The sequence below is a fragment of the Ascaphus truei genome, unplaced genomic scaffold (genome assembly GCF_040206685.1).
Source record: "Ascaphus truei isolate aAscTru1 unplaced genomic scaffold, aAscTru1.hap1 HAP1_SCAFFOLD_263, whole genome shotgun sequence".
NCBI classification, from domain to species: Eukaryota; Metazoa; Chordata; class Amphibia; order Anura; family Ascaphidae; genus Ascaphus; species Ascaphus truei.
In genome coordinates, this window is record NW_027455568.1 from 467,634 (window position 1) to 539,722 (window position 72,089).

General features: G+C 46.5%; 1 protein-coding gene and 3 pseudogenes across 1 annotated transcript; all 4 read right to left on the minus strand.

Annotated features, from left to right (window-relative positions):
- Positions 1–29,772: 29,772 nt before the first annotated feature.
- LOC142481421 (5S ribosomal RNA) lies at positions 29,773–29,891 on the minus strand (annotated as a pseudogene).
- A 286-nt stretch (positions 29,892–30,177) lies between these two features.
- Positions 30,178–30,296, minus strand: LOC142481420 (5S ribosomal RNA; annotated as a pseudogene).
- A 3,887-nt stretch (positions 30,297–34,183) lies between these two features.
- On the minus strand, positions 34,184–54,413 carry LOC142481419 (tetratricopeptide repeat protein 5-like). The gene is made up of 4 exons (XM_075582857.1): positions 52,838–54,413; positions 52,166–52,353; positions 51,506–51,650; positions 34,184–34,865 (listed from the first exon to the last, which is right to left on the minus strand). The coding sequence occupies exons 2-4, from the start codon at positions 52,321–52,323 to the stop codon at positions 34,746–34,748; spliced, it is 423 nt and encodes a 140-aa protein (XP_075438972.1). The 5' UTR covers positions 52,324–52,353; positions 52,838–54,413; the 3' UTR covers positions 34,184–34,745.
- A 9,265-nt stretch (positions 54,414–63,678) lies between these two features.
- On the minus strand, positions 63,679–66,595 carry LOC142481418 (uncharacterized; annotated as a pseudogene).
- Positions 66,596–72,089: the final 5,494 nt, after the last annotated feature.

The following is a 72,089-nucleotide window of genomic DNA, read 5'->3' on the forward strand; positions in this document are numbered from 1 at the left end:
CTTTATTCGAGCTTGGCTAGTCCCACGAATTCGGGTATACCCGGGTGTATTGAGGTTTGTGACTGTTTTCTGCCCGAGTGCATTGAGGTATTTTCCATGCAGGGATTTAAGCATTTTATTCCCGCTGGCTGCAATACTGCACAGTATATATATATATACTGCATTACAATTCATGAATTTATGCCATCTGGTAGACACGCGAAGCATTGCAGCCTATTAAATCCTAATCATTATCATTTAACAGATCAGCCACCCATCAGCCAGGCATGAACCCAGGCTGGGAAGGCAAATGCAACGGGGCTTGTCAGAGGTGAGGAGCGGCGCATTCCAGGTATCTGCCAGGTACATACCGGGTATTTGCTCGAATAAAGTGTGTCGGTGCAGTAGGGACTACCCGACATACTTTTTGTCATCCGCGAGAGTAAAAAAAAAAGGGGTGGCCATACTAATCCACAGAGGAATTTCATTCGTACCCGATAAGACTTTCAAAGATAAAGAAGGTAGATTTCTCATAGTCAGAGGTGCAATCCAAGGGTTCCCAATTACTTTAGCAACAATATATGCCCCTAATGAGACAGCCCCAGGTTTTTTCTCTACCTTCTTCGAGAAGCTCAACAAAGTGGCCAGAGGTAACATCATTGTCGGTGGAGACCTAAATAGGGCACTACGGGAGGACCTTGACAGATGCTCATCCACTAACATTACACACAGACCCGACATACTAACAATTAAAAAAGGACTACGTGACTGCCAACTACTCGACATCTGGAGGGAACAACATCAGAGACTGAGAGAATACACCTTCTACTCCCACCCACATGACTCATACAGCAGGATAGATTACTTCCTTGTATCCAACAGAATGGTTCCTGGGGTCTCTCACACTGAGATCCATGATATTTCATGGTCAGACCATGCATCTATAGAGCTGCAGTGCACAGTAATCCCACTAGACAGACCTAGAGCGAACTGGAAACTAAACGAAATCCTACTGAAAATCCCAACCCTACAGAGGGAAATTGGGGAAAAAATCACATAATACTTTGAGGAGAATGAGGGGAGTGTGGCTACACACTCCACACTGTGGGAGGCCCATAAGGCTACCCTCAGGGGGATCATTATGAATCTGGCCGCTAAACGAAAAAGAGAACGGGAGGGGAAAATTTTGAAGTTAGAGGAACAGCTAGCGGAACTTTCCTCCCTCCACAAAAAAAATAAGAATGCCCACACGTTGACCCAAATTCTAGCTACTAAAACTAGTCTTAACCTCCTCCTCTCCGCCCAGGCTGAGAAGGAATTGACCTGGTCTAGACGGAAATTTTACGAAAAAGCTAACAAGCCTGACACACTACTTGCCAACAAGCTAAAAAACAAGCTTCCAAAATATCACATTCACGCAATTCGAAAGCAAAATGGGGACCTTACCTCCATCCCAGCGAACATAGCAGGGGAATTCAAAAAATATTATGAAATATTATACAACGGAGATAAGGTACCCCATAATCCAAAAACAAAGGAGGATTTACGGACCTTCTTAAAAGAGGCACATTTACCCATTTTGAAGAGATGCGAAAGGGAGGCACTCCAGTCGGACTTCACGATGGAGGAACTCTCTGGGGTTATCAAAGCACTAAAACCGGCTAAAGCCCTAGGGCCAGATGGCTTTTCGAATTTATATTACAAGAAATATTTAAAAATACTAGCCCCCATATGTTAAAGCTATTCAATGAAATCTTAGCAGGGGCCTCATTCCCAGCACAAATGCTCCAAGCCTCAATATCGGTGATCCATAAACCCGGTAAGGACCCGGCAGACTGCAAGAGCTACCGGCCCATTTCACTGATTAACTCGGACCTTAAAATATACTCGAAACTCATAGCCAACAGGGTGGGTAGCGTCCTTCCCGGGTTGATACACACGGATCAAGTAGGATTTATCGGAGGTAGACAAGCGGCAGATAACACCAGGAGAATTATAGATTTGATTGATCTGGCCCAAAAAGAAAAAATACATTCCATGGTGTTGAGTCTGGACGCTGAGAAAGCCTTCGATAGAATAGACTGGCCCTACCTTTCGGAAACGTTGAGAGCATTTGGCTTTGAGGGACGCCTCCTGCAGGCCATCCTGGCGTTGTATAAAAATCCAACAGCAAGAGTGAGATATCAAGGCTTCCCCTCAGAACAGTTTGAAATCAAAAGCGGAACACGTCAAGGATGTCCGCTGTCGCCGTTACTGTTCGCCTTATGTATAGAGCTCTGGCGGCACACATTAGACTTAACCCAGATATCTCTGGTATCCCAGTGGGAGACCAAATGCACAAAGCTGCGCTTTATGCGGACGATGTCATTCTCACAATAACCAAACCTCTCACATCTCTCCCAAATATATTCAACATACTGGGCAAATTTAACCAAATCTCGGGATTCAAGATCAATCAGTCTAAATCGGAAGCCCTCAATATTAATTTACCAAAAGAAGCCGAAAAACTGATTGACCTCAATTTTCAGTTTAAATGGCAACCCTCTGCGATCAAATATTTAGGGGTGTATCTCACAAGGGATTATAAAACTTTGTATAAAGCAAATTTCCCCAAGATCATAAAGACACTGGGAGAGGATCTCCGAGCCTGGATGAAGGGGAACATCTCTTGGATTGGGAGGATACATAGCGTGAAAATGAATCTCCTCCCAAAGATGCTATATCTCTTCCAGAGTCTCCCTATCCCATTGGTACAGGCGGACATCCTCTCCCTCCAGTCAAAAATTATGAAATTTATTTGGAATGGGAAAAACCCACGAATTACTAAAGGGATTTTAAAACGTCCCACGCTACGTGGAGGGTTAGCGGTGCCTTGCTTGCAGGCCTACTACAAAGCAGCCCAATTAGGGCAGATTTTCCAATGGCACACTGACCCAAGCCTTCGGAGATGGGTTGAGTTGGAAAAGAAATGTTGTGCACCAATTGAAATCCGAAATTTAATCTGGCTACCCAGAGAAGGGGTACGCAAGATGCACAACCCGCTACAGACCATGGTCAATTCGTTAAAAGTCTGGGAGGCCACGAAGCTTAAATGTAACTTGACAACCAAAGCGTCAGTAATGACACCAATAGTGGGCAACCCAGATTTCGCTCCGGGCCTGAATAGCAAAAATTTCTTAATCTGGACTCAGAAGGGATTCTCCCGCCTAAAAGATCTGGAGGGCAAAAGGACCATACAATCATTTGAGCAAATTAAATCCTCTAAGAATATCCCAAACAGCGAATTTTTTAGGTACCTCCAGATCAGGGATTTCTACAACAAAACGCCAATACGACCGGCACGAACAAATTTTGAGCAGCTGTGTTCTAGAGATACGGACACTAGGGGACTCACGTCTAGAATGTACAGGGAAGTGATCTGCCAGAAGTCGCCCAATGACAATAGACTGAGTTACATGAGACATTGGGAAATAGACCTAGGAGAGACTTTAGAGGACGATGACTGGGACAGAATTATCCAGGCGGCGGCAAAAGGCTCAATCTGCACCACATTAAAGGAGAACGCATATAAAGTCCTAATGAGGTGGTACTACACTCCGACGCGCTTAGCGAAATTTGTAAAGGGCTACTCTCCTCTCTGCCCTAAACAGTGTGGGGAGGCAGCAGATCTCCGACATATGCTGTGGTCTTGCACTAAGGTGGCCCCTATTTGGGAACAAATCAGAGATTGGATTCAGCGGATTCTCGATTTGGAGATCCCCCTTGACCCGTGGCTGTTCCTGCTGGGCAGACGGATCAAGGGTCTTTCAAATGCGTCACATAAATTGATCGCGCATTTTGCCACTGCCACGAGGTGTGAGATCGCAGCATTATGGAAACAGCAGGAGGTACCAATTATCCCTAAGATCAAAAATAGAATTTGGTATGTCTGCCGGATGGAACAATTAATGAGTTTAGTTAATGACACCGGCACAAATTTCCTAAAAGTCTGGGATCCATGGTTGACCCAGGTAGACATCCCAGGAGTGGATGCCGCCTCAATTCTGCACTAATTAAACTAGGTGCGTTCTCCTTTATGGGCAGACAAGACAACACGACTTAGAGACGCACAGCTAGCAGACCTTTCGGTAGTCATAGAATTGGGAAAAACAATGATCAGGAGGAATCCTCAGAAGGACCTGTCCCGACTCAATCTCTCAGCAAGGGCCGACAATACTGAAAAGGAGATACAGTATCTACACCCTTACTCCGGAGCCCGGCTACCCACTATCTCCCCCCTCACCTCCCCTCCCCCACCCCTATCCTCTCACCCTGTCCCCATGTCATGTTCGTCTGGTCCTGTCTGTAAACCGTTAAGTCTGTTCGTCTCCTAGGCGTTACTATATATGTTTGACAAATCTGGAAATGTAATAATGGGCTGTGGTACATTGGCTGTATCTGTACTTTCCAATAAAAAATTTGAAGTTAAAAAAAAAAAAAAAATGGTGTATAAGGGTATATATATAAATATATTTTATGCACTATATATGAGCTGGCGATTTCTAAATCTGTGGTTCCGAGAGGGGGTAACCAGGCTCACTAATAAAGGTCAAGCCACTTGGTTGCCCATGATCCATGTTTTGGTGCCCTAGAGTGTAAGCTCTTGGGCCTGACTGTTGTATATATTCTGCCATGGATTGGGTGTCAAATATGCAATAATAAAGAATGCATGTGTCTTTTGTCTTTCCAGGACTGCTAACCAGTGGAGATTCTCAGACTATGAGTTTCAGGGTGGACTTTCCGGTAAAAGTGTTGCCGGATTGTGTCGAGCTAGCCGGGAACCAGAGATAATGGTCACCCCCAAAATGAACAAGGGAACCGAGTCAGATTCCCGGGTACATAAGGACACAGACCTCCGGACAAAATCCTCCCTGGAAAGCAGTTACGCGGCTTCCTGCCAGAATGCCCTGCTTCAGCACAGACCAGTAAGGCATTGTGATACGCGTATCCCCGGTATAGTCAGGGGTAAATGGGAGTCATCCCCGTCCCCCCAGTATATGCCCAGAACCATGGACCCAGTATTTGTGGTTCGGACTGTCTCCAACCAGCCATAATGTTGTGAGAGTGAAATTATGTCTAAGTCATGCTTCGGTACATTAGAAGCAACTCTGAAACTTAACCTAAGCGTTTTTCGAAGCTACTTTTTAGCTAACTTCTTATAGGAAGGTCTAGGAGCTCTGAAAATGAACGTGCGCGTCTTTCACTCTTCCCGAGGGACTTAGAAGAATTTTGTGATATTTTTTATTAAAATGGTGTATACGGGTATATATATAAATATATTTTATGCACTGTATATGAGCTGGCGATATCTAAGTCTGTGGTTCCAAGAGGGGGTAACCAGGCTCACTAATAAAGGTCAAGCCACTTGGTTGCCCATGATCCATGTTTTGGTGCCCTACAGTGTAAGCTCTTGGGCCTGACTGTTATATATATTCTGCCATGCATTGGGTGTCAAATATGCAATAATAAAGAATACATGTGTCTTTTGTCTTTCCAGGACTGCTAACCAGTGGAGATTCTCAGACTATGAGTTTCAGGGTGGACTTTCCGGTAAAAGGGTTGTCGGATTGTGTCGAGCTAGCCAGGAACCAGAGATAATGGTCACCCCCAAAATGTACACGGGAACAGAGTCAGATTCCCGAGTACATAAGGACACAGACCTCCGGACAAAATCCTCCCTGGAAAGCAGTTACGCGGCTTCCTGCCAGAATGCCCTGCTTCAGCACAGACCAGTAAGGCATTGTGATAGGCGTATCCCCGGTATAGTCAGGGGTTAATGGGAGTCGTCCCCGTCCCCCCAGTATATGCCCAGAACCATGGACCCGGTATTTGTGGTTCGGACTGTCTCCAACCAGCCATAATGTTGTGAGAGTGAAATTATGTCTAAATCCAGCTTCGGTACATTAGAAGCAACTCTGAAACTTAACATAAGCGTTTTTCGAAGCTACTTTTTAGCTAACTTCTTATAGGAAGGTCTAGGAGCTCTGAAAATGAACGTGCGCGTCTTTCACTCTTCCCAAGGGACTTAAAAGAATTTTGTGATATTTTTTATTAAAATGGTGTATAAGGGTATATATATAAATATATTTTATGCACTGTATATGAGCTGGCGATTTCTAAGTCTGTGGTTCCGAGAGGGGGTAACCAGGCTCACTAATAAAGGTCAAGCCACTTGGTTGCCCATGATCCATGTTTTGGTGCCCTAGAGTGTAAGCTCTTGGGCCTGACTGTTGTATATATTCTGCCATGCATTGGGTGTCAAATATGCAATAATAAAGAATACATGTGTCTTCTGTCTTTCCAGGACTGCTAACCAGTGGAGATTCTCAGACTATGACTTTCAGGGTGGACTTTCCGGTAAAAGTGTTGTCGGATTGTGTCGAGCTAGCCGGGAACCAGAGATAATGGTCACCCCCAAAATGTACAAGGGAACCGAGTCAGATTCCCGGGTACATAAGGACACAGACCTCCGGACAAAATCCTCCCTGGAAAGCAGTTACGCGACTTCCTGCCAGAATGTCCTGCTTCAGCACAGACCAATAAGGCATTGTGATACGCGTATCCCCGGTATAGTCAGGGGTTAATGGGAGTCGTCCCCGTCCCCCAAATATATGCCCAGAACCTTGGACCCGGTATTTGTGGTTCGGACTGTCTCCAACCAGCCATAATGTTGTGAGAGTGAAATTATGTCTAAGTCCAGCTTCGGTACATTAGAAGCAACTCTGAAACTTAACCTAAGCGTTTTTCGAAGCTACTTTTTAGCTAACTTCTTATTGGAAGGTCTAGGAGCTCTGAAAATGTACGTGCGCGTCTTTCACTCTTCCCGAGGGACTTAGAAGAATTTTGTGATATTTTTTATTAAAATGGTGTATAAGGGTATATATATAAATATATTTTATGCACTGTATATGAGCTGGCGATTTCTAAGTCTGTGGTTCCGAGAGGGGGTAACCAGGCTCACTAATAAAGGTCAAGCCACTTGGTTGCCCATGATCCATGTTTTGGTGCCCTAGAGTGTAAGATCTTGGGCCTGACTGTTGAATATATTCTGCCATGCATTGGGTGTCAAATATGCAATAAAAAAGAATACATGTGTCTTTTGTCTTTCCAGGACTGCTAACCAGTGGAGATTCCGGGGGTTTCTGGGGTAACCAGGCTCACTAATAAAGGTCAAGCCACTTTGTTGCCCATGATCCATGTTTTGCTATGTGCAGAAGCAAAGATATACGCGATTTCACAATGTGTTCCTAGAAGAGCTGTGAGCAACTTTTTTACACAACGTTAACAACACATCTGAAGCTCAATATTTCTGGGCGGAAGCGGGGAGGATAGTGCAATTGTGCCCTGTAAAGTGGAAGTCTGTGGCAACAGCAGGGGTGGAGAAAAAGTACTTTCTACCCATTTTTAGGTTCAGCGGTAAAACTGCAAGTTTCTATGGAACTGCAGCTCGGCTTGTGACTGTGGTTTTCCCGGTCATACAAAAATGCTGAAATTCGACTTATACAGTGTTTGTGCTTATTAAACTTGATGAATTCTCTGCTTTTGACTGTAGAACAGTGTGTACAGCAAAGGACAATACATTGCTATGTGTAGAAGCAAAGATATACGATTTCACAATGTGTTCCTAGAAGAGCTGTGAGCAACTTTTTTACACAACGTTAACAACAGATCTGAAGCTCAATATTTCTGGGCTGAAGCGGGGAGGATAGTGCAATTGTGCCCTGTAAAGGGGAAGTCTGTGGCAACAACAGGGGTGGAGAAAAAGTATTTTCGACCCATTTTTAGGTTCAGCGGTAAAACTTTTTACTTCCTCAAATTCCTCTACCTGCTCTCCCCCCACCCCTGCACGCGCCCCACCTCTTCTTAACTTGTCACCGGCGTTCCTGACATCACGTGGCAACGCGACGTCATTTGAAAACGCATCCCCAGAAGCACCCGGAGATCAGGTAAGGGAATTTACGCGATCACTCAGCATTTCATTGAAATGCTTTGGGCAAGAGCGTGGGGCCTCTAAGCGCCGCGCCCCTCCCCGCCCCCCCCCGAAAATCTCATGCCCCCCAGTTTGTATTTAACTGTTGTCGGGGCACCTGTCAATAAACTTTTTTATGTTCAGTATATGTGACTCCAACTTTTCTGGCGTAGAGTAAGAATGCTATATTCCAAATGCTGACATGTCCGTGGCATTTAAATTGTGCTCACTTTTAGAGATCTCTTCTTTCCAGCGCAGTCTTTTTTATTTTTGTAAATATGATGCTTCATTTTGGTGTTATTGTAATATGAAGCACTGGGTTCTCCCCAGAGCAGTTTTAAGGTTACCATGGTAACCCCAGAAGCTAGATATTAAGAACATAATATATATTTTTTAACACAAGGCAAAAAAAAAATAGCAGGCCATACTCGGGGGACTAGATACTAACGTTATATGAGTTCAACTTATATAGGTTTCTCGGGGGCAGGTGGGTGGCGGCGTTAAATGAGATGCAATTAAAATGTTCATTAATAAACACAGGGCTCTTAACCTCCTGATTCAGCAACAAGTATAATATACAGGATCAGACTTTCTGGCTTTTATGTACAATCAAGGGTTTTTTGTTTTTCTTTTTATGACTGAACAATGAGACTGTTTAAGCCAAATGGGTGAATTGAAGCAGAACGTTTCAGGGACCTTGGCTATTATTTGTCTTGCACAGGGAGTGTCTCCAACAGGATGCTGTTTCCTTCCATCTCGTTTTACTCACTTTTAGCATTGCGCAGAGAGATCCCATAACGGCTAAACTAATTTCTTTATATTATGCTAAGTGGTCAAAGCAGTCAGTACACTTTTGTGAACACCAATTTAAAAGGATCAGAGCAGTTTCATACCCGCCAAATACACCAGTATTTTGCAGGTACTCAAATCAACTCTAAAGTGTTTGGCTTCTGTAAGACCAGCTGTACCTATTATGCATGTAGCCCTTTTTGTGAAACCCCTGTACAAAGGAACTACTGATGCTGTGTTTTATCTGTGGCTCCAGGAGCTCTAAGCCTCCGCTGTTGGGGAGCCTGGGGTCTTACCCTCTATTGTCATGGTGCAGCGCCTCCACTTACCCAGGATCCCCATTGTAGAGAATCTACCCTGAGTAAGAAACATACAACTGTATTGTGCAACAAGCAACCTTTTACTGTGATACTAACTATGATTTACTGGCACACTAGTGCCCCCAATTAGTTAGTGGGAGGCGGGATCAGCGCCTGGGTGACCGGTGTAGGTGCACTTGATGACTAACAATACCTCCCGGTCACTGCGGTGACCACACCACTTCACAAAGGGTCCGTAGTGTTGCTCCAGCCTTGCGCCGACACTCTGCTCTTCTGTGCGGTCTGTTCTCCAGACCAAGATGGCGTCCGCAACTCTGGCAATGAACCAGCACTAATGGGATGCTTCCCTAATTGCTACGGCCTTCCCTACAAAAGCGGCACCCTACTGTGACAGGGGTTATACTCCTGGGGTCTGGGGAATGTCTCTGTCCTAAGCGGAAGGGTCACTGACCCTCCGCTCTCACACACGAGGATCCGCCACCTTCCTCCTTCTCCTCTCTCACTCGTGTGTCCGCCCACACGCTTCCTGTATCTCTCTCTCTAGAGTCTCATACCCTATTGGTCCCCAGCCTCAGCTGACTCCTCCATAGTTCACAGTTCAGAGTTCAACCCCTAAAGTCCCGCCGGATTGGTTGCCGTTCGCGCGCTTTCCTCGCGCATGCGCAGCCTTGCTATTCACACAGTGACCTTACTGGCAAAAGAACAGTATGACGCTTCCTGCATTAGTAACAGCGCGGAACCCACACATTTATGTACACATCCTTACATTCTCCCCTCTCCAGAATCCAACGTCCCCGCTGGACTACCTTCATATATGAACTTATTTACACAGCCCTCCTTCCTTATATTAGGTTACACATTTCATTGAACAGTACCACCATAGATTGCATTCTATGCCGAGCCCACTGCTGAGCCTCATAATGGGGTGCCCCAAATTGATCGTACGCCATTCTCATGGGAGGCTGACTGGTTCTTTGACTTCGCCGAGGTTGGTCCTCCTCGGCTTCCTCCGCAGAGTATCCAGTCTCAACTGGTGGTTCCATCTCTACCCTTGAGGGGTTTTCAGCATTAGTAAAGTCTCTCTGGGGTGTGAAACAGGGGCTTTGTGGATCTAATGACTGACTCATTGGAGTCAGATTGTCAATGTTCGGGCCAAGAGGCTCTTTACCCGTAGCTCCTTCGGAAGATGCCCCCGCGGCCGGAAGGCCCCTTTGAGAGGTTCCTTCCATCGGATCCTCAGAGGTGGCAAGTTTTACAGTCTCTAGGCCATCCTCTGGGTTTCCAACTTCTCCATCTATTGGTGTAGCGGGTAGTTCCAACTCGTCGTTCCCTACTTGAGGTATGGGAAGCAGGTGATTCCTATGCCACACTTTTACGCGGCCTTCGGAGTCCTTGATCCGATACACGGGAAGGCCAGGCATCTGAGACTCCACCTCGTACACACCTTCCCGCCAACGGTCAGCCAATTTATGTTTCCCAGGAACACCTAAGTTGCGTAAGAGAACCGCATCCCCGGGGTGAATTTCCTTGTGACGCACTTTGTGATCATAGCGTCTTTTATTTCCCGCATTCAATTGTGCTGTCGCTCTTTCAGCCAATTTATAGGCCTGCTGCAGACTATCCCGTAACCGCTGTACGTATCGGAAGTGCGTTCTGTTGGATACCCCATCGGTAGATATCCGCAGTCGCACATCCACCGGTAATCAGGCTTCTCTTCCGAACATCAAAAAGTACGGGGTGTACCCGGTGGACTCATGCCGGGTACAATTATAAGCATGTACCAATGTCTCCACGTGCTTACTCCACTCCGTCTTTTGTGAGCCTGTCAGGGTTCCTAACATATCTAATAAAGTGCGGTTGAACCGTTCGGGCAAAGCATCCCCTTCGGGATGGTACGGGGTGGTACGTGAATTGGCAATGTTCAGCAGTGTTAGCAATTCTTTTATCAGTGTACTCTCAAAGTCCCTGCCCTGATCAGAGTGGTGGCGATTTGGTAATCCATAATGAATGAAATACTTTTCCCACAGGACTCGGGCCACCGTTACGGCTTTCTGATCTTTCGTAGGGAACGCCTGGGCGTACCTGGTGTAGTGGTCAGTAATCACTAGTACATTGCTAATGCCCCGGCTGTCGGGCTCAATACAGAGAAAATCCATACACACCAGATCCATGGGGCCCGAACTTTTCAAGTGCGCCATGGGAGCCGCCCTGGTGGGCAGTGTTTTCCTTTGTAAGCAGCGATTACACCTTCGACAGTGCTGTTCCACGGACTCTCTCATCCTAGGCCAGTAGAATCTATCCTGTAGTAGTCCGAACGTCTTATCAATGCCCAGATGGCCATGGTCATCGTGGAGGGCCCGAAGGACCATGTTCCTCAAACGCTCCGGCAGGAACAGCTGACGCCGATCGGGATGGTTGTGATAGGGGATCACCCGATATAACAAACAATTGTCCATTTCGAACTTTCCAAACTCATTCAACAGGAGTTTCACCAAGTTTTTGGGGGCTTGCTTGAGTATAGAGGGATTTTCTTGTTGTACCGCTTGACAGGCCAGCTCCACTATCGGGTCTTGAGTCTGGTAATGCACTAGATCCCTCCATGAGATGATGTTATCTTCCGTGATATTCATCCCTTCTCGACCCTGATAGGCCCGGGGAATGGCTCGCGAGTGACATCCTAAAGAATCAGCAACCCGTAGTTCCGAGAAGGCCACCTGATTATTGACTACCGCAGCCACAGAGCAGAGAGCACGGATTCGGGGACCCGGTATTTCTTCCCATACTTCCTCATCAGGGGTGGATTGAAGGCCGGGTCGATGAGACAGGGCATCGGCCCCTATATTGGTGGGTCCTGGTTTGTATTTAAGATTGAAACTGTAGTTGGCCAGGGCAGCTAACCAACGGTGTCCCGTAGCGTCCAATTTGGCGGAAGTATTTATATAGGTCATGGGATTATTGTCCGTGCGTACTTCGAACTGTACCCCATACAGGTAGTCGTGCAGCTTGTCCACCACTGCCCATTTCAAGGCCAAAAATTCCAGTTTATGGACCGGATAGTTCTGCTCACTAGGTGTCAAGCTTCGGCTCGCATATGCCACTGGGCGGAGCCCCGTTTCATACTTCTGATGCAGGACAGCCCCCAGCCCACTAAGGCTGGCGTCTACATGTAGGACGTATTCACGTTCCGGATCTGCATAGGCCAAGACCGGGGCCTGGGTGAGGCTGGTTTTTAAGTTCAGGAATGCCTGTTCACATTCTGGGGTCCATTTCTCCCCAAAGGGCGTTTGCGCCATGACCCCTTTTCGTTCTGTCTCTCCCGGATAGATCTTTAAGAGATTGTTCAACAGCTTGGCTTTGCTGGAATAGCCTTCCACGAACCGCCGGTAGTAGCCACAAAATCCCAAGAAGGACCGTAACTCTTGGACATTATGGGGTCTAGGCCAATTCACCACAGCCTCTATCTTCCCTGGATCGGTGGACACTCCTTCAGCCGATACGATGTGGCCCACATACGTCACGAAGGACCGACAGAACTTGCATTTGTCCAGATACAGTTTGAGGCCCTCCTCCTGAAGTCTATCCAGTACCTTCATCAGCCTCTCGGAGTGTTCCTCTAGAGTTCGCCCGAACACTATAATGTCATCCAGGTACACTAAGCATTCTTGCGGGTTCAGGTCTCCGAGAGTCTTTTCCATCAATCTCTGGAATGTGGCCGGGGCCCCGCAGATCCCTTGCGGCATGCGGGTAAATTGATAAAATCCTAATGGGCAGATGAAGGCAGTCTTTTCTTGGTCCTCCTGGCCCATGGGCACTTGGTAGTACCCGGACCTAAGATCGAGCACACTGAACCATTTACTTCCCGTCAAAGCGTTCAACAGATCCTCGATTCGGGGCAGGGTGTACTGATCGGGGATGGTGCGGGTATTAAGGGTTCTGTAATCCACGCAGAGACGGACCGTCCCATTCTTTTTGCGGACTACCACGATGGGTGAGGCGTAAGGGCTACGAGATCCTTGCACGATGCCAGCCCCCTCCATTTCGGCGAGTAATCTCCTCACCTCTTCGACGTCCCGGGGTGCGAGCCGGCGGGAGCGCTCCCGGAAGGGGGTAGCGTCGCTCATTCGGATTGTATGGTGGGCACTGCGACTGCACCCCACATCCATATCTCTAGTGGAGAACACGCTCCTTCGGTCTTGTAGCTCGACTTGCAGTCTCTTCCTCCATTCATCCGGGAGCGGAGAGTCTCCAAAGTCGAATTCCAACGACGAATCAGAGGTAGGGGGAGAGTACTTGGGTCGTTTCGTCGAGACCTTCTCCTCGGGAGTCACAGGGTATATTCTCCCCAGCATCTGACGCCGATCAATATTCATGGGATAAGGGGAGATATTCCGCATGTACACCCAGGTGCGATCCGGAATCTTCCTGGGCCATTTCTTCACGGAGGCCAGTACTTCGTAGCCCAACCGTTGTTCGTCTTGGGCCACGCTTTCCAAGGCGAAGAGCTGATCCTCCGGCCGTCGTCGAGGGTAGTGGCAAGCAGCGACCATCATTCGTCCTTCCCCCGGGGGAATTTGAGTTAGTCCCCATTCTTGACTGTAGAGTACGCCATGTTCCTCTTCGGTCACAATTTTACCGCAGACCTCCTGGAGGGCGGGGCAGGCTGCTAGGGCCAGCAGCGGGGATTCTCCCACTTCTTGCAAATACATGCGGAACACCGCGCGCACAATGTCAGCGTTAGTCCCCAAGATGATTGGAGCGCTGGGGTGATCCTGAGGTTCGGGGCACACTAAGGCCTCCACTTCCATGGGATGATGTTTACCGGTGTTCAGTTGGGGAATATCTAACTGCACCTTTACTACTCCGTCTATGGGGTAATCCTCATGACTCAATCCCCTTAGTCGCAAGGCATCCGCAGAGAGCAACGGTAATCGATGTAGGTGTTGATCGTAGAAGGGCCGGTATACGATGGTCACCTGGGATCCCGTGTCCAACAATGCGGCGGCGTAGATGCCCTCGATAACTACCCGAATAATGGCGGCGGGGCCGATTCGGTTGCTTGGGGAGGGCGGCGACGCCTCTCCATCCTCCAGGGTTTTGCACGGCATCGACTGCGCTGGCCGGGACGCCGTCTTCCGCAAGGTGGGGCAACGGGCACGCAGATGTCCCATCTTTCCACACGCGTAGCACTGCGTTTGGCTGAGGTAATTCTCGCTTCTCCTGGTTGGTGAACTTCGCCCGGTCGGGGGGCGAGGTCTGGGCGTCACTGGTGCGCCGGCATCCTCGGGGTCGGGATCCCCAGGTTCGGGCACGTCGGCCTTGGGTTCCACTTTCTTGACTTCCTTACTCCCGGGCTGGGGCTTTTTCCCAGGGGCTAGGTCACGTCTTAACAACACCGTCTCGTGCGCTTGGACCCGGTCCATTAGGTCGTGAAACGATAAGGCTTGCCCGGGCGTTAGGCAGCTACTGACCCGCACTGACACGGGGTGCAGGGGTAGGAGCCCCCACAACAGCTGGGTGGTGGGCAGTCCATTGGCTTCCATTCTTGGCAACACGCCCTTCCTCACCAGGTTCCATAAGTCCAGGTGTATCGCCTGAGGAAGTCGGATACCATCTCCCCTTCCTTCTGGGCTAACGCATGGAATTTGGCCATCAATGCATAAGTATCCACCGGAACCCCATACGCCTTCGTCAGGCAGTAGATGAGATCCGCTGCATCAGCCTCCGGGTTGTCATCCCGGTAGTAGTGCACCATGTGGGACGCAGGGGGTCGCAAGCACTCAACGATGCGCTGTCTTCGGACTGCGTCCGTGCAGGTCCATTCAGGCAGCACCTGTTCTGTATGATCCAACCTGTCCTCTATCCCTACTTCCCCTTGGGGCGTGGGTTTCTCGCCGGAGAAGGCCTTTAACTTCCTATATTGAAGCGACTGGGTGGTGTTGTGGAGAGCGGCTGCTATTGCGGGAATAGAGGTGTCTCCCGGTAAGCTATCCCCGACTACGGGGTAGGTGTCCAGTCTGGATAGGCTAAGGCGGTTGAGGCCAGACCGCAGGCCTGGCGGGGTGGACGTGGAGCCTAGGCCCAGGGCTGCCGGCCAGTGAGGTTGCAGGCCACGGTCAGGGGAGTGGTCTGGGCCCCCAGCCGCGGCACCTACTGTGGGTGTATACTCTCTCTGTGGGGTGGAAGTGGCCAATGGTGCAGGGGTGTCAACTTGGACTATGGGGCAGCGTATCCCCGGGGCCTCGGGCAGCAGCAGTATACGAGGCAAGGCCTCGGGGCATATGTCTTGTTCAGTGGCATACAAGACCCGGCGCCAGGCCTGGTCGCGGTAATAGAAGTGGTCTTGTACTTGGGCATTGTCCAGGAGTGGGAGCTTTCGGACCTGCTCGGTCACAGTACCTAACGAGATCGTGGCAGGGACGTGGCGCAGCGCGAAAACACGGTTCAAGGGAATCCCGCGCCGCTGGGCCCACTTGCGCACCTCGAGCGCCGAGGGCACCGACATGATGGGGGTTGGTTGCACAATAGAGAAAAAAATGTGGGGGCACCCCAGGTCTAAGTTCTCAGCAGCGCCTCCAAATGTAGCCCTTTTTGTGAACCCCTGTACAAAGGAACTACTGATGCTGTGTTTTACCTGTGGCTCCAGGAGCTCTAAGCCTCCGCTGTTGGGGAGCCTGGGGTCTTACCCTCTATTGTCATGGTGCAGCGCCTCCACTTACCCAGGATCCCCATTGTAGAGAATCTACCCTGAGTAAGAAACATACAACTGTATTGTGCAACAAGCAACCTTTTACTGTGATACTAACTAATACGAAAATGTAACGTACATATACATGCATATAACTCTTATACTTTATAATCAAACATTTCACACTGTGGCTCGGCCACACCTTTATAGGGTTAATGTCCTGTACACAGGTGGCTCTGCCACTCTCCCAAGGAGTTTGTCCTGCAACTAGTAGTTGTATTGAATGATTTACTGGCACACTAGTGCCCCCAATTAGTTAGTGGGAGGCGGGATCAGCGCCTGGTGACCGGTGTAGGTGCACTTGATGACTAACAATACCTCCCGGTCACTGCGGTGACCACACCACTTCACAAAGGGTCCATAGTGTTGCTCCAGCCTTGCGCCGACACTCTGCTCTTCTGTGCGGTCTGTTCTCCAGACCAAGATGGTGTCCGCAACTCTGGCAATGAACCAGCACTAATGGGATGCTTCCCTAATTGCTACGACCGTCCCTACAAAAGCGGCACCCTACTGTGACAGGGGTTATACTCCTGGGGTCTGGGGAATGTCTCTGTCCTAAGCGGAAGGGTCACTGACCCTCCGCTCTCACACACGAGGATCCGCCACCTTCCTCCTTCTCCTCTCTCACTCGTGTATCCGCCCACACGCTTCCTGTCTCTCTCTCTCTAGAGTCTCATACCCTATTGGTCCCCAGCCTCAGCTGACTCCTCCATAGTTCACAGTTCAGAGTTCAACCCCCAAAGTCCCGCCGGATTGGTTGCCGTTCGCGCGCTTTCCTCGCGCATGCGCAGCCTTGCTATTCACACAGTGACCTTACTGGCAAAAGAACAGTATGACGCTTCCTGCATTAGTAACAGCGCGGAACCCACACATTTATGTACACATCCTTACATGCAGAAAGGTGTTTTTTTTATTTTTATTAAGCTGCATATGTTATGGGACTAGTGGTATCTATTGTCTACCCACAAAGTGTTTGTGTATGTATTCTACACACCACTCCTAAAACCCTGAGTGCCAGAGACACTGACAGGGGTTACTGCAATTTATTTTGTTCTTGTATTGCGCTTGTGTACGCGCTGAACATAACATTTTTGCAGGCATGAATCCCTGCCCCACAGAGTTTACAATCTATGATTTTTGATGCCTAAGGCACAGGGAGATACAGTGACTTGACCGCTTCAAACTCAGTGTCTCATATTATTTGAATCCTGCAAATAAAGGGGTGAAAACATTGTATTTCCACATGAGTGAGCGGCAGCATTATGAGTGTATAACAATCTGATCTTATCACATACACCCCTTGGGTCCTTCTCTCTCCCCTGATCACTACTAATGACTTTCATCACCTCCACGTGTCCACAAATAACATGCTGCTATCACTTCCTGGGGCTGGCAGGCCACACCCTCCCTGCTCTGCTATTGGCTTGAGCAGGGGGATGCCATGCGGTGATTGGTTAGTGTGCTACCAGTCATGTAAAGGGGGCAGCCTGCAGGCAGACAGGTGGGAGATGTGTTGTTGTGCCCTGCAGATCAGGCTCTGGGCAGAGAGACAATGACACTGGACATCACAACCAGTAACTACAACATCACCTGCACTAGTCACACTGGAATATGTGCATCTAAGTAGGGAGACCTGTGTGGGCCATCAACTGTCCCTTCTAAATCAGGGACAACTGTGCAGTTAACCAAGGATTGGCACTTTTATTGCATGTTATTGATTAAATAGTATTGGAATAGCCTCAGTCAGCGAGGGAACCTGAATATCCAGCTGTAAGAAGAGTCTGGGCAGCACAGGGGGGGAGAGACTGAGCCTGCAGAAGAGAGGGACAGGACCTCAGCAGGACCTGCCACTCCAGGAATAGGTGCACTACTTCTAGGAGCAGCCATCCTGGCTACATCCTACTGAGCCTCACACCACTTGCAGTGTCATAGGTGACACATCAGATAGTCGCCAGGAGTCCCGTTGTGAGCAGTGTGTGTGAGAGTCATGGAGGGACAGTGACACTGCCACTGCACCAGCGGGGGCAAGAGATGATGAGCAGCAAAGAAGCCATAGACATCCTGTCTGCTGCTGAGAAGCACTCATCATCATGTCTCCTACAGCTCTGCACCCCTCTCTCTGGCTGACCATTGGCCTATGTCTGACACAACTGCTGCAGGTAAGGGCACCTTACACAGCCCTGCTACTGTTTGAGCGCTGCTTTAAGTGTAACTGTACTAGAAAGTACCACTGCTTTAAAAATAAATATATATTTTTCCCGCATAATTTTTTTTACATTTACAAATCCATTTTAAAGAAGGGGGGGGGGGGGGTGAGACACTTATTTTAGGGAGCCCCATCCCCTTTTCTTATTTTAACCTCAGAAATGAAATTAATGCTTCAGCCACCCACATCACTTCTGGGGAACCTTTTGTGAAATGTAACATAACAATTCATTCAGCCGCAAAAGAAACTTTTTTTTATTTTGCTTGTTTCAGAATTGAACTGTTATGACCCTTTTTAGATTTTGAAGGATTTTCCTGTCCGTATCGTAATCCCGCCATGCTCCTCTGGCAGTGAAGGGGTTAACAGTAGTTTGATGCAATTGTACACAGTATACAGTATATTGAGACTTTTTGACATGTGCGATTATTTATTTCACTGTTAAATTTTCTCGTAGTTTCTTTCTGAGCCCCCCGCCCCCCTGGGGATTATTAAAGATGGCCACCAGTGATCATTTTTTCTTCTATCTGCATCTTTTCTGCATCATAACTTGCAGCAGCGGTGCGTTGCAGGACTGGAAGGGGTTAACGCCACCTGTTCTTGAAAAGCCTTGCTCTGCCCTCTGACATCCGCAGAACGGAGGTAAAGATCCGGGCCCATGTTTACTAAGCAGCCTTTCAGCGCGGGAAGAAACCTCCCAGCCTATTCAAGTCAGTGGGCAGCCAGGTCTCCTATGGGAGAAAAGTGCTTAGTAAACATGAGCCCAAGTCCCTTTTCAGGGAAGAAGAAGAATCAGGCACCCGGTCTTAATCATCAAATGAAAAGGGGGTTTAATGTGCCCCTTCGAAGCGAAACATTGGATTCCTTGGCACATTAAACCCCTTTTCATTTGATGATTAAGACCCGGTGCCTGATTCGTCTTCTTCACTGGATCTATTTGGGACATCAGGAGCTCCCCAGAACCAACGCACTGGTGGTTAAGTACCCCACTTTCACCCTTTTTGTTTGAGTGCGTGCGCTACCTTCCTCCCAAGTCCCTTTTCCACGGAGGCTGGGGAAACGGGGTGATCCCTTTACCCAGGCCTCGGAGCCCCCCTGATTTCTGGCAGTGCTCCAGTACAGGATCTGCATCTCTACAACTGAATATACAGGATGTGCTCAATGCTTGTCAGTCTACCCCAAACCTCACCTGTTGGTGGCCCCTTGAGAACTGGAGTTGGCCGCCCCTGCATTAGATCATACACCATTAAGTAACCCTTGTTTTTTGCCTTTGACTCTCTGGCTCTTTCCCTGTTACCCCTCTACCAAGAAATCTCCTCTGTGCATAGTAAGGCTATGTCCATGCTGCCGCAGACCGCGCGGAGGTGTCCGTGTGGGACGCGATCACATTGCCTTAAGGCAATGAACGCGCAGGCAGCAGCTTGAGGGGGCATGCGTTCCGTGGCGGGCAGGTCACGTGAGCGGTTCGCCCAATGAGGGCGAACCAGTTGCGTGACGCCCCTAGGCACGCCCCCCCACAGCGCATCTAGCATGGACAAAAAACGTACCCGCTTCATGCAGGTGACGTCACACAGGTGCGGGTGAAGGCAGTATGGACCTGCCCTACGGCTGCGGACATAGTGCACGCGGCACGGACAAATTCATATAAGTGCACCAGTCCGGCCATGCGACACGCTCGGCAGGATTTGGAGGAGACCAATCCATTTGATCGCGTGACAGCCGCGTCACGTGAGACAATGAGGGCGAACCAGCTTGGTGATGTCACGGCCACGCCTCTCTATCGCGCTCGTCAACGGAGTCCACAGATCGCTCAGGCGCGTGCTCTGGCCGCAGACTCACCCTTTCTCTGCTGGAAGCGCCTATGTTGCTGGCCTGTATGTACAGTAGTCTTTGCATGTATATAATGACATATTATAGTATCTTAAATCTCTACAACGTTTCAGACACATTCAGACCTGCGATGATGAGGAAGCTGACCCGGTCCCCCCCAGCTCCCCACACGGATACTGTTCATATTCTGTTTCGTCCACGGAAATGTGAGGCGATGTTGGACTCTTATTGAATGTTTCCATGTCTAAATCAATATTTGCTCATTAGCAGCAGGAGGATTGTAATACAGAACCTCTGTGTATACACGGCACCGCAGGCGTGGTTCCCCAGCACCTGTCTGTGTGCCTCTCTCACTGATTGTATTTTTTCCGGGTCTAAATTCTTGCACACAATCTGGGTGCATTAAACATGCAGAAGCTTTAGAAGAAGTGAAATACAATTAGATTGTAAGCTCTTCGGGGCAGGGACTCCTTTTTCTAAATGTCAGTTTTATGTCTGAAGCACTCCCTCCCATTATGCGTTGTATGTATGTCTTTATTTATATAGCAATAAAACAAGGAATAAATGCTGCACACCACAATGTAATAAAGAAATCGATAGTTACCGGTGCTCCCTTCAATGTACGATCGGCTGTGTCCAATCCACGGCATACAAGAAAGATAGGAGATGGGGCATATGGATTTCAAAAAATATGAACATTTATTAAAGCATGCACTTATGCTTTAATGTCATATTTTTTTTAAATCCGTGTGCCCCCCTCTCCTATCTTTCTTTTATTTATATAGAGCCATTAATGTACATAGCGCTTCACAGCAGTAATATACATCACAATCATATAAATAACAAATAATACAAATAACACAAAGGGAAGAAGTGCTTCAGACATAAAAGTAACATTTAGGAAAAGGAGTCCCTGCTCCGAAGAGCTTACAATCTAATTGGTTTTAAGAACGTGCAGAGACAGTAGGAGGGCATTCTAGTAAGTGTGTCTGCAAGGGGCCAAGGTTTATGTATGAGGTGTAAATTATCAGCCATGGAGCTACTCATGCTTCCTTAAGCAGGTGTGTTTTAAGGTGGGTCTTAAAGGTGGATAGAGAGGGTGCTAGTCGGATATTGAGGGGAAGGGCATTCCAGAGGTGTGGGGCAGTCAGTGAGAAAGGTTTAAGGCAGGAGAAGGATTTAGATACAAAAGGAAAAGAGAAAAGACATCCTTGAGCAGAACGCAAGAGTTGGGATGGTATAAAGCGAGAAATTAGGGCTGAGATGTTAGGAGGGGCAGAAGAGTGTAAAGCTTTAAAAGTGAGGAGGAGACTTGTGTGTGTGATATTTGTATTACTTGTTATTTATATGATTGGCACGTCTATTACTGTTGTGAAGCGCTATGTACAGTAATGGCGCTATAAACATATATACATAATACAATAGCCAGTTGAATAAATTAGATGCTGATAGGATAAAATCAGTGTATGTATATATCTGTCCTATAACAATGATGTGCCAAGAAACGTGCCACTTATTAGATTGTAAGCTCTGTGTGGCAGTGACTCCCTTCTCACACTGTTCCCGACTCTCTGCATTATTGCCGTTGGTTACCCCATTACAGACAATGTTAGCATTGCTTCTTTTTAAATTGTGCAGCTGACTACTCGGCGTAGGAATAAAGCTGGGACACATGGTCTGGAGTTCAGTGTGTCCTGGCACATGTGATGTGTGTGCCCTCACTGTGTGCTCTGCTGGGCTGGAATCTGCTGGAGCCTCTGTCTGAGCCCCTCTGTGCTAGTGACTGTCCCTGCGGGTCACAGGTTTGGTGAGGGGTAAATAGGATGATTCTGGGCAAGTCGTTAACAGACAGATCGCTGAGGGACACACACACACACACAATACACACACCTCTGTTATGTTGTGAAATATCATAAATATCCTGTATGTGGTCAGCTTCACTTGTGTTGCATTGTTTGCAGTCACTGTTCCCCACCCCTTGTGCAAACACAGGGCAGCAGCGAGGTGTGAGCTGTTCTTATGAGCTGTTCAAAAAGCCTCCCTTGTTACAAGCTGCTTTTCCTCCCGCCTTCAGCACAACCCATGATACAGCCCAGAAACATTTAATGCTGCACTATTGTGTCTGTGGGGTGCTTGAGTAGCAGTTTGTGTGGGAGATGATATGTTGCAGTGTGTGATGCTTGTGTTGCAGTGTTTGTGTGTGGGATGCTTGTGTTGTTTTGTGTCAGTGTGCGCGTGATGCTCCGTACTTCTTGATGTTTGGGAGAGAAGCTCGGCTACCCGTGGATGTGCAACTGCGGATATCTACCGATGAGGTATCCAACAGGACGCACTTTCGATATGTACAAAGGTTACAAGACAGCCTGCAGCAGGCCTAGAAATTGGCTGAGAAGGCGGCAGCACAATTGAATGCGAGTAACAAAAGGCGCTACGATCACAATGTGCGACATAAAGAAATCCGCCCGGGGGATGCGGTTCTCCTTCGTAATCTGGGCATTCCCGGAAAGCACAAACTGGCTGATCGGTGGAGAGATGGGGTGTATGAGGTGAAATCACAGATGCCTGGCCTCCCGGTATACCGCATCAAGGACTCCGAAGGCCGGGTAAAGGTATGGCATAGGAACCATCTGCTCCCCATACCTCAAGTAGGGGACAACGAATCGATGGAGAAGCTGAAAGTACAGAGGATGGCCCAGAGACTGTAATAAATACCACCTCTAAGAATCCTAAGTGGGTAAAGAGATAGAACGAGCACTGCTGCTTGAATAGGCTGGAGGCAAGGTGCTAGATAAAAAAAACTTTATTCCGGCATACAAGCCAAGATTAAAAACCACATGAGGAGGATCCTCTAACGCGTTTCGTCCCTTGGGGGACTTTATCAAAGAGTGATCTTTGGCCACCGGATCTCGCTATATATAGCCCCTTCCCCCTGGTCCACAGGTACGTGGCTCCTCCCTTTCATCCCGGCTGTCTTAACAGCTGGTGAAAACATGATAGTTAATGGGTATAAGTCGCCACGCATCCGTATGCCACGGGCAGGCAATCAAACAAGTTTAGAAACATCACGTATGCTCTCTTACGTTTGCTAGTTGTTTATACGTACCCAATCATAAATAAACACATGTAATTTGCAGCACATGAAAGATTTGGTTTAAACACACAGTAGTAACATACTGATACACTGTTCCAAGAAAAGCATTACAACTGCCAGCGAGTCCGGTTAGCCTTACAAACTGATACATACACACAAAGACACAAATATATTCCATTGATAACCAAGACATATAATACACATATAATAAGCCCATGAAAACACTGAATGAACCTTCAAAAATACAATACAAGGGATAGAAGCCCATATAGTTAAATCCCAAAGTGAACTATCCTATACTAATAAATAAAAAAGGAAAAAGAAAAAAATAATGATAAGAGTTCATATAAATGCACAAAAAACAACAAATTTAGAAAACTTATGTTTCTTGAATAAAATAAACTCCCATGTGGAAGTAAAAAAGAAGAAAAAATATATCCTTGACAAAAATACTAAATGGAAGAGAGGAGATATCAGGGATAGCTATTAAATAGCTCTTTATATATGTAACCATATTGTTTTGCATATTATTTTTCATTATTATAATTAGAGGAATCATACTATTATGCATGTCAATTAGAACATTACAATCTTATCCTTATAGAGATAAAAAAAAGACAAAGATTTATAAACCTAGTGATCAGAAAGCTTGGAACGCCAAACATGTAAACAATTATTGGCCCAAGTGTACATTGTAAATTATAAATTTATAATATATTATAGGAAAAATGATCTAGGAAAGATAAAAAACCAACCTAGCCTAGATTCCTGAGCAGACAAAATTTGGTACAAAGATGACACATATATTACAGGTAAAAACATTTAGGAATTTTATAGTCTTTATAAAAAATGGGCCAATTCCCAGTCCACATTTATACCATGTGGATGGAGACTGTCCATGCCGAAGATCCATGACATTTCGCATTTGTTTAGGAGGTTCAATCTGTCTCCCCCCCTTACTGGTGTTGGTATATGTTCCAATCCCGAAAAAGAGAAACCCTCTATCCCTCCCCTGGGGCACGTAGAGAAGTGTCTCGAGACTGGATGTAGTGTATCCATTTTTTTAATTAAGCGAACATGTTCTTGGATCCTCTGTTTTAGGGGTCTGATGGTGCGCCCAATGTAAACTTTATTGCATCCACATCTTAGTATGTAAATTACGTAACTAGTGTTACAATTATTAAATGTGTGAATGATCCTACGTGTCTTGGGAATCGAGCATTCTATGTTCTTTATTGACTTAGCAAAGCGGCAAATATTGCAGTGGCCACATGGAAGAAACCTTTAGGTATGTTCCTCATGCCCATCGTATGTTTAGAAGAAAACAAACTGGAGACACATACAGTATGATGCCAGAGATTTGGCCTTGTGGAAAACAAGTTTAGGACCTTTATCAGTAATTGCTTTCAGATTTCCATCTAATTTCAATGTGTCCCAGTGTTTAGAAATAATTATCCTTATAGCATTTGATTGTCCGCTCTGCTGGGTAATAAAGAGGGGTAAAGGTTTTGTGCCCTTTCCCCCCAAATGTCCTTTCTTAGAGATATTCATAGAAAGGAGATCTTTTCTCTCCATGGATTTCACCAAACTTAGTGTATCTTTGAGATCTTTTTCTCTATACCCCATATCCTGGAATCTGGTAATGAGTTTCTGGGCCTGAATGTCGAAGCTCTCTTCTGTGGAAAATAACCGTTTTAGGCATAATAATTGGCCCTTAGGGATTCCCCTCTTTAGGGGACCAGCATGATTACTGCTGGCCATGAAATATGTGTTCCTGGAGTTGGGTTTTCTATAGACGTCAGTCTGAATATTCCCTTCTACATCTATATATACAGTAGAGTGAGGTCCAAATAACAAATATGGTGAATACTGTGCTCATATGTAAAGTATACTGTAGGTTATATTTATTTAGATTGAGTTTGGCTGAAATAATCCAATGTTTGTACATCACCCTCCCATATAAAGATAAGGTCATCAATATATCTACGGTAAAATAAAATGTGTTGTATAAATGGATTACAATCCCCATAAATAAACAGTGACTCCCATAACCCCATAAACAAATTATCAAACGAAGGTGCAAATGATGTGCCCAAAACTGTGCCTTTAAGTTGTAAGTAAAACTGTGTATCATAACAAAAGTAATTGTGTGTAAGTAAAAAAGTGATGGACTCAATCAGAAAAGTGCACAGTGCTGGTGAAAGACTAGATGTGCTCCGAAACTGTTGAATGTCCTCAATGCCTTGTCCGTCATCAATAATGGAATATAAAGATCTGACGTCCATAGTAACCCATATACAGTTTCTATTCCATTTAATTTGTTGGAGATCCTCTATGAGATCTCTGGAATCTTTGATAAATGACGGTAATCCCAAAACTATGGGCTGCAAGAATGAATCAACATAACGTGATAGACCATCCCCCAAAGATCCAATACCTGACACAATCGGCCTTCCCGGAGGATGTGTCAGGGTCTTATGGATCTTTGGGAGATGGTAAAAAATAGGTATTACTAGGTGTGATGGAAATAGAAAACCCAACTCCTTAGGTTTCAGAAGATAAAGTATCTCACCTAGCTCCAAGAGAGATTTTAATTCTCTAAGGAAAGTTTGGGTGGGGTCTGACTTAAGTTTTTTATAGGACAAAGTGTCCCCTAGTTGTCTCAGTGATTCTTTATTGTAGTCTTCCAAAGATTGGACTACAATTGCACCACCCTTATCCACTGCTTTAATAATCAGCGATTTATCTTTCTGGAGTTTAATAAGCTCTTGTCTTTCAGTTTTGGTGAGATTATCAATCCTGGGGTTGCCAATCATATAGCCCTCAGACAGTATTTTTAAATCCCTTTCAACCAATTTTTCAAAGGTTGAAATAAATGGGCCTTTAGAGCTATTAGCACAAAAGATAGACTTCTTTTTAAATTGTGTATGTTTATGTTGGAAAAATTCTGTAGAGGGGTCATATGATTGCAAACCAGATAGTTGTTCATCAAGCAGGCCCTCTAAATCTGCAATAGCACAATGTTCCTTTAAAGAAAGCCCCCGAACGTTCAACCCCATATTCAAGACATCTACAGTGTCTAAATCAGTATCATCTGAATCCTCTGACATAGCCTCAAGTTGGACATTAGCTGTGGAGAAAAATTTGGTTAAGGCTAGTTTTCGAGTAAAGCATTGCAGATCAATAACCATCAAAAAGGCGGAAATTACTCTGTGAGGCGAAATTCAGGCCCTTGTTTAGGAGTGTCAATTGATCCTTAGTAAGTGTGGTATTTGAAATGTTAATCACATTGTCCTACTTTAATTGTATTTCTTTCTTTTTGTCGCACCCCTTTGATGCTCCCCTCTACCTTTTTGACCTCCGCGTCCTAAAAAAGCAGAAGAGGAAGAGGTGGACGGTCTTGCATCATCTTCATAAACCTGGACTGCCGAACCTGTTCGGCCCCGTGTGGAAGAGTCTCGATAACCCCCCCCCCCATATTTTTCTTTCTCCATAGATCTTCACTTTTTTCTTTGTTATCAAAGGACACTGATCGATTTTCTCCTTCTGAATTATCTGATTCCATACTGGATATTTCTGTGTATTTATTTTTTAAGATAGATTTTTTTGGGATAGATGATCCCTTTTTCTGTCCATTAGATGTTTTTTGTGGGGACTTAGATCTGCCCTTAAAGCGGTTAGGGTTTTGTATCGGTACTCTTTCCCAGAAATACACTTGTTTCTTAAGGTAGTCCTGTTTGTCTCCCAAATTTTGTCTGCTTCTTTTCCATAATCGTTTTTTCTACTTCATCAATATTCTGTGATAGAATCAAGTCATTGCTGATAAAATGCTCCATTTTATTGAAAGATTTGAGCTTAACCTTTAGCTCATTAATTTCTTTCTCTAAAGTGGATCTTTCTTCACTCTTTTGGTCTATAATCAGACCAATTAACTTAAAGGAGCCCTCATTCAGCGTTGACTTCCATTTGTTTTCAAAATCTCTATTCACAAATCCAAAAGTGGGGGAGTTTTTGATCCTGAAACCCATTGGTATTCTATTAACCCTAGTGTAGTTTTCCAATGTTGTTATGTCCCACCACAATCTAATATTCAATGCTAAAAGCTTTTCTAGTTTCTGGAAATATGTAATGAGATCTGATGGTTCCTCACAAAAAACTCCTCCACTTTCATAAAAAACATGTTCCGCTTTCCTGCTACGCTTCGTATGATCACTACATCTAAAGATATATGTATCCTCATTCTCATCCTGCAAAATCTCCTCAGAAAATTCTTCCATTGTTGATAAAAAAATCACAACATATTTTTAAGTTCTTATTGATGTCAACAGTTCTTGGTTAAAAAAAGACTCCAATGCTCAGTTTGAATCAAAATAAAGAAGTAACTATAAGGTAATTTATAAAGAAAAAATAAGAAAAGCACATAATGCCAAAGCAACAGCCTATTATTTTGTAGAGTTGTATCCAAAGGTCATAATATGACAAACAATCTCCATGCCATCTGTAACACTGTGTTTTGTATGAGCTACCCCAATATATTCAAAGACAAGTGGATAAGGGAAACTCCCTTAATTGGGTGATCTATATACCCCTGGTGGTGCATGACGTCATCACGCCACGTCGCGCTGGCACTCTGACGTCACGATGGGGGCGTCGACATCCAGGAGCAAGGCAGCAGTGATCGTGGGGGGGGTGAGTACCCATTTGTGTATAAATTGTGGTATGTTTAGCATGTTCTGTAGCCCTCTCCTTGATAAAGGCAATCTATTTGCCGAAACGTTGGACCTTTGGTGGCACAATACACTGCACCTTTAGAAAGACCGTGTGCCTGCTTCCATTCCTTTGCTCAAGTACCTCTGGGATGTCTGGACCTCCCTGGATACAGCGCACCGGAAGATAAGTACCCCCCTCCAGCACCTACCAGCGGTGTGCATGTGCTTCTACATATGACTGTGCTCTATATACCCACAGTGCTACCAAATATAGGCAATTGATAATGTCTTTTAGAGCAGGATTAACATCCTCTTGAGCAGTAACATCAGCAATTTGAATATCCCAATGAGAGAGAAACAATGAAAAAGCCAAAGTCCATTCAGTGAAGGGAGGCAGCCTTCTAACCTATCCGGTGAGTTTTAAATTCCACTCGGTGGTCCCGCAGAGGAGTTTCCCTTATCCACTTGTCTACGAATCCTAAGGAGGGAACCTCTCAAAGGGGCCTTCCGGCCGCGGGGACATCTACCGAAGGAGCTACAGGTAAAGAGCCCCTTGGTCCAACGACAGATACGCTGACTCCAGTGAGCCAGCCGCTAGACCCGCAGAGCCCGTGCTTTGTGCCTCAAAAAGACTTTGTAGACCTATCATGCCCCTCTAGGGCAGAGTTGGAAATGCCAAACGAGACTTGCTACTTTCCCGAGGAGGTAGCTGAAGAGTAACTTTGCCGAAGCCAAAGAATTGGTCAACCTCCAATGAGGATGGCTTATGATCGATTCGGGGGACCCCATTATGAGGCTCAGCAGTGGGCTCGCAGCAGAGTGCTGTCTGTCGCTGTAATGTTCAATGAGATGTGCAATCTGATCTAGAGCTGATAAGTAAGATCGCATTTATGTTGTGTCATTTTTATTATATAACGTTCTGTGTATAGTTACGTAAGTTGTGACCCAAGCGGGATCGTTGGATTCTGCAAGGGGGAGAATGTAGGGGGGTGTTAAATACCTCATGTGGATGCAGTGTGTGCCTGGAGGGAGTAGTGCAGGTTCCGCGGCGGCTCGACAGTATAGGGCGCCGCCATGTTATTGCACAACCTTACAGAGGGCACTGACAGAGCGGAGAGGTCGCACATGCGCAGTGTAAGCGCGCGAACGACAGACCAATAAGGGAAAGGCTTTGTCATTGGACTACAACTCCCATGAGCTCTGGGACAGTCATCTGATGTCAGGAGCCAATCAGAAGGCTAGGATTACGGGAGGAGTTAAGGGAAGCGTGGGGGAGAGACCACGCTAGACAGAGGGGATCCGGAAGGTAAAGGAGGACGTGGTGTGAGTGCATGGGGTCCGTGACCCACCTGCATAGGATAGCTTTACCCCGCAGGCCCCTAGGAGAATCCCTGAGTCACAGTAGGCTACTGTGCTGCAGGGACGCCCCATAGTGGTAGTAACGTCACCCTTACGGAATACTAGTTAGGGACAAGACACAGAGTTGCGGGGTTGAAGACGACTGGACACCGTGATACCTGGGAGTAACGTATTGGATCGACGGATCCTTTTTGAAGCTGTTGCCGGTCACTGCAGTGACTGGGAGGTATTTACATTATGTGCACCAAGACCGGTCAACAGGCGCTGATCCCGCCTTAGGTATAACTCTTTTGGGACACTAGTGAGTGGCCAAAGGGCTTAGCCTACCTAACAACCTTTTCTAAGTGATACAAGGACACGGTGTGCGGGGCACGCGGTGGCTGGCAAAGACAATACTCATTAGGAGCGTGGCTGAGCCACTACGTTATAAGGACATTACCAGTTATTAGGCCTTGTGTCTAATGATAGCGTTATAGGTTAAGTGTTATGAGGGTATGCCAATGATAAAGTGATAAGGTTATATTGCAATACAGTAAACCGTTCAAAGCATATGTGTGTGTATATGTTTCTTGCCCAGGGGAATCTCAAATAACGGGGATCCTGGGTAAGTGGAGGCGCTGAGCCATAAGTGTTACCCCAGGCTCCCTGCTAGCAGTAAAAAAGTAGTAAAAAATAAAACATTTTCTTTTGTTCAGAGGAATGCCATGTATATTTTCAAAAGGGAAGCGAAAAATAAATACACCTACAGCGCCTGGTATTCCCAGGTAGTCTCCGAACCCGGTACTAATGAAGCCTCACCCTGCTTAGCTTCCGAGATCTGACGGGATCAGGTGCTTTCAAGGTAGTATGGCCGTAGGTGGAGATTCCGGTCTCATGATATCCTCTCATTCTTAAATTCATGAGCCTATATCTTGCTCCATGCATACACAGAGACTGAGAAAATGATAGGTGCACTGAAATGTACTATAGACGGAATTCTTGATGTCAGAATTCTATTTTGGAAGGTTGCATTGTGTTGAATTTTCTGAGGAAAAAACGATATATTTCTTTGCCACTGCGGGAAAAAGTAGTAAAAAAATGAAACATTTTCTTTTGCTGAGAGGAATGCCATGTATATTTTCATTAGGGAAGCGAAAAATAAAAACACCTACAGCACCTGGTATTCCCAGGCAGTCTCCCAACCTGGCACTAATCAAGCCTCACCCTGCTTAGCTTCCGAGAACTGACAGGATCGGGCGCTTTCAAGGTAGTATGGCCGTAGGTGGAGATTCCTATCTCATGATATTCTCTCATTCTTAAATTCATCATTTTGTATGACCGGGAAAACCACAGTCACAAGCAGAGCTGCAGTTCCATAGAAATGTACAGTTTTACAGCTGAGCATAAAAATGGGTAGAAAGTACTTTTTCTCCAACAGTTATTGCCACAGATTTGCCCTTTACTGGGCAAACTTGTTCTATCCTCCTTGCTTCAGCTCAAAAATATTGAGCTTCAGATGTGTTGTTAACGTTGTGTAAAATAGTTGCTCACAGCTCTTCTAGGAACACATTGTGAAATCGCGTATATCTTTGCTTCTACCCATAGCAATGTATTACTCTTTGCTGTACACACTGTTCTACTGTCAAGAGGAGAGAATTCATCAAGTTTAATAAGCACAAACACTGTATAAGTCGAATTTCAGCATTTTTGTATGACCGGGAAAACCACAGTAATAAGACGAGCTGCAGTTGCATAAAAAAGTGCAGTTTTACCGCTGAACATAAAAATGGGTAGAAAGTACTTTTTTTCCACCCCTGTTATTGCCACAGACTTGCCCGTTACTGGGCACACTTGTTCTATACTCCTGGCTTCAGCCCAGAAATATTGAGCTTCAGATGTGTTTTTAGCGAAGCAAAGATATACACGATTTCACAATGTGTTAACAGAGCTCCTCATACTTCCTCCCAAACCTGGCCCTACTACCTCCTTCCACATTACTGTTGGAACTACGATCATTCACACAGTAGCCCAAGCACGCTGCCTAGGGTCACACTCGACTCCTCTCACATTCGCCCCTCACATTCAAAACATTTCTAAAACCTGTCGCCTTTTCCTCCGCAATATAACTAAGATACGCCCTTTCCTCTGTTGCTCGACTGCTAAAACTCTGACTCAGGCCCTCATTCTCTCCCGTCTTGATTACTGTAACCTCTTGCTGTCCGACCTCCCTGCCTCATCTGTCTCCCCTACAATCTATCCAAAATGCTGCTGCCAGAATCACTCTACTCTTACCTAGATCTGTCTCAGCATCTCCCCTAATGAAATCCCTCTCCTGGCTTCCGATCAAATCCCGCATCCATTCTTCTCCTCACTTTTAAAGCTTTACAGTCTTCTGCCCCTCCTTACATCTCAGCCCTAATTTCTCGCTATGCACCATCCAGACTCTTGCGTGCTTCTCAAGGATGTCTTCTTTCTACCCCCTTTGTATCTAAAGCCCTCTCCCGCCTTAAACCATTTTCACTGACTGCCCCACACCTCTGGAATGCCCTTCCCCTCAGTACCCGACAAGCACCCTCTCTATCCACCTTTAAGACACACTTGCTTAAAGAAGCATATGAATAGCACTGTGGATATTCTTAACACATGATACATAAAGCTTGGCCCCCTGCAGACGCACTTACCTGTGTAAGTTACTATGTAACTATTATGTCCTGATATGTAAAACCATAAAAATTGAAAGAGGGTGTACTTTCTTTTTCACATGACTGTGTGTGTGTCTATATATATATATACACGGTATCGTATTGCCTATAATATATATATATATATATATATATATATATATATATATATATATATATATATATATATATATAGGCAATACGATACTGTGTGGACGAATATCAGAGGCAGCACTCCAGAAAGTAGTCAAAAAAAGAATTGTATTAATGAGACATCATATCCAACGTTTCGGTCCTACAAGCGGGACCTTTCTCAAGGTGATGTGAATACAGAGTACAATAGAACACATATAAATACCCTAACAAACCATGACAAACAGGTGCAATACATAATAAAATTCGAACAAAATCTTACATGCTAAATACAGGTTACTCCCATTGCTGTTAGACCGCCAAGCTAAAACGTGAACATATATACTGTGATGATCTGGCATGATGAAAATATATATATTATAAAATGATACTAATGGTCAGAACATGCCAGAACATCACAGTATATATGTTAAGATTTTTAGTATTTTTTCCACTATTCTGCACTTTATTATGGGTGTTTTTCTTTATGTCACAAATTGCATGCTCATGTTTAATTGCTTGGACCAGCATATGTTATCAGCCACTGTTATTGGATTTATACTACATTGTTAGGCATATTCACATGCCTTTGTTAAGCCTGTTTAGGCTTATCCTCCCCCCCCCCCCCCCTGTATTGTCCCTCAATCAGGTTAGTTGTTGCATATAGTTTGCGAACTCCTAATGGGCTATTTCACCATGTAGTACCCATCAGTGTCAATACACATATGCTGATACACTGAGTTCATGAAGGATCAGTTCCCCTTCAGTTGCGCTCGATATTTATTTATCCCGGGTTGCACGTGCACATTAGGCATCCTGTCCACTTCATATGCGTTCCATTGATTTCATGGTCCTTCACGAGGCTAGCTGTTTTATACAGCTTGCTCATTTGTCACAGGCTATTCCAACACAGAAGGCGCATCAGTACCATCACATACTCGCAGACATACACAGATCGTACAGGACAAGCTCTCCTATAGTTGCGATCATTATTTAATTCCCGCAGGTCGCGCATGCGCAGATGACAACCTGTCAGTTCATCATGCGTTCCATTGACTATAAGCCCCCCATCTGGCCCTGAGACACACGACGGAGGTTACTTGACTTATTGCCTATAACCCATGACCCGCGCATGCGCAGTGATTGCGTTTCAAGAGACGGGTGTATCACTGCGTTCCAGATAACGCTTGGCGGTGTAAAAGCAATTGGAGTATCCTGTATTTAGCATGCAAGATTTTGTTTGAATTTTATTATGTATTGCACCTGTTTGTCATGGTATTTATATGTGTTCTATTGCACTCTGTATTCACATCACCTTGAGAAAGGTCCCGCTTGTAGGACCGAAACGTTGGATATGATGTCTCATTAATACAATTCTTTTTTTTACTACATTCTGGAGTGCTGCCTCTGATATTCGTCCACACGGTATCGTATTGCCTATTTTGTTCATACAGGATTTGCACCCACCATTATTGACTTGGAGTGCCTTTATTCTCATTTATTCGCTATATATATATATATATACGAGCCGTCCAAATGATGTCATCAGCGCGCGTCCCAAGACGTGGTCGCGCTGACGTTACGTACATTCTTATGGGTGTCTCAGGGATGCTGCGATTTAAGCAACTAGTTATTTGTTTTTTATAGAATTCCATTTGTTCTTTTCAACTTGATTTTGTTTGTGTTAAAATTTTGAATAAAGTTTGTTGAATGAAAAAATTGTTGGTCACGTGATCTGCCTGACTCATAGGAATGTACGTGATGTCAGCGCGACCACGTCTTGGGAGGCGCGCTGATGACGTCATTTGTATAGCTCGACGGACAGTTCTAGTGAGTATAGATACACACCTGAGTTGACCAGCCTATGGCTGTGTACATTGCATCACCGCGATTTGACGCAGACGCTGTGTGAAGGCATCACCGCGACTCTGCGCGGACACTGTGTGATGACGTCGCAATCAATAGTGCAATGGACAATGCAGGTAAGTATAAAAAGGCAGCATTTGGTTTACCTTGTTACCTTGATAAAGTACTCCTTGTACGAAACGCGTAGGTGCGTTCTATTAGTCCCTTTTTTCACTTTATGTTCGTCTTGCAATAAATTAACCCTTTTTATTAGTTTGGAGTGGCCTAGCTTTTTTTCTATCTGAATACTGGAAGAAGGATTTCCTCGGCTGTGCTTCATCTACACCTACTACCTTCCTCACTCTATTGCCAGCTGATAAATGGTCTATCCTGTTTATACCTGTAGCACCAGTCTTACTCATCTCGCTTACTCATACTGTCTCCATCCTCCTAACTCCTTGCAAGATGTGTGCTTTGGAAGAGGATAATAAAACTATTGCAGTTACACTAGCAAAACAAAAAAAAAAACATTTTTATTCAAAACATTATTTCTCCAAACAGGAGGGAAACATAAAACATTTCCAAAAATAAATAATCATGATAATCTTCTATCCTCTTTATAAATACAACAGTAGAATAGGGTTGAAGTGACAATAAGGAAGAAACAAAGGAAGCACAAAAGAGAGAGAGTTGGGACAAAAGAGACAAATGAAAGCAAGTAATAAAGAGGGGTGACAGGGACACAGGGGGTTACAAGATACAGAAATAAAGGGGGGGGGGGTTTACAGGATACAGGAATAATGGAGTGACAGGGACACAACGAGATGACAGGTAAATAATCCCTGTGATGCTGGGGAACTGCAGCTGGCTCAATCTATTGCCGAGTTAGGTGCTACAGAATGCGTCAGCTCTGGAAGTCTGTAGTAACCAAAATGAGGGAAAAGTAACCCCTTTGTACCAGACAGGCACTGTTCACAGGCGTCAGTTCCCTTCAGTTCTTTCTTGCCTTGAGGGGCTGTAAAATTCAGTACGGGCTTGAGGGGCAAAAAGTAATTTCCTTATTTATGTCCTGTCTTCATTCACTCTGGGGTCTGTAAGCTACTGTAGCACTGGCCTGGGTACTATGCCCCTGGGGTTTACCATTCACCAGCAACATGACAGGGGAGTCGACACGTATACTGTGGAACACCAATGTCTGTAAAATGAGAAGGGAAAAAATATGGGGAAGTTACATAGTTACATAGTAGATGAGGTTGAAAAAAGACGTACGTCCATCAAGTTCAACCTATGCTACATTTAGACAACAGATACTTTATACTATATCTATACTTACTCATTGATCCAGAGAAATCCAAATAAAAAATTCCAGTGACATATCATCCAATGATATCTCAAAGAGGAAAAATAAATTCCTTCCTGACTTCAAGAATCGGCAATCGGATTAATCCCTGGATCAACATCCACCCCATGTATACTTATTTGGTATATCCCCGTATACCTTTCCCATCTACAAAGATGTCCAACCTTTTTATGAACAAATCTATTGTATCTGCCATCACAGTCTCCATGGATAATGAATTCCACATTTTAACTGCCCTTACTGTAAAGAAACCTTTTCTTTGTTGCTGGTGAAATTTCCTTTCCTCCAATCTTAAGGGATGGCCCGAGTCCTTTGTACTGCCCATGGGATGAATAGTTCTTTTGAAAGCTCCGTGTATTGATCCCGAATATATTTGTATATAGTTATCATATCCCCTCCTAGACGCCTCTTTTCTAATGTAAATAAATTTAATTTAGCTAGCCTCTAAGTTAGATTGTCTCTAAGTTAGATTGTCCATCCCATTTATTAATTTGGTGGCTCTTCTCTGCACTCTCTCTAGTTCCATAATGTCTTTTCTTAGGATTGGTGCCCAAAATTGTACTCCATATTCAAGGTGTGGTCTTACTAATGCTTTATAAAGGGGCATAATTATGTTTACTTCCCTTCCATCCATTGCCCGTTTGATGCAAGATAAGATCTTGTTTGCCTTTGCAGCTACTGCATTACATTGGGCACTATTGCTAAGCCTGCTATCTACAAGCACTCCTAAATCCTTCTCCATCAAGGATTCCCCCAATATATCTCCATTTAATTTGTAAGTCGCCTTTTTATTCTTGCATCCTAAATGCATAACCTTACATTTATCCATATTAAACCTCATCTGCCATTTACCTGCCCACGTTTCCAGTCTTTCCAAGTCCTTCTGAAGAGAAATTACATCCTGCTCTGATTCTATTACCTTACACAATTTAGTATCCTCAGCAAAGATGGAGACTTTGCTCTCGATGCCAACCTCAAGTTCATTAATAAACAAGTTAAAAAGCAGGGGTCCCAGTACCGATCCCTGAGGTACTCCACTCACGTCTTTAGCCCAACCTGAAAAAGTTCCATTTATGACAACCCTCTGTTGTATGTCCTTTAACCAGTTTTCAATTCAGGTGCATATATTATTACTGAGTCCAATTTTCTTAATTTTGTACACCAACCCCTTGTTGGAAACCGTATCAAAAGCCTTTGCAAAATCTAAGTATACCACATCAACTGCATTACCCTGGTCTAAATTCCTACTTACCTCCTCAAAGAAACAAATAAGGTTAGTTTGGCATGATCTATCCTTCATAAATCCATGCTGACTATTACTAATAATTTTGTTTTCCATTAGGTATTCCTGAATATTATCCTGTATTAAACATTCAAGTAGTTTCCCCACTATTGAAGTCAGGCTTACAGGTCTGTAATTTCCCGGTTGTGATCTAGCTCCCTTTTTAAATATAGGCACCACATCTGCTTTACGCCAATCTTGAGGTACTGAGCCTGTGGAAATGGAGTCCTTGAATATTAAATACTAGCTGAGAGACCCGGCGTTGCCCGGGATGTAATTTTGGGGGGGGCGTACGACAGGGTTAGGCTTTCCCCCCCCCCTTGACAGCTACGTGGATGACTGAGTTGACTGAGTGTGTGGGTGACTGTGTGGGTGGGTGGGTGACACTTGACTGAGTGGGTGGGTTGGTGACTGAGTGGGTGACTTTGGGTGGGTGACTTTGGGTCGGTTTGACTTTGGGTCGGTGGGTGGGTGACTTTGGGTCGGTGGGTGGGTGGGTGACTTTGGGTCGGTTTGACTTTGGGTCGGTGGGTGGGTGACTTTGGGTCGGTGGGTGACTTTGGGTCGGTGGGTGGGTGGGTGAGTTGGGTCGGTGGGTGGGTGAGTTGGGTCGGGGGGTGGGTGAGTTTGGGTCGGTGGGTGGGTGACTTTGGGTCGGTGGGTGGGTGACTTTGGGTCGGTGGGTGGGTGACTTTGGGTCGGTGGGTGGGTGACTTTGGGTCGGTGGGTGACTTTGGGTTGGTGGGTGGGTGACTTTGGGTGGGTGGGTGACTTTGGGTGGGTGGGTGACTTTGGGTCGGTGGGTGGGTCGGTGACTGGGTGACTTTTTCAGGGTCGGTGACTGGGTGGGTCAGTGACTGGGGTCGGTGACTGGGTGGGTGGGGTCAGTGACTGGGTGGGTGGTTTTGGGTGAGACTGGGTGGGTGAGTGTGAGACTGAATGGGTGGGTTAGTGTGAGACTGAATGGGTGGGTGAGTGTGAGACTGAATGGGTGGGTGAGTGTGAGACTGAATGGGTGGGTGAGTGGGAGACTGAATGGGTGGGTGAGTGGGAGACTGAATGGGTGGGTGAGTGGGAGACTGAATGGGTGGGTGAGTGGGAGACTGAATGGGTGGGTGAGTGGGAGACTGAATGGGTGGGTGAGTGGGAAACTGAATGGGTGGGTGAGTGGGAAACTGAATGGGTGGATGAGTGGGAAACTGAATGGGTGGATGAGTGGGAAACTGAATGGGTGGATGAGTGGGAAACTGAATGGGTGGGTGAGTGAGAAACTGAATGGGTGGGTGAGTGGGAAACTGAATGGGTGGGTGGGTGAGTGGGAAACTGAATGGGTGGGTGGGTGAGTGGGAAACTGAATGGGTGGGTGGGTGAGTGGGAAACTGAATGGGTGGGTGAGTGGGAAACTGAATGGGTGGGTGGGTGGGTGGGTGAGTGGGAAACTGAATGGGTGGGTGGGTGGGTGAGTGGGAAACTGAATGGGTGGGTGGGTGGGTGAGTGGGAAACTGAATGGGTGGGTGAGTGGGAGACTGAGTGGGAGACTGAGTGGGAGACTGAGTGGGAGACTGAGTGGGAGACTGAGTGGGAGGGAGACTGAGTGGGTGGGAGACTGAGTGGGTGGGAGACTGAGTGGGTGGGAGACTGAGTGGGTGGGAGACTGAGTGGGTGGGAGACTGAGTGGGTGGGAGACTGAGTGGGTGGGAGACTGAGTGGGTGGGAGACTGAGTGGGTGGGAGACTGAGTGGGTGGGAGACTGAGTGGGTGGGAGACTGAGTGGGTGGGAGACTGAGTGGGTGGGAGACTGAGTGGGTGGGAGACTGAGTGGGTGGGAGACTGAGTGGGTGGGAGACTGAGTGGGTGGGAGACTGAGTGGGTGGGAGACTGAGTGGGTGGGAGACTGACTGGGTGGGAGACTGACTGGGTGGGAGACTGACTGGGTGGGAGACTGACTGGGTGGGAGACTGACTGGGTGGGAGACTGACTGGGTGGGAGACTGACTGGGTGGGAGACTGACTGGGTGGGAGACTGACTGGGTGGGAGACTGACTGGGTGGGAGACTGACTGGGTGGGAGACTGACTGGGTGGGAGACTGACTGGGTGGGAGACTGACTGGGTGGGAGACTGACTGGGTGGGTGAGTGGGAGACTGACTGGGTGGGTGAGTGGGAGACTGACTGGGTGGGTGAGTGGGAGACTGACTGGGTGGGTGAGTGGGAGACTGACTGGGTGGGTGAGTGGGAGACTGACTGGGTGGGTGAGTGGGAGACTGACTGGGTGGGTGAGTGGGTGACTGACTGGGTGGGTGAGTGGGTGACTGACTGGGTGAGTGAGTGACTGGGTGGGTGAGTGGGTGACTAACTGGGTGGGTGAGTGGGTGACTGGGTGAGTGTGTGACTGAGTGACTGGGTGGGTGACTGAGTGACTGGGTGGGTGGGTGGGTGACTGGGTGGGTGGGTGACTGAGTGGGTGGGTGACTGAGTTGACTGAGTGGGTGGGTGGGTGGGTGACTGGGTGGGTGGGTGACTGGGTGGGTGGGTGACTGGGTGGGTGACACTTGACTGGGTGGATGGGTGGGTGACTGGGTGGGTGGGTGACTGACTGGGTGGGTGGGTGACTGACTGGGTGGGTGAGTGGGAGACTGACTGGGTGGGTGAGTGGGAGACTGACTGGGTGGGTGAGTGGGAGACTGACTGGGTGGGTGAGTGGGAGACTGACTGGGTGGGTGAGTGGGAGACTGACTGGGTGGGTGAGTGGGAGACTGACTGGGTGGGTGAGTGGGAGACTGACTGGGTGGGTGAGTGGGTGGGTGAGTGGGTGACTGACTGGGTGGGTGAGTGGGTGACTGACTGGGTGGGTGAGTGGGTGGGTGACTGAGTTGACTGAGTGGGTGGGTGGGTGACTGGGTGACTAAGTGAGTTTTTGGGTGACTAAGTGAGTGGGTGGGTGGGTTACTGAGTGGGTGGGTGACTGAGTGGGTGGGTGGGTGACTGAGTGAGTGGGTGGGTGACTGGGTGAAAGTGACTGGGTGGGTGTGTGGGTGACTGGGTGGGTGACTGGGTGACAGTGCGTGGGTGGGAGACTTACCTTGACCCCGTGGCATCTGGTTGGGGCAGGAGGTGAGATCGGGAAGCTGGGGGTGGGGGGGCAAGAATGGCAGGAGACCCGCGCCGCGCTTCCCCTCCGTCCGGGAGCCGGCGCACGTGATGGGGAGTCTCGCGCCGCGCTTCCCCTCCGTCCGGGAGCCAACGCACGTGAGGGGGAGTCCCGCGCAGCGCTTCCCCTCTCCGGTAGCGGCGCACGTGAGGGGGAGTCCCGCGCCGCGCTTCCCCTCTCAGGTAGCGGCGCACGTGAGGGGGAGTCCCGTGCCGCGCTTCCCCTCTCCGGGAGCCGGCGCACGTGAGGGGGAGTCCCGCGCCGCGCTTCCCCTCTCCGGTGGCGGCGCACGTGAGTGGGAGAGCAGGAGGCCCGGCCCGCGCTTCCCCTCTCCGGTAGCGGCGCACGTGAGGGGGTGAGCAGGAGGCCCGGGCCGTGCCGCGAGGGGGGAGGAGCCTGGAGTTTGCTGCTGAACAGGAGGGCCGCGGCGCACAGTGAGGGTGATGGTGCGGCTGGGGATGTTGCGGAGCGTGGGGATTTGGGTGAGGTGGGGGGAGAGAGTGAGGGGCACCGGGAGAGGAGGGGGGGGTGTGTGTGGAAGGTGAGCTGCGGTCCAACTGACGGGGGAGAGTGAGGGTGTGTGTGTGTGTGTGTGTGTGTGTGTGTGTGTGAGGGTGTGTGTGTGTGTGTGTGTGTGTGTGTGTGTGTGTGTGTGTGTGTGTGTGTGTGTGTGGAGGGGGGTGTGTGTGTGTGTGTGAGGAGGGGGGTGTGTGTGTGTGTGAGGGGGGTGTGTGTGTGTGTGTGTGTGTGTGTGTGTGTGTGTGTGTGTGTGTGTGTGTGTGTGTGTGTGTGTGTGTTTTTGCCCGTCACTCTGCCTCAGGCCAATGAGAGGTGCGGGGGCGGGCAGGCCAAGGGACCAATGAGATTGCCGCTAGGGACGCAGACATACAGTGCTTTCAGAAATATATAGTAGATAATGGTTTGGCTATTACTGAGCTTAACTCCTTGAGAACTCTTGGATGTATGCCATCGGGGCCAGGTGCCTTATTTACTTTAATTATTTCAAGTCGCTTATGAACTTCTTCCACAGTTAACCAATTTTCATTAATATGGAGGTTGTGGCTTCCTCCTGCAGCACTACTATTGAACTTGATTCTTCCCTGGTAAACACAGAGGCAAAGAATTTGTTTAATACCTCTGCTTTTTCCTTATCTCCAATAATCTGCCTACCCATCTCACACTGAAAGGAGCCTATATTTTCTTTTCTCATTTTTTTGTTATTAAGGTACTTAAAGAACATTTTAGGGTTGACCTTACTTTCTATTGCAATCCTTTTTTTCATTATCCATTTTTGCTCATTTGATTGCCCTTTTTGTTATATTCCTTATAATTCTGATAAGATGTCTCCGTCCCTTTTGACTTAAAGAATCTAAACGCCTTCCTCTTCTAGTCCATTTACACCCCTACCTGTTTATTTAGCCACATTGGTTTTGACTTATTTCTTTTATACTTATTACCCAAGGGTATACCCTGAGAAGTGTGCTTTTCTAACAATGTTTTAAAGGCTGCCCATTTATCTTCTATATTTTTCCCTGCAAAAACATCATCCCAGTGTATTACTTGTAGATTAGACCTCAGTTTATTAAAATCTGCCTTTCTAAAGTTTAAGGTCTTTGTTGAACCCAAGTAATCTGTTTTTTGATCATTTATTTCAAATGAGACCATGTTATGATCACTGTTACCCAAATGTTCCAGGACTTGAACATTTGTTATTACTTCTACATTGTTTGATATGACCAAATCCAGAACTGCCCCTCTCCTGGTTGGTTCCTCAATAATTTGGGTCATATAATTCTCTTTAAGCACCCCCAAAAACCTGTTTCCTTTTGTTGTAACGCTAATCTCATTGCCCCAGTCTATGTCTGGATAATTAAAATCCCCCATTATGCAAACATGACCCAGTTTTGATGCCTTCTCCATTTGCAAAAGTATTTTAGCTTCCTCAATCTCACAGATATTTGGTGGTTTATAGCATATTCCCACAAACATTTTCTTTATACTTTTACCTCCACTGCTAATTTCTATCCACAAGGTCTCTACATTTTCATCATTCCCTTCATAGACATCATCCCTTAAAATAGGTTTTAGATCCGGTTTAACATATAGGCATACTCCACCTCCCCTTCTATTTGTTCGATCCTTCCGAAAAAGAGAATACCCCTTTAAATTAACTGTCCAGTCACGAGTTTCATCCCACCATGTTTCAATAATACCTATGATATCATACTGCTCCCTTGTAGCTATTAATTCAAGCTCCCCCATTTTATCTGTCAGGCTTCTTGCATTAGCAAGTATACATTTAACTTTTTTTCCAGCCTGTATTATTATCTTATCTGCTCCTTCCTTGCTGCGCCTACTTGGTTTAGTCTTTAGAAGTTTTCTAGTATTATCTGTATTTACTATGGGTGTCTCACTGCTTGTCAAACTTGCACTTGCCCCCATTCGACCTCCATACCACCTTGTATCTTACTCTATTCCATTTAGTTCATTATCTGTTTCATCCCCCTCCATTCTAGTTTAAAATCTCTTCCAACCTTTTTAGAATCCCCCCCCCCCCCCCCCATAGCACAGAAGATCCCTCTTCATTGAGGTGCAATCCGTCCCTAGAATATAGATGGCACCTCTCAGAAAAGGAGTCCCAGTGCTCTTAAAACCCAAACCCCTCCTTCCTACACCACTTTCTTAGCCATGCATTAACTTCCCTGATCTCTGACTGTCTCCCTGCGGTAGCGCATGGCACTGGTAGTATTTCAGAAAATACTATCTTGGAGGTCCTTGCCTTAAGCTTTTGGCCTAGATCCCTGTAATCATTTTTTAGCACCCTCCATCTTTCTCTAACTTTGTCATTGGTGCCAACATGTACCAAGACCGCCGGATCAATCCCAGCACCCCCCCCACCCCCCAACAATCTGTCTACCCGATCTGCAATGTGCCGAACCCGACAACCCGGGAGATAAACTGTTCGGTTCATGCGGTCCCGGCAACAGATTGCCCTATCTACCTTCCTAATAATGGAGTCCCCTACCACCACAATCTTTCTTTGTATCTGAGCATCCTGAGTCCCCACTGTGCTGGAGGAACTATTCCCTTGGCTGCTAGAGGAATTAGTCTCCCCCAGCCTTGCCATTTCTGCCCTGACATTCCCAATATCTTCACTCAACATGGCAAATCTATTGGGATGTGTCAGCTCAGAAACGACCTGCCTCTCCCTATTGCCCCTGCTTCCCCTTCTAACTGCCACCCAGCTACCTACCTGCTCCTCACTAACAGCAACCAAGCTACCTACCTGCTCCTCACTAACAGTGCCACTATCTGCACCACTAGTCGAAGCAAGGGCCTGCTCAGTGAGCTCTAAACCCCTTTCAAGATTGCCATTGTCCCTCAATATTGCAAGCTGCCTCTTCAGATCAGCAATCTCTGACTCTAAAGAGACCACCGCTCACACTTCCCACAGCGGTATGCTCCTTGGAACAGCTGCTCCAAGTGCACATACATGTGGCAAGATGTGCATTGAGTGGCATTTTCAATCCTGCTCATTCTAGCAACGATGAAGTTTAGAAGTACTAACAGTAAACTGTACTTCAATATACTAAACCTTGTTTAACCACTTCCTTGTTCTAACTGCACACACTTTAAACAACCAGCACTTCAAATCAAACACACAGATCAGTACACGCAAGCTCAGGATTCGTTGGTAAGTAGCTGGGAGATTGTGAGGATTCGCCATCCTGGCGGTCGCAGACCGTCTCCTCACCTCAACAAACCTTTTATGACGGATACCCAGCATGCGCTGTTCCATGGTCCCAGTGCGCGGACCTTGCGCACTCCGTACAACCACCCGCGGATTCAGACCCCGCCCCATCACTGTCCCACAACGTGGATGTTCGGACAACCTCCCTGATGATGTGCAAGTCCGGTCCCGCCCTCTGACCTCCGTTACGCGTGCGGGTTGACGCGCGACTGGCTCCGCCTCCTCTGGTATCAGGAATCGGTGTGGAAGTGACGCGCAACCTAAACTCTGCCCCCTGGCTTCCATGACGTGCGCAGGATGGCACGTGCGAGCAGTTCCACCCTCAACCCTGATTGGGCTGCATCATAGGGCACACCTTTGTGCACCAGCAGCCAATCGAATTACACTTCCTGGTGCTGGCTATTGGAGGCTCCTCCTTTATATACCTTTACTCTGCAGTCAGTCATCGCTGAGCAGTCACTGTGACGCCGTGCCTTTCCACATCCTTGTTGCTTGTCCTGCCTTGCGTGCTGTTAACCTCTTGTTGCCTGAACCATGCTAGCTCTTTGGACTCCGCTTCTCTCTACTCCTCATCCGGCTTGTACGACGATTCTCTAGTCTCCAGTCCAGACCTTGGCCAAGTACTCCAACGATCAAACATTCTCTTATCCTGAACCTTGCAACGTCCCCCGGCTACCCGATACTCTCCAATCCTGAACCTGGATACGAACTACAACGATCCAAAACTCTCCACTCCTGAACTTGGCAAGTACCTTAACCATTCTTCAATCTATAACCCTTACCTGGCTTGAACGACTACTCTACATCCTAGGCGCGCCCGCGTGGCTGTGGGTCGGCGTTATCCAATCCCCTACCTCAGCACTGTGGTTGCGCTTCGTTTGTGGTGAGTGTGACGGTAACTTTGTGACAGGCTATAATAATACTACACCAAATAACTGGGTTGAACTGAACAAGGCTTAGATATAATAAAGTATATTTATTCCTTAAATAGGTGAACACAGCAATATAGTACAATTAACAGGCAAGAAGGTAACACTTACTTGGGGATGGGGGATGAGAAGCATCAGATAGCAATTCTCCAGCAATCAGGTAACAATCAAGATGGTATTTGAAGACCAAGGATATAGGGCTGACCACAGTTTATATATCTTTGTAACCCTATCCTTAACATTGAGTACAGGCTATTGGATAACAATTACCTGTATCCAATCTTTAACGTGGGACCACAGTTTAACCCATGCCCCCCAGCTAGTTAGCCCATGCGCACTAGGACTCATCTCATTTCTGTAGCCCCACATTTACATCAGGGATGCCGGCCAGTCTACCAAATGGAATATCTGGCAGGATCTGCTTTGTTTGTAAGTGTAAGATGTGACACTCACAAACCACTCCAGTTTGACGCTTCTCCGCCCTCAGGTAAAAAGTGAGGGTGGCAAAACCTTTTGATCAGTACTTAGTCTCTAGACATTGGGTCGCCCCTCTGACCATCTGCTTCCCTTTGTGCCAAGGAATCTTCGCAGGTTTTTATCCCCGTCTTGGAATGCAATATTAAAGGTGAAACATAAACATATTAAAAAACCCGGTTCTGTTGGGTCCAGCGGGTCCAAACTGCCCAGTTCTCATTGCCGGTACCGGGACACCATATGGTCCACGTTTCAGCCCGCTGCGACCTTCAGAACCAGAGATACACAAAAACTACTTAAACCGTTTCCTATTTTAATACAAAACTCTCCGCTGTAAATTAAATCACGGTTTTTCACTAAATCACCATTGAAAACAACGGGCTCTGCCGCCATAGACTTTCAATGGTAAACCGCCGCCTTTGAAGTCTATGGGGTTTCTCCGCCATAGCCGGTCAATGGGAACCGGCCGCAATTGAAGTCTATGGGGAAAAACTCCCGAACCTTTAAGGTGGTCCATACTCCGTCAGGTTGGTCAGATAGGGTCAAGGATGGTTCTGCAGCCATGCCGGAGCAGTGACTACAGGTACCCCAAACCCTAGCCCTCTGGACCCTCCAGAAGCGGATATGGGCTTATGGTCTATAGCTTTTCTGGCTTAGTCGTTTTCTTGTGCTGCTTCTGCCGCCGCCATTGGAACCTATTGCGCGACCCGCTCTACCAGCACAACCTGTTCCGGGGGTCCTGGATTCAAGGACACGGTGGTGGTCGAGTGAGGGGAGGCCTAGGAACTAGGGGCAAAAATAATTTTATTTCTCGGTGCCCTAGAACCTAAGATTCCCACGCCACTTAACGTTGAACTTGACTAATCAGTGATCAAAGCTCTTTTTCAGACATTGTATCCGCTTTGCGGTTTTGCGGTTTGGACGGCTGCCAACTCGTTCCTGGAAAGCGCCGTCGAGGAATCTCCATTGAAGTCAATGAGCCCATTGGCTTACAATGGGAAACCGCCGCTCCTCCTCTCGAACGCCACCTGCTGGTCTTCAAGGGAAACAGGTCCAAAACAGCTAGATCCGCCATTGAAATGAATGGAGCTTCAATGGCGGCCTATGGGACCCTGCAAAATGGTGCCTGAAAAGGCGGGAAAATTAAACAAAGAGCTATAATCACTATACAACTATTAACCGTTGCCCTCCCGGATGGATCCCAGTGTGTGTGTGGTGCAGACACTGACATAATAATAAAACATGGGAACGGGACCATAAATTTTCATGATATAACAAGGTGCAACCCACATTCCTGTACTGCAGTCCAGTTAACCCCTTGTCTCCCTGGTGAGGTCAGGGGGTGGCCATATGGGGTGCAACCCCTTTAATACCGGGCCAAACCCTCTCTCCCTCTACAGTGAGCTATGCGTTACAGCAGGGGGGCGCAAACTTTTCTCCCTGCGCCCCCCTGCCGGCTGTCCCCTCCCTCCCGCGCCCCCCCAACCCCAACTTACCTGCGCTCCGGCGTAATGACGTACGTTGCCATAGCAACGTGACGTCACATGACCTTGCAGCGTCATTTTGACGCCGCGTTGCCATGGCGACGCAGGGAGGAAGCCACCGGAGCCACGGTAAGTTAGGTTTACAGAGACCCTGCAGCTCCCCCGGCACTTAATTTAAGTGCCTTCGGGAAGCGCGCGGGGCCTCTGTAAACCCCGCGCCCCCCGTCGGCAGTCTCGCGCCCCCCCAGTTTGCGCACCGCTGCGTTACAGTATGCTCAGCCACACATACTTCGACCCCGCTGAGGTAGGAAGGCAAACCATGCTTTCTCTTCAGGAGGACTTTCACACTCTCGTGCTTTACAGGAACCACGTTCCCCACTTGTACCTGCTGTTCCTGAGATTTCCACTATTACCGCTTTGCCTTTTTCCAAAGAAGCTCGCTTACCTACTCCCAATCGCTATGGGGGTGATTCTCATGAATGTCGGGGTTTTTTGAATCAATGCTTTATACAATTTGAAATTAACCCTTCACGCATCACAGCACCCCGCGCCAAGGTGGCGTATATCTTCTCTCTCCTAGTAGATGATGCTCTCGCCTGGGCATCTCCCATCTGGGGGCGAAGAACCGATCTCACACAGGATATCGGTGCCTTTGCCCGGGAATTCCGGAAAGTATTTGATACACCCGGTCATAAGGTATGTGCTTCCTCTGCACTTTTCCATGTCTCCCAACACAGTCGTTCAGTCTCCAAATATGCTCTCGAGTTCAGAACTATCGCTGCTGAGACCGACTGGAACGACGTAGCCCTGGCTGCAGCCTTTTGGCAAGGTTTATCGGAGACCTTGAAGGATGAACTGGCAGCCTATGATCGTCCTAACGATTTGGAGGAGCTCATCATCGCCTCCTGGAGAGACGTTCTGAGAAGGTTCACCATCGTACTATTCCAGCACGGTCCCATCCTTGTCAGATGAGCTCCACTGAGGCCTCTACCCCAGATACGTCAGAACCCATGCAAATAGGAGGTACCAGCCTATCCAAATCTGAGTAGTTACGCCGCAAGACCGCTGGCCCATGTCTTTACTGCGGGGCTTCAGGACACTTTGCCTATTTTTGTCCCCAAAAGTCGGGAAACGCAAGGTTCCCATGAGTCCTAAGGCAGTCTCATTGGGAACGCTTTTTCTATCCCCCATCTCTACTGATAACCCGTCTCGCATTCTTGTCCCCATTACACTCTTCGGGGAGGCCTTTCAAGTATCGACACTTTATTTCATCGATTCAGGTGCCGGAGGAAACTTCATAGATCAAGCTTTCGTGGCACGCCATCGGGTTCCTATCCGTCAGAAAAAGAAGCCCATCGCCCTTGAAGCTATTGACAGAAGACCCCTGGAACCAGCATTTATCTCCCTGGAGACAAAGGTGCTACAACTCAGGGTGCAAGACAAACACCTGGAAAAGATTCAATTTAATGAGATTCATACTCCTGCTATCAGCGTGATCCTCGGGCTACCCTGGCTACAGATTCACAACCCTCGGGTTGATTGGCTCAACAAGGAACCCATCCAATGGGTGACATTTTGCCATAAGAACTGCATTCTGGAGACAAGTAGTATCGGGGGTACCAACGTGTTCGAGGAGAAGGAGAAAGAGAAGGTACAATTGCCAGACGAGTACGCCGAGTTTCAGGACATTCGATAAGGTCCGATCGGAGGTCCTGCCTCCTCACCGCCCGTTCGATTGTCCCATCGATCTGCTTTCAGGCACTACACCCTCCAGAGGGACTTCTTATCCGCTGTCTATGCCAGAGACCAAGGCAATGAAAGAATATATTGAGGAAAACTTACAGAAGGGCTTTATCAGGAAGTCCACCTCCCCTGTGGGCGCAGGGGGTTTCTTTGTGAAAAAGAAGGATGGATCCCTATGCCCTTGCATAGACTATCGGTCCCTTAATAAAATTACAGTGAAAAAATGTTACCCCTTGCCCCTTATCAATGAACTGTTTGATCGATTACAAGGAGCTAACATCTTTTCGAAGTTGGACCTACGTGGTGCTTATAATTTGGTCAGGATCCGCCGGGGTGATGAATGGAAGGCGGCCTTCAACACTAGAGATGGTCATTATGAGTACTTGGTCATGCCATTTGGTCTGTGCAATGCCCCAGTCGTGTTTCAGGACTTCGTAAATGAAATTTTCAGAAACCTCTTCAACTCATTTGTAATCGTTATCTTGATGATATTATGATTTTCTCCAAATCTAGACAGGAACACATCTCTCACGTAAAACAGGTGCTCCTTCGCTTACGCCAGAACAAACTTTTCGCCAAACTGGAAAAATGTCGTTTTCATCAAACATCCACAACATTTCTAGGCTACATCATCTCTGATTCCGGACTTACCATGGATCCCGCCAAGGTTAAAGCCGTCCTAGAGTGGCCACAACCTACCACCCTGAAGGCTGTACAATGCTTCCTTGGTTATTCAAACTATTATCGGAGATTTATCCAAAAATTCTCTTCCCTTGTAGCCCCAATTACTGAATTAACCAAGAAGGGAGCGGGCCCTGCTTCTTGGTCTACTGCTGCTCTCCAGTCTTTCGATCGTCTCAAAAGCTCTTTTGTATCTGCCCCCATTCTCATTCACCCTGATCCCAAGCTTCCTTTTACCCTTTAGGTCGATGCCTCTGACGTGGGCGTAGGCGCCGTTCTGTCCCAAAGGAAGAATTCTCTATCCAGGTTACATCCTTGTGCATTTTTCTCGAAAAAAAATTATCCGGCCCAATACAACTACGACGTCGGGAACCGGGAACTTCTGGCCATGAAGCTAGCTCTCGAAGAATGGAGACATCTGCTTGAGGACACGGAAGATCCAATAACCATCCTCACGGATCATAAGAACTTGCTTTATATTGAAGGTGCACATCGTTGGGAGCCCGTCAAGCCAGATGGTCACTGTTCTTCTCTAGGTTAAATTTCATAATCTCTTACCTTCCCGGATCCAAGAATATTAAAGCTGACGCTCTTTCTTGACAATTCTCTCTGGAAGATAAGTCTGATGATCAGCAAAAACCCATTTTACCGCCCAAATGTATTCTCTCAGCCACTTCATTTGGAGCACTCAAAGAGATTGTCCATCAGCAAAGCCACATCCCATCTGGCATCATGCCTCCTCAGGACCGTCTCTTTACTTCACCACCACACCATAAGAAGGTTGTGGAATGGAGTCATTCGTCCAAATCTGCAGGACATCCCGGAACCAAGAGGACCTTGGACCTCATCTCTCGTACCTTTTGGTGGCCAAGTATGCAAAAGGACATAAAAGACTTTGTAGCAGAGTGCCCTACATGTGCCAGGACTAAAAACCCTAGGATACCTCCTGCAGGTCTCCAACCTCTACCAGTTCCGGATCGGCCATGGACACATCAGTCGATGGATTTCATCGTTGACTTGCCTACTTCCAAGGGGATGGACACCATTCTCGTAGTAGTAGGCCGTTTTTCGAAGCAGGCCCACTTCATACCACTTAAGGGTCTGCCCAAATCTCCCAGATTAGCCGACATCTTTATCAGGGAGATCTTCTGGCTACACGGTGTACCCCTGTAGATAGTTTCTGATAGAGGATCTCAAATCATTTCTCGTTTCTGGCCCTCGTTTTGCACTCAGCTAGGTATCTCCCTCCATTTCTCATCGGGATACCACCCATAGACCAATGGTCAAACGGAGAGGACCAACCAATCCCCTGAACAGTATCTTCGATGCTTTACCTTGGATTCTCAAGACGACTGGTCGGAACTCTTACCTTGGGCGGAATTCACCCACAATAATGCACGTAGCAGCTCTACTCTGGAGTCACCATTCTTCGTGAGTTACGGCTTCAATCCCTCAACTCGTCTCTCGTGTTCTACACCCAGGGTGAAGGTACCCTCGATGATGTTTGCACCGAGATTTCTTGGACCCTTTGCAATTTCCGAAAGGATCAATCCCGTGACATATCGTCTTGTTCTCCCACCTTCTATGAAGATTCCTTCTGTTTTTCACATCTCTCTGCTTAAACCGGTGGTACAGAATGCCTTTTCAGTTCAAGTGGTTCCTACCTCTCCCCTCATGGTTCAAGGACAACTTGAACACGAAATCCAATCCATCCTTGACTCTAAGATCTCCAGAGATTGGCTACACTATCTGGTGCATTGGAGAGGTTTCGGCCCGGAGGAAAGGTCCTGGATTCCGAGCCACCGAGTACACGCAGCCAAACTAGTTCGCATGTTCCATGCTAAATTCCCAGAGTAGCCATTGTGGAGCCGCCCGGAGGGCGTACGGTGAGGATTCGCCATCCTGGCGGTCGCGGACCGTCTCACCTCAACAAACCTTCCGTGACGGATACTCAGCATGCGCAGTTCCGCGGTCCCAGTACGTGCGCGGACCTTGCACACTCTGTACAACCGCCTGCGGATTCAGACCCCGTCCCCATCACTGTCCCATGACGTGGACGATCAGGCAGCCTCCCTGCTGACGCGCAAGTTAGGTCCTGCCCTCTGACCTCAGTGACGCGCGAGTTAGGTCCCGCTCTCTGACCGCCGTGACGTGCAACTGACTGTGCCCCCTCTGGTCCCCAGGAATCGGCAAGGGAGTGACGCGCAACCTAAACTCCGCCCCCTGGTTTCCGTGACGCGCGCGAGCAGTTCCACCCTCAACCCTGATTAGGCTGCAACATAGGACACACCTGTGTGCACCAGCAGCCAAATCGAATTACACTTCCTGGTTCCGCCATGGCTAGCTATTGGAGACTCCTCCTTTATATACCTTTACTCTGCAGTCAGTCATCGCTGAGCATAGACATTGTGACGCCGTGCCTTGCCACATCCTTGTTGCTTGTCCTGCCTTGCCTTGCCTTGTATGGTGTTAACCTCTTGTTGCCTGAACCCTGCTAGCTCTTTGGACTCCACTTCTCTCTACTCCTCATCCGGCTTGTACGACGATTCTCCAGTCTCCAGTCCAGACCTTGGCTAACTACTCCAACTATCAAACATTCTCCTATCCTGAACCTGGCAACGTACCCCGGCAATCCGATACTCTCGAATCCTGAACCTGGCTACGAACTACGACGATCCGAAACTCTCCCCTCCTGAACTTGGCAAGTACCTTAACCATTCTTCAATCTATAACCCTGACCTGGCTTGAACGACTACTCTACATCCTAGGCGCGCCCGTGGGTCGGCGTTATCCAATCCCCTACCTCAGCACCGCGGTCGCGCTTCGTTTGTGGTGAGCTACGCGTTACAGAGATGAGGCTTGGGGAGGGCTGGACAGCTTGGGCACAGAAAGAGTAAAGCAGGTATAGAGCAGTAGGAGATATGCCTTGCTGATCTCACCCTGGGGCAGTACAAAAGGGTGAGATACCCTGCAGGTCTTACCTTGCCTTTGTGCTGTATGTGATGATGCTTCAGCTGGGGTTCAGGGACGGCCACAGAGTCCCCAATAAGTACCCCCCAGCTCTCTACCATATTATAAACCATTACCGAGTAACAGGAGCCATCAGCATCTACCAAACCGAAGGTGCTATAAAGAGAGGAATAAATAGAAAAGAGAAATAAATAGAAACACAGAAATCATTTCACAATGCGCTAGCTCGAACCTTAATTTTCCAGCCAAACACTTTTTTGCGTAAAAGACAGAAAAAATACTATTTTACGTTGATATCTTTGATGCCTCCCAGCGAAATCAAGTATTGTGTTTGTGTGCATTTTGGCATGTACCGTACTGCAGGCCGGTCACATCACAAACAGGAGGGGGTTTAAAAACTAAACATGTAAAACTACATTGGTAAGTACCGCACATTCAGATTGTGCAAACATTGTAGTTCTTGCATGTCTCAATGGAACAGATTAAATTATGTTTAATAACCATTATTTCATTTCTTTACAGACACACAGTTTGACAGCAAAACCGTTTACATTTCAGCCTAAAAATTCAGCATGGGTAATACAAGCACTGCAAGCATTGGACATACAGTATAATCAACCAATGGCACAAGGCAGGTATATTAACCCCTTCACTGTCAAGAGCTCACTCACAATGGCACTCTTTCCTCTGGCGTCAGGCTGAACACAACTCTCCCAAGTACTATACAGCCAGGGTTCCTTCCAGGTTGCAGGGAACTGAGAGGTTTGAGCTGTAACCCACCAGAGCTTCCATAATGACCGAGTAATGCAGGGCTCAGGCTACTGAGCATATTCTGCAGCCGTTTCCCTCGTACCTTCCCCTGCAGAGGCAAAAGGCAAAGATAGGGATAAACATATATAGAGCAGAAAAGAGATGGGAGGTATACAGGCATATCCCGTTTTAAGGACACTCAACTTAAGTACACTCGCGAGTAAGGACATATCGCCCAATAGGCAAACGGCAGCTCGCGCATGCGCCTGTCAACACGTCCTGAACAGCAATACCGGCTTCCTACCTGTACCGAAGCTGTGCGCAAGCGGGGAGACTATAGAGCCTGTTACAAATGCGGTATTTACATCAGTTATCCACTTGTATGACGATTGCAGTACAGTACAGTACATGCATCGATAAGTGGAAAAAAGGTACTGCTTCACTTTAAGTACATTTTCGCTTTTCATACATGCTCTGGACTCATTGTGTACGTTAATGCGGGGCATGCCTGTAATTGAGAAGGACAGAGCAAGGACGGAGTTGTACAGACAGGAAGAGGAGAGCAAGCGGTCAGTAGCAGAGACAGGAGATACCTTGTTCCCCAGGAGGTCACACAGCCTGTTGAGATAATCGAGCAGCTGCTGCTCCCTCAGGACGGGCTCGGACCATGAGGGTTCCAGAGAGGCAGCTCGAGAAAAGCCTTCTAATGCCTCCCGATACTCCTGCTCATACTTACACAGCTAGGCATAGGAGAGACACAACTATCAGTGACAGAGCAACGTTCTGCTGTTCACGCCTGAAAGGCATAATATACTGATGGGGCAATCCCACATTGTGGACATAACAGTTTATTTAAAACAGTGTATCAATGGAATTGAAGTTAGATCTTCCCTAAAGTAAGATTTTCATTATTTGTTTCTAATTTGTGTGCCTCTATAATCCAAAGGATTTCCGAATAATTATTGTTCTTTCCCGTTAGCTTTTTGAACTCATTCTGCGGTCAACATAAGACAAACAGAAGAAAAGGAGAAAGATCATCTCCTTGAACATACAACAACAGTTTACAAAAAGTCTCATCACAAAAGAGAATACTTAAGGATTGTAAACACCATCCAGGCCTTTGGTTGCTACAGAGTTGCTAAAAATCGTGTCTACATTTAACGTATTGAAATACCACTTCCATTAGCTCACTTTTGTCCTTGGAGGCCTTTTGAGAAGCAATGTTCTGCATAGTTTGAGTAATACTGTGCAATGTATGCTTAAAGGATCAATGTGCTGCTTATTTCTTTACCAAAATAAGAAAGTTCTATTTAGTGAGACACAAAACACTCGAGTTTACACAAAACACTCGAGTTTACTCTGACTAACGCTGCTAACACACCAATTTTACTTCATATAGTGTTTCCCATGGTTTAAAAGGTAAAGTTAACAGGTACAGTAGGGGGAGAAAGGGACTTTGTGGCTAATTATTCTAGGTCAACTTTCAGAAGTTTATGTGGTTTATTGCTCAGCAGCCTGTGCTGTGGACTGAGAAGAGGGGACTGAGAAGAGGGGGCTAAAAACTGCAGTATGCTACAACTAAGGCTGGGGTCATGGTGCCTTCGCCCGTGGAGGCTGGTCAGTGAGCAGGCGCTTACCTGGCCGTGGGGAGCGTGCCGAAGGGTGTCACGGAGCTGGTTTGCCCTCTTTGGGTGAACCGCTCATGTGACCGGCCTGTCGCGCCAAGAAATCAGTTTGAACTGATTTCTTGCGCAACGCGCGCCCCCTCCAGCTTCCGCCCACACGCTGCATGGACGCGAACACTGCCTTAAGGAAGACACGTCCGCGCGGTCTACTGTACCATGGCCCCAGCCTACAGTTAGTCTGAACAGACAGCAGATGGAAATCTACTTTGCTTAGGTTGTGAGAAAGGTTCAGAGGATATGGCAAAAAACTAGAAATATACTCACCGATATTTCCATTTCTTCAAATCCACCATGGCAGCCCTAACTAATGGGCTATAGTGCCTCTGGTTAGATGTGGTAGGACAACAAACTTCTGACACAGGTATAAAAGGAGGTGTGTCCTCATCCCTGGCCAGTTATCACTTAGCTAAGCTCATAAAAAGGAACAAAAAAAAGCTTAGGCAGTAGATTCCAAATAATTATGATGATAATAATCAGAATATTAATCATAATATGGGAGGGAAATAAGATAGAAAACAGGCTCCAGGGCACTCCAAAACGATCTGATTCTCTTCTGAGTGTAATGAAAAAACTGTGGTCCCAGAGTTGAGTAATAATGAAAAAATATTTATTGCAACATACAAAGGTGAACAATAAAATACCTCCCACCCGTTTCAACCAACAATTGGTCTTTCTCAAGGAGTAACAAACTGAGACAAACAAGCACTTTATATAGGTGCTAGACAATTTAAAAAAAAAATCACAAATCAGGTAGAATCAATTGTATTATCAAACAATACAATTAAGTATTGATTAAAATAAAAAAAACATGATAAGAGGAAACATACAGAGAAAGATCATAAACATGATCATATAGACCATGATACATATGAATTTTGGGCAACACACAAAAATATGGATACATGACCTGATTCACTGTCACTCTAGCTTATTCTAGTTCCAAATTTACTATTTTTGCTTTTCTATTCACATACAGTTTTATGTTACTCTACATTGTGGTTATGAACATGAAGAGCTATAATTTTCATGGGTTATAAATTTCTATTATAACTCAGCAGGGACTCTAGAGTATATTCCTACGGGTCCGATTGCTGTTGTCATTTTCTTCCTTAACCAGAGACCTTATACAGAGGCGGCACACTTTATTCGAAGTGGGCTAGAGCCGCAAGCCGGGAGGTTTCCCGGCTGGCTCGTTTCTTTCCCTCGGCGTGCCATCGATGCGCGGTCACGCTTCATTGGGCGCGTGCGCGCATGGCGCGTGTGCCCAGGGCTCCCCGAGGGAGCCATGGTGTCCCGCGATGTGGGGGATGGCGGTGGGGGGCTCCGGAGAGGGGAGGGGGAAGCCCTGATCGGAGGACCGATCCTCCGAGGCTCCGGCGCGCACCCGGGACACCTCGGCGCGCGCCCGGTTTCTGTTGCGGCCGAGACCGGGTAAAGGTAAGAATAAACTCGGCCGCAACAGTATGTGGGCTATTCATTATCATTGTGTATATATATTGAATGTCTTTTCCCTTGGGGTATAAATTATTATTTACCTGACATTCATTTTATAATTAATTTATCCTTTCAGCAGTTAGTATGTTTTCATTTGCTTATTGTTGTTTACATATAGAGTTATTCAGACCATGAGATCAGAAATATAGAATTGAGAGCTTTATTGCAATCCTCAGTCATTGATTATTGTTAGTGCCTGAGGTTATGGGCTTTTGTTTTGGAGCAACTGAATAACAGGATTATTTGATTCAGTCATTTCAATCATGTGTGATGCATAATTTACTACAAGTATCCATATTTTTGTTTGTTGCCCAAAATTCATATGTATCATGGTCTAGATGTTGATGATCTCTATCTCTGTATGTTTCCTCTTATTATCATGTTTTTTATTTTAAGCAATACTTAATTGTATTGTTTGATTATACAATTAATTCTACCCGATTGTGATTTTTTTTTAAATAGTCTAGCACCTATATAAAGTGCTTGTTTGCCTCAGTTTGTTACTCCTTGAGAAAGACCAATTGTTGGTTGAAACGCGTGGGAGGTATTTTATTGTTCACCTTTGTGTATGTTGCAATAAATATTTATTCATCTTTACTCAACTCTGGGACCACCGTTTTTTAATTACACTCAGAAGAGAACCAGATCGTTTTGGAGTGCCCTGAAGCCTGTTTTCTATCTTATATGCATTTGGCGTTCGGAGGCACCCTTACTGGGGGAGGAGTTTACACTGCGGAAGTGCAGTGCAACCTGACTGTGAAGGAGGGTGACTTCCCTGCTGTTCAGCCCATGAGTGAGAACCTGTCAGGACTGCTGTATTTCATTCCTGTAAGGGAGGACACTAGAGGGTATATCAAGCGGGGTAAGAGGACACTCATTGCCTTACTTTTTCCCCTACCCCACCTCCTCTCACTTGACACTGCTGTTATTTGTTTACACTCCCGCTTCCACCCCCCCCCCTCAATCTTCAAGGATTCTACGGAGTGCTTCTATCCACCTGCCTTTGAGCGCATGGCAGCATCTTTTTTGTTATGGAAGGGAAATAGGCTGCCATGGAGGATTTGAAGAAACAGCAATATCGCAGAGTATTTCTACAGTAGTTTTCTTCCACAGCCTCCATGGCAGCCATAACTAACGGGATGTATCAAAGCAAATGGTTTGCTAGAATGGACCATTCATGGTAGTTAAAGAAAAGAAATGACAGCTTGTAAAACCTTCCTCCCAAATCTCACATCGACCGAGGCCTGGAAATCGAATCTGTAATGCTTTGAGGTGTTCAACGATGACCATGTTGCTGCTTTACAAATATATGCTGTGGATGTTCGAGCCTTTTCCACCCAAGAAGTTGCCACAGCTCAGGTTGAGTTAACTTTAATGGTTTGAGGTGGAACTTTGTCTACAGAATGTTAAGCTTCGCCGATATCAGCTGTGATCCTTCTTGTAATGGTTGCGGCAGAGGCAGCTTGCCCTTCTCTAGGGCCCTGGAAAAGTACTACGTCTTTCTAAACTCTGTCTTCTGCAAATATAATGTCAAAGCTCTGACCACGTCTAAATTATGTAATTGCTTCTCCTTTTCATTCTTAGAGGGCAAAAGGAATGAACCCCAATATCATTCTTTATCATGAATTTGGATACCACTTTAGCACCACAGGAATTTGGACACAGTTCTTTGCATGATACGGCTTGCAATTCTCCAATTCTGCGTGCTGTAGTGATTGATGTCAAGAACTCTTCCTTGTGTGTTAGTGTGTAAGGATTCTGCCCGATTAGTGCCGGGGTTTCCAGCTTTCCTGCCCTCTCTCAGTTCGGCCATTTTGATTACTGGCATCCTGCTACTTAAGGCTGCTGTTCCCAGTGGGAGTCACTGAGCAAATTTCTGTTTGATGCAGCTCCGTTTGATCTTCGTTGTCACGCATTACCATTTCGTCTATTTGGAATACCTGTTGCTGACCCCGGACCGTGAACCCAACCTCGCTGCCTTCTGTCTGCTAACCGACTACGAATGCTCTAACAAAACTCGGTCCCTGAGCCCTGAGCTCTAGTCGGTTATTGTGCATCCCTACCTCAGCCCTGTTGGTCCACTTCCTGATTCGAGATGAGCTCCATCACACTGTGTTTTAATACATAGGTCCTTCAGGCTGTAGTGGTGAACGCCTAGAAGACCAAATTGAGATCCCATGCGGGCATGTTTTTTTTTTAATCAGTTACACAGAAGATGAGGTTGAAAAAAAAAAAAAAAAAGACATACGTCCATCAAGTTCAACCTATGCTAAATTAAGACGACAGATACTTTATCATATAAACGAACTTACAGTATATTGATCCAAAGGAAGGCAAACAAAAAACCCCCGCGAAATATCATCCAATGATATCGCATAAGGGGAAAAATAAATTCCTTCCTGACTCCAAGAACTGGCAATCCGATTACTCCCTGGATCAATATCCTTCCCGTTAACTTATTTGGTATATCCCTGTATATCTTGCCTTTGTAAAAAAATTGTATCTGCCATTACAGTCTCCATGGGTAATGAATTCCACATTTTAACTGCCCTTACTGTAAAGAACCCTTTCCTTTGTTGCTGGCAAAATCTCCTTTCCTCCAACCTAAAGGGATGACCCAGTGCCCTTTGTATTACCCTTAAGATGAATAGTTCTTTTGAAAGCTCCTTGTACTGTCCCTGAATATATTTGTATATAGTTATTATATCCCCCCTTAGACGTCTCTTTTCTAATGTAAATAAATCTAATTTACCTCATAAGTCAGGTTATCCATCCCATTTATTAATTTGGTGGCTCTTCTCTGCACTCTCTAGTTCCATAATGTCTTTTCTAAGGAGTGGTGCCAAAAACTGTATGGTCTTCCTAATGCTTTATAAAGGGGCATCATTTTGTTTACTTCCCTTCCATCCATTGCCTGTTTAATGCAAGATAAGATCTTGTTTGCCTGTGCAGCTACTGCATGACTTTGGGCACTATTGCTAAACCTGCTGTCTACAAGTTCTCCTAAATCCTTCTCCATCAAGGATTACCCTAATTTATCCCCATTTAATTTGTAAATTGCTTGTTTATGCTTGCTTCTCAAATGCATAACCGTACATTTATCCGTTTTAAACCTCGTCTGCCATTTACCTGCCCAAGTTTTCAGTCTATTCAATTCCTCCTGGAGACAAATTACATCCTGCTCTGATTTTACTACCTTACACAATTTAGAGTCATCAGCAAAGATGGAGACGTTGCTCTTTATGCCAACCTCAAGGTCATTAATAAGTTAAAAAGCAGGGGTCCAAATACCGATCCCTGAGGTACTCCACTCGCAACTTTAGCCCAACCTGAAAAAGTTCAATTTATGATAACACTGTCTATCCTTCAACCAGTTTCAATCCAGGTGCAAATATTTTTACTGAGTCCAATTTGCTTTATTTTGTACACCAACCTTGTGTGGAACCATATCAAAAGCCTTTACAAAATCTAAGTTGACCAGATCAACTGCATTACCCTGGTCTAAATTCCTACTTACCTCCTCAAAGTAACCAATAAGGTTAGTTTGGCATGATCTATCCTTCATAAATCAATGCTGACTATTATCTGTGGCTTGATTCTGATGGCTGCCTTAATTAATCTGACCATCGGATTGTGAGCAATTTGTTTATTGAGCAGGGTGCTGGTATAGCATTTCTCACTGAAGTCCTTAAAACTTCAGGAGTTATGCTTTTTTGGTCTCCGTTGAAATTAGCTTTGGGTCTTCCCCAGGATGATGCTGAGACAGTTGAGGTCACCTGTTCAAGTTGGTATTGAAAGGTATGTCTGGTCTGTAGGCTCTGGTTTCTTGATAATTGCGTTTTGGATTTTTTTGGGTGTGAGGACTGAAATTTTCCTCTGCTGTGGAAGGATCTGTCCCCTTGGAGGCCGAAAGCCTGGTCAGGATGTCATACAAGGCTTCTTCGAAGAGGTAGGAACCGGTTGTCACGAGGGACCATACATTTTTAACCCTTTTTACCGGGATCACTAGCACCAGATGGGACAAAGCAGTTGAATAAAATGGGGTTTATTCAGGCAAGCCCGCAGACATTACAAAATACACAAATACAGGGTACATACAAACCAACTAGGGGATTGGGGGGAAGACACTAGCCTCGACTATTTGCAGGGGCCGGCTTCAGGTTGGCCTACCCTGTCCGCTTCACGTCCCGGCACTAAAGGGGCTATCCTTGCAACAGCCACCCTGTGACCCCCGCTGGTTGAAACTCCACTCATTCCTGGAACTTGTCCACACCTCCAGAACTTGTCCTCCGCTGGCCAGGCTTCTCCGTCACTTCCCTGCCGAGCGCTCTTGCTATTTCGAGCAGAGCACTTTTTAAAAGCCTGCCATGCGCCTCACCAGACCGTTTGGAGATTGTCTGGTACTCTGATCGGCTGCGCTCCATACATAGTACTCGGAGCTAATCCTTAACATAGAGCGGCAACCAATCAGAGCTCGGATCCTATGTAACAGCCAATCACATGCTGGAGCCTCGTCCTGCTGCTCCAATCAGAGGAGGGCGTTTGCTTAGGTTCTCAGGACCTCCCCATGACGACGAGGATTGCGAAAAGAAGGAAATTTGAACTTGCCAATGGAAATCATACCTACTAGCTCCGTCTCGGCTTCCCCTGGCCAGACCCATACCGCCCGCTGGGTACCCGCCACAGAGTCTGGAGGGAACAATGGGTCTCATCCGCTGAGAGCCCAGCTGAGATCTGGTCTTCCGCCCTTCCCCACTTACTAGATGGCCCGACACCTAGCCACTCCCAGCCTTTTCCTTTGATCCATATTCCTATGCAGACAACTAGGTTAATTTCATTACAGAGTCTGCCTCCACAATAATTAATACACATTCACAGAATAAAACTTGGTTTCTAAAACTTGTTGGCTGGGCCAATACATTGTACAGGGAACAGTCTCCCTAGACATGCATATAAGCAACCCACAATACACACTTGCTAACTGGGGGGAAAATACTGTGTTACCGGAATAGTGTATTATACATTTCCCACATCTCCCGGCCCCTTTTCCCCCCCAATATCCACTATTAGGGTCACAGTCCCAAGTTCTTAGTTTTGCAGCTATTTCCCATAACGGGACTAAACACACAAATTGTATCCGCCTGGCAAGCACACATAGGCGGCCAGACACACCCGGTTTTATTTGCAGCTAACCAGGCTTCAAACACACACATTGTATCCGGCTTTCGGGGGTAGCTAGCCAGGCTTCACCTTTATTATGTGAGGCCAGCTACCCCTACCGTGACACTGGTATAAGGCAGAGAGAGAGAGACTTATTGGAAGAAGTATCTGCTGCTCATAGTTTTAACAATAGTGCTCTGTTGGTGACTATAGAAAGCACAGAGGGCCTTGCTGTGAGTCTCATGGCATCCATGGATGCGTCACACAGGAAATCCATGGTGTCTTTTAGACTTGAAAGGTCTCGTAAAAGAGTATGTCTGGAAGTGCCTGGTTCAATCTGGTCTTCCAAGTCTGAGATCCAAATTCAGATCCACTGTTCTGGCTATAGTGGTTACTGGTTTATCACTGTGCCTAGATTAGTGTATTGCTTCTGTTATGTACCGTCAGTAAGATGAATTTTCATTGGGTCTTTAAAGGTACACATCTTCTAAGGGCATGGACGTGTGTTTTGCTATCTGAGCAATTGTTCTGTCAACCTTTGGAGGAAGACTCCATAATCTGCTGTCTTACTCTTGGAATGGATAAATTCTATTAAAACGCCTCGTTGTTACGCCACGTTTTTCTGTTATCTTCCATTCCGATTTAATGATATTGAATTGTTCAGTAGACCAGAACATATCGAGTTACCTTCCTGGGACCCAGGATTGCTTGATCTAAGTCGATCCAGAATAATTCAATGCACCTCCAAAAAAAAAAAAAAAAAAAAAAAGAAAAAAAAAATATATATATATATATATATAATATATATATATATATATATATATATATATATTTTCATCTCGAAAGCTCGCACAAATAAAAGCATTTCGTTAGCCACAGAACGGTATCATCTATTTATTTTTTGATATATATATATATATATATAGATATATATATAGATATATATCTATATATATCTATATATATCTATACAGTGTTCGACAAATCACCCAAAAATCTACTCGCCCAACCAAAAAATCTACTCGCCACCTAGTCCCGCCCCCAACCCCGCCCCTAGTCCCACCCCCAACCCTAGTCCCGCCCCCAACCCTGCTTTAAAATAAAATATATAAATAAAATACATTTAATAAATTCCTAGTCAGAACATTCATTTTTTACATAAATGTATTTATTGTATTACATTATACAACCAATTAGTCCTTGTTACGTGTGTGTGTGTGTGTGTGTGTGTGTGTGTGTGTGTGTGTGTGTGTGTGTGTGTGTGTGTGTGTGTGTGTGTGTGTGTGTGTGTGTGTGTAAATGTCAGATCTAGAAATAAAAGCCAGGTGTGAATGACTAGTTTCCTGAACCTCTTAACCAGTGTCTGGACGTCCCCGCTTCACAATATCTAAAGCAGCAATCCCGCCTGGGATCTTACCTGATCCGCAGTCCCTCAATGTCCAGGTACCCTCATTCCCGCAATGTTATACATTGGGGAGGTGTTCCCTACCTGTCTTCTGGGTTAGGGGGGGTTCCGATGTCTTCCGTGTGAAGCTTGAGTCAGATCTGGAAGACAGCAGTATAGGTTATTTCGGTGTAGTATAGGGCAAGTAAGATATATAGGGTAAATAAGAGATCCAGAGTGTGGGGGGGGGTAGAGAAAGAGAGAGAGAGTGGGGGGAGAGAGAGTGGGGGGAGAGAGAGAGAGTTGGGGGAGAGAGAGGGTGTGGGGGGGGGGGGAGAGAGAGGGTGTGGGGGGGAGAGAGAGGGTGTGGTGGAGAGGGAGAGGGTGTGGGGGGGAGAGGGTGTGGGGGGGGAGAGAGGGTGTGGGGGGGGGGAGAGAGGGTGTGGGGGGGAGAGGGTGAGGAGAGGGTGTGGGGGGGGAGAGAGAGGGTGGTTGGGGGGTAGAGAGAGGGGTGGGGGGGGGGAGAGAGAGGGTGTGGGGGGTGAGAGAGAGGGTGTGGGGGGGACAGAGAGGGTGTGGGGGGGGACAGAGAGGGTGTGGGGGGGGACAGAGAGGGTGGTGGGCGGACAGAGAGGGTGTGGGGCGGACAGAGAGGGTGTGGGGCGGACAGAGAGGGTGTGGGGGGGACAGAGAGGGTGTGGGGGGGGGACAGAGAGGGTGTGGGGGGGGAGAGAGAGGGTGTGGGGGGGGGAGATAGAGGGTGTGTGTGGGGGGAGAGAGAGGGTGTGGGGGGTGAGAGAGAGGGTGTGGGGGGGGATGAGGGTGTGGGGGGGGAGAGAGTGGGTGTGGGGGGGGGGGAGAGAGGGTGTGGGGGGGGAGAGAGGGTGTGGGGGGGGAGAGAGGGGGTGTGGGGGGGAGAGAGAGGGTGTGGGGGGGAGAGAGAGGGTGTGGGGGGGGAGAGAGAGGGTGTGGGGGGAGAGAGAGGGTGTGGGGGGAGAGAGAGGGTGTGGGGGGGAAAGAGAGGGTGTGGGGGGGAGAGAGAGGGTGTGGGGGGGAAAGAGAGGGTGTGGGGGGGAAAGAGAGGGTGTGGGGGGGAAAGAGAGGGTGTGGGGGGAGAGAGAGGGTGTGGGGGGGAGAGAGAGGGTGTGGGGGGGAGAGAGAGGATGTGGGGGGGAGAGAGAGGGTGTGGGGGGGAGAGAGAGGGTGTGGGGGGGAGCGAGAGGGTGTGGGGTGGAGAGAGAGGGTGTGGGGGAGAGACACAGAGGGGAGAAACGGTGGGTGATACACACAGAGAGTGGGTGATACACAGAGAGAGGGTGGTGACTGATTGGGGGGGTGGTGACTGATTGGGGGGGGGGTGGTGACTGATTGGGGGGGTACCTCTGGTGTCACACACATACACATGCTCCCATACACATGCTCCCATACACACATACATACACTTGCTGCCATACACACATACATACACTTGCTCACACACACATGCACACACACATGCACACACACATGCACACACACACACACACACACACACACACACACACACACACACACACACACACACACACACACGGAAGGAAAGGCCGCGACCAGCACCACGCTCCTCCCCCACCCACCCGCGCCCATCTCCCGCTCGTGGGGGGGGGGGGGGGGGCAGGCAGACACCCCCCCATACCTTACGCGGGCATATTGGAAGCTTTGGGGAGGCAGGGTGGGGGGGAGGCACGGTGGGGGGGAGGCATGTGGCGAGGTATCCCCCAGGGGAGAGTCAGCCCCGCAGTGGCCGCCACTATCCTGCTCTCCTCGCCGGCATGTCTTCACAATGCGCGGCCAAGCAGCTTTGCAGACTGCTTCTTCCCCCCAGCCCGCGGCGGCATGAAGCTAGCAGGCGGGGAGGCGGCAGGGTAGGTGGGAGTCATGTGGTGAGGGCCGAGGCCGCCCCCCCCCCCGCACGCCAACCGGGCTGCAGCAGTGGGGACCTCCCACCCCGGGCAGCGATCGGTGGATCGAGGGGGAAGGGGACAGGAGCAGGGGACAGGAGGAGGGGAAGGGGATAGGAGCAGGGGAATGGGACAGGAGGAGGGGAAGGGGACAGGAGCAGGGGAATGGGACAGGAGAAGGGGACAGGAGAGCTGCCGCGGTGGGGAGTAGGGAGCCATGTGGGGACCAGGGGGATCGCAGGGAAGGAGCAGAGGGGCCGCAGCATGGCGTGTACTTACTTTTGATGTCCGGGCAGAAAGAATGGCCGCTCGTTGGGGGCGGGCTCATATAGAGCCTGGCTGCGCGCCCACAAAGCCTGGGAGCGCGCGCCAATCAGCAGTCAGGTAGGGAGTTTATTTATTTTTCAGCGCGAGCAGGGAAAATTTGAGCGCGAACGGGGGAAATTTAAAAAAAAAACACGTGTGCTGCTTGGGCCAATATTTACACGCCCGGGGATGAAATTCACCCGCCCCGGGCGAGTAAATGTATAGGATTGTCGAACACTGTATATATATAGTGAAGCAAGTTCATGCAACTCGAAAAGATTATACTGGTGAGATATGCACATACGTGTAAGTGTCTAACCCCAGGCACGTAAAGGTTTCTTTTTACTCCTCTGCTTCCACACAGCCACAGATGAGTTTCGAAGCCTTTTTCATAAAAATTCCAAATTTATAAAGCATCAGGTACACACAAATAGATGAGCAAATAAAACAAAAGAACCAGCTCCAGTCACTTGAATCATCTCCGTCAACCTCAACTCTCGCCGATCCAGCCGGCGTATTTCGTCACTTCTGGTCTCCTCCGGTGATCCACTGTGCTCCTGGTGCTCGTCCCACGGCCACCCTGATCTAAGTCGACTAGTTGTTCCTTGTGGTCTTCAATATTTAGCGTAATTCGCATATTTTTGATGTTTCTCAGTGGTTTCTATTCTAAATTATCCTTCATCTACCTGGAATTCCACATCGTCAGAGGAGGATCTATCATTAGTTTCAAACAGGGCTGCAAGATCTTGGAAGTACAATCTACTGTCGTCTTCACCATCTACCGAAACTTTAGATCTGCTACACTTGAGTTGAGGCTGGGATCCTAGTTTCTCAAAGCATTGCATGAGTGAAGCATTCATGCAGCCTACAAATTCATTTAAAGGGGAAGGTGCCTCTCCCTCTGTAACTTTAGTAATACAACCAGCAGTGTCTTTTGGTGTGATACGCTGGTATCTTAACTTTCGAGATCGCACAATACTTGGACTTTGTAGTCACTTTCTTAAGCTTAAAAGTTGGGGAATCCAGCTGTTATTGCTCTGATTTGGGCTCTGCTATGTAACATAGGAACAGACATGAGCTCAGTTTCTGCTTGGAAACAACTACACCAGGTAAAGTCCAGATTAATTAACACCAGCAAACCACTTGCGGGGTAGGCAGGTTGCAATCGTTGAAATATATATATTTATTAAATGTTTTACCAGGAAGTAATACATTGAGATTTATCCCTCATTTTCAAGTATGTCCTGGGCACAGAGTTATGATAAGAATACATGGTTACATTAAATGAATAAAGGTTATACAGTCAATTCACAGACATTTCATGCAGCACTTATACTGCTTGAAAGATGAGATTGGTTAAAAACTGTTCTAAAATGCACTGCTATGGTCCGAATTGGGCAAAGCAAACAAAGCAAAATAAACACCCATTTTCCAGTAAGGTTTAGGAAGACATTATGGATTTTAGAAAGTATTAAAAATCATGTAAAATTTACAAAGATCTAATTTAAATTTCCTACAATCAAAAATGAATCAAACCGTTTTCCCCTGTGCAATGTCACTGATCACACATTAAAACACAATGTTTATCGGGTATCCGGACTTATTAGCAATTACAGATGGAAATGAGTGCCCCAGCTGTGGAAAGATTTATGATGGAAACAGGAAGTTATGCATATTGGTGGCTACATTCTCCTGACAATGTCCGGGGTACTTAGGACTCAATTTGCAAGATCTGATCCTGGTTCACTGGGAGTAGTGTTTGTTTCTTGACCTGTGCTTTCTCTGGGGCACTTGCTTTAGCTACATGCTGGAGTATTGGCTGTGCCAAAGGATTATCTAGGCATGCTTCTTTTGCAGTGGTGGTTTCACTGTTCTCTTCTGCCGTTGAAGTGGTTTGGTCATGTTCTACTTGAGGTGATATCAGCTGCCTTCTTGCCTCAGCCTCTTGTTTCTGCAGCATCTGCTCAACCTCAATCTCAAATTCTAATTTCTCCTGATCAGTCTCAACATCTAGTTTCTGCATAAGCTCCCTCAGCTCTTGGATTTACGTAGCTCGTTCTGCTGTATGATTGTTCACAGGTGCTCTGTCAGCTGCTCCTTGATCTCCATTTTCTTGTGCAGGTCCAGCTTGGAAGCGATATACTCTGTTTCAGCTTTGTCAAAACTTTTCTTGGCTTGGAAATACTGCACGGATGCCTGGTCGAAGCAGTTCATTCAAATTCAAATGTCTGTGGACACCATATCATCCAAAACCTGAAGCTGCTTCTGGATCCTTTCCAGTTTCACCGTTTCTGCATCGGTTTGTTTACACCCTAGGTGGGCAACCCTGTCGCCAATTGCCACAAGTGGTGAATTGGCCTTGAAAGTGTGGTGAATTTCAGTTTGTCAGCTCCCACAGTAAAATAAACTTTTTCCTGATGGCGTGTGCTTGTTTTCGCTTTCTGAATGAGTCAGTGACGCAGCACAGCCATCCAATACTCCCTTCTGCCTTCAGTCTGCGTTCTGCAATAGCTTTTGCTAGAAAAGCTTTTTATACGCTTATTCTTCTCTCCCATTAACAGTTGTTCCAATTGAAGCTGATCCAGATGATCATTATATATATATATATATATATATATATATATATATATATTGGAGAGAAAAAAAAAGGAAAAGCGCCCGATCCTTGTATAAAATCAGTGATAAAAATCAAGTAACGACAATTGCCAACTCACACTTTCTCAATAAGTTAAAACTGGATGAACTAAGGGCATGGTGCCTTATGCATAAACCCAAAGCCATCGTTCTTACAGAAACATGGCTATCCTCTAAAACCCCTGATGCAAATATCGCCATTCAGGGATACTCCATTTTTCGGAGAGATAGGTCAAAGAGAGGAGGGGTGTTATTTTATATTGCAGACACCTTACAATTTACACTGTTACATTGCCCACCAAGTCCACCCTCTTTTGAAACTCTAGTTGGCAAAATCTGCCTCCCCTTTTCTAAGCCCATCTTGCTTGCTGGCATCTACCGCCCCCCTAAAGCCCCACTACAATCCTTGACTGATATCACCCAATTTCTTGGCTCCATTTCCTCTCTGAATGAGAAGAGTGAGCTGCTAGTTCTTGGGGATTTCAACTTCAATTGGCTTGACCCTAAAAACCACAAAATCCAGATACAACTCAAGTCACTTAACCTATCACAACTCATTTCCCAACCCACACGGATAAACCTGAAATCGCATAACCATTCCTTGCTAGACTGGATTCTCTCCTCAAACCCCAGCAGAATCCAATCCTCTGGCATCCTTCCTGATATTTTCAGTGACCATGCAATAGTGTACTGTGTAAGGAAAATTAAACCGCCCCATTCAAGCCCTAAAGTTCTCCTCACTAGAACATTTAAAAACTTTAACCCACAACAGTTTCTGGATGACCTTACCAACTGCCCATGGCACAGAATCGATTTAATTCCCGACCCTGATTCTGCACTCGACTATTTCCAATCCGAGTTCTTAAAACTCTGCGATACCCATGCTCCACTACGCAAAATAAGGGTACGGGGGGCCCACCTTCCATGGGATACACCTGACCTTATAGCACTCTACCAGTTCAGGGATGCCTTGTGGAAAAGCTACAAAGTAACTGGCACTACCAAGGATCTCAATCACTACAGATGCATGCGGAACATGTGCACAAGGCAAACAAGGCATGCAAAAGCACAATATTACTCTGACAATCTCCACCAAAATACATCAAACCCAGCTAACTTCTGGAAGGTTATCAACAATATATTCCAGGCTCCTAACCATCAACAACCAAGTAATATCACTAAGGGGGATATTACTCTGACAAACCCCACTGACATTGCAAATGCATTCAATGATTACTTTGTGGGGTGTGCCAATAACTTATTAGCGAAACGCAGCACAAACCCCAAACCTGAATCTCATCCTGGGAGTACCCCTATAGTCCCACCCCCTCCCAACACTGCCCACAATTTTCAATTTAGCCCAGTATCTGAAGAGGAGATTACACAAGCGCTCCTCAAACTAAAACTAAGCAGCCAATGTGGACCCGACTTACTACAATCTAGGTTCCTACGACTTGGTGCCCCAGCCATTGCCAAACCAATTGCGTCCATAGTCAACTCTATCCTGTCTGCAGGCCATATCCCTAAGACCTGGAAAACTGCCAGAGTTGTCCCAATCTTCAAAAGTGGGGACAAAAACACTGTCTCAAACTACAGGCCAATCTCACTTCTCCCAATTCTATCCAAAGTTATGGAAAAATGTGTCCACTCCCAATTAAGCGATTTCTACACCAAGACAAATTTCCCTAGCCAATTCCAGTCTGGGTTTCGTCCCAAACACTCCACCGTAACTACCCTGCTAAAAGTTTGCAATGAAATCCAGTGTGGAATGGAACGGGGACAACTCACTGGTGCAGTATTCCTAGATTTTGCAAAGGCTTTTGACACAGTTGATCATGTTATCCTGCTTAACAAACTCCAGAGCTCTGGAATAGGGAAACATGCTTTAAACTGGTTTCAGTCCTACCTATCAGGAAGATCCCAACATGTGTCCATCTCAGGCTCTAACTCCAACCCCCTGGATATCACCTGTGGTGTCCCGCAAGGCTCTGTTCTGGGGCCCCTACTCTTCTCAGTGTTCAATAATGATCTTCACACAGCTTGTAAGGAAGCCTCAATACACATGTATGCAGATGACACAATCCTGTATGCACACAGCCATAGCCTCTCTGACCTTCAACACATACTTCAGTCTGACTTTTTGAGACTCGAAAACTGGATTTCCCAAATCAAACTGTTTTTAAACACTGACAAGACTGTAACAATGGTATTTGGGACCAAGACTAAATTTGTAAAGCTTCCAGTGACTGAGCTCCTGATTAGAACCAACGCTAACACCACCCTAACCCCTGTCACTAGTTTTAAATACCTGGGCTTATAGTTTGACTCCCACTTAACATTCGGGATGCACATTGATACCCTGACAACCAAGACCTATGCCAAACTAGGGGTACTTTACAGGAACAAATCCTCCCTAAGTCTCCTGGTCAGAAAGCGTATTGCACAGCAGATGCTATTGCCAATTATTGACTATGGAGACATAGTATATGGCTCGGCTCCTCAAACCCGCCTTAGCAAACTTGACACCCTCTACAATTCAATTTGTTGTTTTGTTCTCCAATGCAACTATAACACACATCACTGCGAAATGCTCAAATAACTAGATTGGTCATCACTAGAGTCTAGGCGCAAAGTTCACCTTTCCTGTCTCACCCTCAAATACTTTCTGGCAAGCTACCCAGCTACCTGAACAAGCTCCTCACCCCTACCACATGCAGTACCTATCACCTGAGATCAGACTCCAAAAGACTATTCATGGTCCCAAGACTCAACAAAGTATCCGGACGTTCCTCCTTCTCCTTCCGTGCACCCCAAAACTGGAACAACCTACCAGAGACTCTCATATCCACCACCAGCTTAAGTTCTTTCAAATCTAAGGCTGTCTCACACTTTAATCTGGTCTGTAACTGTTTCATACGCTCATAATATATATTTTCTTTAACTGTGCATGCAATGTCTTGTATATAATGTATACCTTGTTCATTTATGTAACTGTATTTGTAACCATGTATTATTTTGTTTTACTCTGTGCCCAGGACATACTTGAAAACGAGAGGTAACTCTCAATGTATTACTTCCTGGTAAAATATTTTATAAATAAATAAATAAATAAATAAATAAAAGCATATTATGGGACCAGCCCATGCACCAAGCCGACGTCACACTGTTATAGTCCTCCTCGGTCTGCAAGCGGCTGTATACTCAGCAAATGGATGTAGATGTTGACGCTGCTGCAAACTCTCTCTGTGGACCCGGAAGGATTTCCTCGATCGTAGCCTGTACACGAGTTCTCCACAGTCAGAGAGCCGAGAGATCCGGAACTGACGTCCTTGTTCTGGTGTCTGAGCTGCTCGACCACCGTAGATGCCTCTACCACGTGACCCTACGCGTTTCTTCCGTCTCAGCGGATTTCATCAGGGGATCCCCTCTCGGCTCTCTGACTGTGTAGAACTCGTGTACAGGCTACGATCGAGGAAATCCTTCCGGGTCCACAGAGATAGTATGGAGCGGCAGCAGCGTCAACATCTACATCCATTTGCTGAGTATACAGCCGCTTGCAGACCGAGGAGGACTATAACAGTGTGACGTCGGCTTGGTGCATGGGCTGGTCCCATAATATGCTTTTAACTTATTGAGAAAGTGTGAGTTGGCAATTGTCGTTACTTGGTGTATTAAACCTTTTATCACTGATTTTATACAAGGATCGGGCGCTTTTCCTTTTTTTTTTTTTCCAATAGATATCGTGGGAGGTTGAGGAGCCCAAGAGAGAAGCAGCCTGGACTTTATTTTTTCAGTTCAAAGGACTCATAAGGACATTTAAGTACCATCCATTTTCCTATTTATGGTTTTTTATTTATGTACAATGTGTTAGTATTTTTATCATTGCCACACCTTTTTTTTATATATATTTTTTTCTTTTTTATATATCACATTTTTGGTAATTAAGTTACATACATTTTTTATACATTTTTTGCATTTACGGTTTTTCTATCCATTTTTTATTTTTTATATATTTACATTTTTTTCTTAATTATCCACTGTTACCTCACCACTATCCAATTTTATATTGTATTTTAAATAGACATCTGTGCTGGGTGCATCATCTTGCTGCACGAGATCAATACACAGCAATTTGGGTGTCACTGACAGGGGCGCTGTCTTTATTGCTTATATATATATATATATATATATATATATATATATATATATATATAGACACACACTCACACACACACTCACACACGTCTGCAACCCTGCCTTTCACCATTATCACTCAGCACAGAGCACTTCCACTGCAGCAAGGGATTCTGGGAAATGACATGCTATGTTTAAAAGCTGTGTTTAAAGCAGCATGCATTGGCTTAAGGGTTGATTATGTAATGTGAGCTTGAGACAAAAGGTGGCACTGTGTGCTCATTTGCATGTAATTTCCCAGAATCCCTTGTTGCAGTGAAAGTGCTGTGTGATAATGGTGAAAGGCGGGGTTGCAGACCTGTCTAAGACATGCAAATGAGCATACAGTAGTATTCCCATTTGAGATATATCTATATATACCTGCTAAGGAACAGATGATTGTTATGTCCTGATATGTAAAACCATGGAATTCAAAGAGGGTGTACTTTCTTTTTCGCATGACTGTATCTCTATCTCTATCTAGAGAGATATATATATATATACAGTCATGCGAAAAAGAAAGTACACCCTCTTTGAATTCCATGGTTTTACATATTAGGACATAACAATCATCTGTTCCTTAGCAGGTCTTAAAATTAGGTAAATACAACCTCAGATGAACAACAACACATGACATATTACACTGTCATGATTTATTTAACAAAAATAAAGGCAAAAATGGAAAGGCCATGTGTGAAAAACCAAGTACACCTTATGATTCAATAGCTTGTAGAACCACCTTTAGCAGCAATAACACTTGAAGTAATCATTTTCTGTATGACCATCAGTCTCTCACATCGTTGTGGAGAAATTTTGGCCCACTCTTCTTTACAACGTTGCTTCAGTTCATTGAGGTTTGCGGGCATTTGTTTATGCACAGCTCTCTTAAGGTCCTGCCACAGTATTTCAATCGGATTGAGGTCTGGACTTTGACTGGACCATTGCAACACCTTGAGTCTTTTCTTTTCAGCAATTCTGTTGTAAATTTGCTGGTGTGCTTGGGATCATTGTCCTGTTGCATGATCCAATTTCGGTCAAGCTTTAGCTGTCAGACAGATGGCCTCACATT

Bases quoted from the DNA above. Each gene is read 5' to 3' on its own strand.
- LOC142481419 (XM_075582857.1), bottom strand. From the start codon at position 52,323: ATGCTCAGTAGCCTGAGCCCTGCATTACTCGGTCATTATGGAAGCTCT. The intron at 51,651-52,165 runs GTGAGTGAGCTC...CTCTCTTTATAG, and splicing joins CCAGAGGAAAGAGTGCCATT to CACCTTCGGTTTGGTAGATG. The intron at 34,866-51,505 runs GTAAGACCTGCA...CTCATTTTACAG, and splicing joins ACATACAGCACAAAGGCAAG to ACATTGGTGTTCCACAGTAT.